Genomic DNA, 72,089 nt, shown 5'->3' with positions numbered 1-72,089 from the left:
CCTTCTTTCCCACACTCCTCCTAATTTGTGCCTATCACCCGTGAGCATGCACACAGAGCCCTTCAGCTCCCATTTGCAAGGTTTCTCTGCTAATCCAGAAAGTCAGGACATAAAAAAAAAGGGAGGGGGAAAAAGGCAGCTATTAAATACATGAGCAAAAAAAAAAAAAAAAAAGCCAAAATATTTCACGTAGACTTGAACTGCTGATGCTACTTCTGGATATGGCCTGTGTGCCCCACAATGGGCACTTCTGACACATTCCTTAAAAGTAAGGAAGTGCTTGAGTGCCTAACAGAAGGACACATTTAAAAGAAAAAAAAATTTGAAAAAATAAAAAATACCTTGACCAGTTGCCTTCTGATCTGAGAAACGCAGAGAGGCTGTGGAGGTTTTCACCTTGGAGATATTCAAAAGTTGTCTGGACAGAGTCCTGAGCAGTCAAGTCCAGGTGACACTGTTTGAGCAGGAAGGCTAAACAAAGTGACATTCAGGGGTACTTTCTAATGTCAAGCATTCTGTGAAAAAATGACTTAGCCCAAGTCCATATGGGTCTTTAAAGCCATCTCTCGTATTCTGAACAACAGCAACAACTGGGCACGTACCGTGATTATTTCCAAATCACTGTCTCCTTTTCTCTCCCCCACTAAAATTCAAAGTTGCCTCCTATAAGCTTTAAAGATTGTTTTGAAATAACTGTCCAAAAATATACACATGTTGTGCATAGCCCTACAGAGCTTGCAGCAAAGCAAATTATAGTCTGGGGTGGATGAAGGAAGCTGAATCAAAACATATCTCTGTACGAAATGCTTGTGGCTTAGCAAAAGTGGTCTTTTTCTTTCCTCTCGTGGTTAAAATATATTGTGTTATGAGCCAGTGTCATGCTATGAAGCACAGAGAAGAAACCATACTGGTCTTTTAAACAGAGAGTTTTGGGACCAAAGCTAATCCACCGAAAATTCCAAATACCTTTGAAATGGAAGAGTTACACTGCTGTCTCTCTTCAGATGTCTGACAAACAGCCTCATACTAAATTTTATCATCATGCTCATAACATTATATTATGCACAACATTATGCATTTTAACAGCATTCAGAGACAGGGAGAGGAGAAAACATCTCTGAATTCTGACCAGAGTCCATTCCAGGCAAATTTAAAAGGTCAAGTTTTACTCTCAAACCAACCAATAAACAGGTGCAGCTGCAGGTTGTGCTGGTTCAGAACACAACCAGATTACCTCAGGTACAGATATTTGAATATCACAGAGCTCAATGCAGGCCAAAACTCACTGGTACTTTGACCTGACCCCACTAAAACCAGTCTGTGGGGCTTCCAAAGCCCTGACTACACTGGATCAGCCCCCAGAGAGGGTTTTTTAACTCCTTAGGCTCATATTTAAGATCTAAACTTGGTATCTCTGGTACATCACCCAGACATGAAAGCCTGTGTCTTTCAGTAAGAGGAAGAATGAGCAATTCATACTGGTATTAGCAATTTCTGCATGAAAATGGCCTGGATACGATCAAGTTTCCAGGTATCTTCCATAAGATAATCTATAGCATCAAATGCAGCTGGGTGCTCAAGCAAGCATCAGTAATTTTTGTATTGTGGACCAAATTGGAAATAATTTGTTGCCCCTGAGAGTCAGGTGTGGCACAAGCCATTCAGCTGATCCTCCTCATATAGACAAATCACATTTTGAAAGGTTCCTCACAAGGAGTCATTGGGCAACTTAATTAAAGCATTTGCACCAATCACATGGCCTTAGCTTCTGTTTTGGCACCTCGCCTCCCTGCATTCCTAGTGTTGAATAGCTGGCTGTGATTTTCACTCCATTCCATATTAAAAGGTGCCAGAATACAGCTCCAGAAGGAGAGAATATGCAGTCTGCTTATTTTTAAGAGGCAGATATTACTCCAAGTACAGTCCTTCATGGATTTGGGTAGTACTGCATTTGCAGATCCTCAAAACAAGAAATTTTGCTGAAGTAAATAAATAAATCTCAAATCTTGTACTTCTCTGGTACAGTCACCATTCTAGTCCACTTGGACTAAAATGTACTCTCAGCAATCCGTGTTTTGCTTTAGATTTTTAAGCCCTAATAGCAAAAAAGAAATCTTTTAGCACAGTTAAAAGAAGTCAAACCAAAATGACCACAGCTCAGCTTTAAGACTGATGTCTAAAAAATTCAAGAGTTTCAATATTCATCATGGCTTTCTCTAGGTAAAGATGGCTGGGGAGGGGGAGCTACAGTTTGTTTGTTTTTGTTTTTGTTTTTTGTTTGCTTTTTAATTGGTGCAATAGTAGAGCAGAGAGATGAGCAAAAGCTTTCTCAGAGCATCTCATGTCTTGTGCTACACTATATGGTATGCCCACTTCAGAGGCAGCCAACTGGTTTTAATCATCCCAGTAGGAGACCATCTTATTCCTAGCAGAAAAGCTTCAGGGGAAAAAAATAAAAGGCAAAATATAATTTAAAAAATGAGGAAAAACTCCAAGCTGGCAAAGACACATCCAGATATAGTTTTACACTGGGGTCCATCTATTCATCCATTGCTGAATGCTATCTTGTGGGAGTCAGTTTATGCAGAGAGAACAAGGGTCACCTCAGGGTCCTCACCAGCACCTCCAGAGCAAGGCTTTGCTTGCTTTGGGCTGTGCATGACCAACTGCTCAGCACGAAGGCACAGATGGATTTGGGTGAAAGGTGTCTCTGCACTACCACCACAAAAGAGGCTGCTTAGGGCCAAACTACAAGTTGAAGGCATTTAGCTCACAGTTAAATCCAAGAAAACATATATAAAAATAAACATATTTATGAATTTATTATCCATAAATCCATAATCTCTCAAAATCTCCTGCCACACTCAGCTCCCTGCCTCCCCTCACTTTTGTCTCCGTGGAGCAAGAGTTGGATTTGTCATCCTGAAATGGTGCTTAGAACACATCCTGGGGGGCAAGGGAGGGCCAGGCCAGAGCAAAAGAGTGACACTGGGACACTGGTGACCCTCAAGAACAACTCTAGCACTTTTTAAGCTCCTCTGATTTATGACAGAGGCTTGGTTTGCCTTTGAAGAGGATGGCTTTAAAAGTTGCACTCAGCCTCCCATTAAGCAATTACACCACATCTTCTGTTCTCTAAATCTGTTGGATGTTTTAAATAGATTTATTTCTCAAAAAAAGTCACTGAGTCACTGAAGGTGAAATGATTTCCCACTTTGGAAAGTATTATCTCCCTAGAGTACCTACACAAGCCCCAGTGTAATTTTCTACACCCCATGCCTGCAGTACTCTTGTTGAAACATCTGAGGCCCAAATTTATGCTGGAACATGTGCAATAGGAGACAAAATTTGCAAAATTTGGCTCCCCAAGTGTGAAATAGCTCAGTTGTCTACTGACTCTACATCAAAAAAAAAAAAAAAAAAAAAAAAAAAAAAAAAAAAAAAAAAACCAAAAGACATCAGCTTCTTGGAAAGGATTAATTTTATAAACCCAAAGTAATAAGGAGATGAGGAGAGAGAAAAAAGAAGAAAATCACTTAATTTTTCACAGCCAATATCCATTTATAATGCTCTGTTGAAAACACTGATATGTGATAAACTTTTTTTCCCCCAAAATAAAGCAAACTAATTTCCTGCTATCTTGATTTTCTCTTTCATCTTCCTAGCTAATGTTTATAAAGCAGTTGTTGATACAATCAGGCTTAATTACAATTTACAGGAGCAATGCTCTGCATTCAGGTACCTCTGAGAACCAGCAGGAGCTAAGTTCTGCATTTGACTGGAGCAGCAGCAGCTTTTATGCTTATTTTTAATCCATATTTAAAAAGAAACCAGATTTAGCCTCCCAACACTCTGATAGAAATGAAAACAGAGATCATTCACTGAGATTTGAATCCAGTTCAAGCAAAACCAAAACAGTTTTGGGGACCCTGCAGGACTCTGGGCTGACGAGGAGCGGCTGCTCCTGCTGCACATTCCCAGCCAGGCAGCCTGTGCTGTCACCCAAGCCTGGGGGAAGGCAGCTTCCCTAAAGGTGCAGCCAAACCTGTACCACAAAACCCCTGCTGACAACCCCAGGCAGTCGGTTCCAAGTGCAGTGACATTTTCCTGGCTCCTATGTGAACATAGATGGTGCTTAAAGAGAGTAAATCAACCACAGCCTTCGCATGCGGCAGAAGATGAATTGTTGTGGAAGATGGGAGCAGTGGGGCTCACTCCTGAGCACATCCCTCTGTTCCACCAGTGAGAGACACCTCGGTGTCCCAGTGAACCTGGTTCCAAAGCCAGCTCTCAGCCCTGGCTTTGCTCATCCCTCGAGCCTCCCGCCACGCATTCCTCCCTCCCGTCATGAGTGCGGAGAGCAAAGCCCGGGGATTTCTGTGAGCACAGCTCTGAGTGCAGGGGATAAAGCTGTAGGACCCGATACCCCCTTAACATGAAAGCAAAAGATGCCAAAGTCTTAAAGTACTTTGGCAGAAAGCTAGCTCTGTATAACTAAGAATGCAAGCTCTGTGGTTACTTTAATCCCTGGAATAGCTCTGCAGATTTCTGAGTAATATTGCACAGGGCAAGTTTGGCTGTAATTTTTTTTATGCATCTTTAAATTACTTACTGGTGTATGGCCCTTTCTTTTCTTTATATGAGTGCTCTTCTAAAACATACATGAGGGAAAAAAAAAAGTATCTGTCTGAAAACAACTTCTACTATAGAAAATTTGAATCCTGGGAGAGAAATTAGTTCCAGTAGCTGCCCAAGCAGCCATGCAGCCCCATCTAGAAAGGATACATCTGCTGCCTCAAGGAGTTTTTTAAGGAAAGGAGCATTCAAAATATTTTTATTAGTTTTATTGCTATTTTTATTGTCATTAATTTATTCTGAAGCTGTCAGAGCTGCATCAACCTGTTTCTGTATTATTGTCACTATTCTGTGTCCAGAGAAATAATGTCAGGACAGAGATGGAATAGAAAGGGGAATTGGAGTTGCATGAATTGTACAGATGAGTTGGAGTTATTACAGGGTATTTCAGAAATATTCTCTCTTTCTCCCCTCCGCTTTCTTCCAACACAGGCTTAGCATCTGAATACAAAACTTTAGTTTAACAGAGAAAAGAGAGAGAAATGTTTTATGATTTCCATATGTTTTGGTACCTTTAAAATAAAGGCATGGTAATACTTAAATAGTATTAAGCTTCAAACAGCTGGTACTGTGTTTGTTACTGTAATCATCTCTCTAATTATAGTGGAATGTGACAAAAAAAAAGTAAAAAAGGGGGTTGCTTTGACAGCTCTGCACTCAGGGCTCCCAACAGACCACCAATTAGAACCTGGAAAAAGGAAGGAACTTATAAAAACTAATGACTGCTCAGCAATGGGATATAGGCCTATTTTTATTGTAAAAGTTCTTTTTTCCCCCTACAATAAATCTAGCCTCCTTTAGCTACAGCAACTTTAGTTAGGTCACGTTCATAATATATAAACAAAATTAAAGATCTTTTTGTCAGTCAACACTTCTTTTCTGTTTTTTCAATTATATCCCCTGGTTTCTATAAACACGCAAAACCTGTCATGAACCTAAAAGTGAGTTCCTAATGATGAATGAAGAATATTCTGATTTCCAAAAGTTCATGATTAGTCTGAAGGGCTTTAGTCAGTGGTTCTGTGTAAATTTGAACAAAATGATCCACGTGCCACAGCAGTCAGAGAACAGGTTTACAATGCACTTATCCAGCCTCCAACCATCAGGGAAGATTTCCTTCTCTCAGGCTCAGTGACACCTCTCATGCTTAAGGAAAAAAACCCCAAACATATACAGTAATGCTGAGCACTCCCAATGTTACTTAAGTCAGCATGAAAAAGATTAACACACAGAATGAGATGTAGACTATGGTCCACTAAGGAAGTCAGTTATCCCAGTGTGAGGTTTAATCCAGCTGCACAGAGGTTAATGGGTATCTTTTCCCTCACTCCTCACTCCAGTGCAGCTGGATTTGGCCTAAAATTCTTTCTCTGTAATGAAAAGGGCTTTTTGCCTCTGCTGCATTTCTTTTACTGCTGCTCTGTATCTTCCGTATCTTGTCTTTTCTACCACTCTGTTGTTGACATTTTGAAATAAAATTACATTTCCAATGTACAAGCATAATAGTATGTGAATTCAAAACTCATTTAAGTGAAGGCAAATAAAGCTTTTCAAATGTTTTCAGAGCTTGGTTATGGTGCTTGTCTGAGTCTATTCCACAATACTTGGAAATTCAATTTTATGTTTTGAAATTGCACAGAATGTTTTTCCACAGACAAGACTTGCCTAGGAAGTTCAAAGAAAGCCAAGATTGAACAGGCATTTTTTATTTTTAAACCCCTGCACTGAGGTTATTTGTACCCAGGAGCTCTGCTCAATGACAGCTGCACAATGAGAGCCTCAGCTGGAGGAAGGGTTTTGCTGGTATTGTCTCTCATTTCAATGTGAGATGGTTCTAGCAAGAACCACTTATCTATAAACACACATGGCATACAAGTAATTTTGGCCTCATAGCCAAGAGACTCCTTTTAATTTAGCATTTAGAAACACAGCTCTTGATGGGAGAGGTTCCTCTTTTTTGGTTGGGGGTGTGATTGGTTGCTCAGTGGCTTAATGCTACTTTACTTAAGAGCAAAGACCCTGACTCAGACAAGGACTTGTGCCTAAATACAATCACTTGTATAAGCTGTAAAGTTGCCCCAAGTTTGGATGATGGGTTGAAAAACTGTGAATTTGTAGAAGAAAAATACATTTACAGTTTATACTCAAATACATGTGAAAAAAATGTATAGGGAGTAATCAAATTGACCTTTCAATAGGATTTTTCTACTAACATTTTCTTCAGTTCTCTAAGGCTGCCATTTTCCACTGAACTTCCTTCTCCATTTTGTCTAGATATGATAAAGCTTGGAATACCTTGCAATAAAAATCAAAAGAGATAGCTTCTTGAAGGTGCACAAGGCTGTTTTCATTGCTTTCGATATTTGTATTAAAAGAGAGAATGTATAAAAGAGATGAGAATGCCATCTTGAATACCTGCTACAATTTAGAATACACTATAAAAGTCTCATCAGTTAGATTGGCTCGTTGGCCCATCAGTTATTAGCATGGAACAAATGTTCAATTGCTCCATTTCTCTTCATGACATACCTTTGGTCACCAAAATTTTTGTATTTATACCTGCAATTATAGCAGTGGAAGACATTTCCTGAGAGAAGTCACAGGAATTTAAAACTGTGTTAATTTTAAATAACTCGATATTTTCTTACCATTGCCCATAATAGTCATTTGGAGAATACATCCTTGAAACTGCTCTAATGCATATTTCCTATTATTTCAAACATTGCAACAGGCATTCAGAAAGCTCTGCAAGAATCTCGAATCTTATCAGGATGCGTTCCTACACTGTAACATTCTTTCCAGTTTCTGCTGTGAGGTTAAAGCCTATGTAGTTTTGGAAGTCCAGCTTGTGAAAGCAGTCACTTAGTTAATGTAGTTTTTATGATGGTTTCACTGAACAGACTGAAATTACTGTCAAAAACTAACACTGTATCCTCCCACACTCTGCAGCTTCTTTCCTGTTCCCATGCAGCACTGTGACAGTAATGGACAAAAAAAGATTTGCGGGGCATAGGAATAAAACCTTTTCCTTTACCAAAAGATACCTTGGTCTTATTAAGGCCTTGATTGCAAAGGAAACTGCTTCTGAAGTTGATATTCATACTACATATAATTTTAATCTAAAAGTGTAAACAGAAAGTTAAACTCTTAACAAGTACAAAGCAAACTTTAACAAAGCCACCTGAAAAGTCCTATTTCCACTCAGATCCTGCAGCTGAACCAGCTGCCACTTGTGCCTGCCTGGTAGCCCCCAGGGATGGGCTGTGTGCGCTCAGCCTGTCACACCCACCACCGAGCCAGGTATACCAGCTTAGCTGTGTCTGTCTCCCAGTAAGCATTAACCCAGAGCAATGCACCATCCCAATGGCTTACAACCTTTTCTGAGCTCCAAACCCAGCCCTGGTGTAAGAAGTTACTGTCCAACATGCACAAAATGCAAGGCTCAAAGACAGACAGATACGCAAAGGGTATTTTTTCCTCTTTTCAAACATGTAGGACTGGATATTTCCACTAAAGCTCCTGGAGATGGACTGATACTTCACAGATTTCCATGCAACTAGTTAAATTATGGTTTCTACTTGTTTCACACAGATGGAGCTACAAGAAAAAAAAAATTAAAAACCAAAACAACACCACAGTAAATGTCAAAGAGGGAATCTGGTCTGCTGGCCTTCTGTAATAGTGCTGCAGCCAGTCAGAAGAGGCTCAAAGTGGATCTTTCCAGAACAAAAAAATAAAACAAAACCCAAAAAGAGAAGATCAACAACGCTGATAGAAAGACAGTGTGAGGAGGGTTTCAACACATTCTACAAAACTTTTGCCAGAAAAGGCTGACACCTCAAAGAGCACCTGCAAGGGGACATGGTGATCCACAGCCCACGATGATGGCACTGATGGCTGAGCTTGCCCTTCCTTGAGCCTTCCCCAGCAGCAGAGCTGCTGCTCCCAGGGACCACCTCTCCTGGTGTTGCAGGCCTAGCTCAGGGAAACTATCCCATAAACCAGCTTTCCTCTCACTTCAAAAGCCACACAACTTCCATTCTTTCCCCTGTTACATTCCCCTTCTGGCACACACACGTGATTTTTGACCAAGGTAAAAATTTCATTTTTAAGGGCACCTCTGAGACCATGCTGTGCACCTCTACTGGCATAACAAGTTGGTTATAGTAGCACAGATTTATTCTGCAGCGTTAAAAGAATAAAATCTCAGAGCAAACCGAAGAGAGCTGTAAAAGCAAATACAGGTAAAGCACACAGCTTTACTGAATGACCAGATTCATAGTAAGGTACATCACTATCCCTTCCACCTCCTGCTCAACAGCTCTCCCCTGCCCTAACTCTTTAGATGAAATCAGCTGTTCATACCCAGTTCATAAGCAGCTGGAGAAATTAACCCTGCTGTGGAGAACACTTTGTTTGTGTCACTCAGGACAATTAGCTCAATCTTAATTCCTCTGCGAAGGACAAACTAGTGGCCTGCTGTAATAGTGCACCACAAAAGCTAAATACACATACAGGTGTCCTTGAAATAGCTGGTAAATATGAGAGCCTGTACATAGTTTTTAATGGTAGATTTACGATTTAAAATCACTAAACCTTAAAAAAAATGAAGACAAAACCTCTATAGGTATATTCTATCCAAAGCCATTTCCTTTCACTGTGGTTATACAGCTACTTTTCATGTTAAGTTCAGCAAAATGCTATTGCCTTCAATAATAATTAGAGAGGTGGCTGCAAGGGTTTTCTAATTAAAGCAGGTTTAACTTTTGTATGTTAATTACTCTCAGTTAGTATCAATCAAGTAAAGGAATAATGGGGTCGTTTCACATTTAAATCACAGAAGCTTCAAGCATAAGCTGCCTTAGAGGAAATTAGCTTGTAATTTAACAGTGTTATTAATAATTGCTTGTAAATGGTAACAGCCAAGCTGTTGCACAGGCTGTGCCTGGTGGTTACAATCACAACCATCCACACAAAAATTGACAGAGGTAAATTCTAAATAATCCCTTCTCAGGATTTCACTCTGCTCATTTTGTTTACATCTCCTGCCTTCGTAATTAACGCTATCCATCTTTGCCTGTCAGCAAGACATTCGTTTCACAGGGCACTGCGATGTGCTGCTCACCGCACCATCCCTGCCTGTGCTCACCTGCCTCCTGACAGCAGGGGGACCTCCCTGTTCTCCCAGCTGCCCTCTGCTGCGCTCCCGGGCAATTTTCCCAGCGGAAAGAGCTGCTTTTACATGCAGCAGCTAACACAGAATGAGACTCTGGTCATACCACAGCCCTAAATGTATCACTACACTGTGAGAACTAATTAATAATATTGTCCACTGACACATTTAAACTTCCTTTTGCCTGTGCAGTCTCTATTAATTGACTAAATATATAATCAAGCAACTGGTACATGTTGTCCACAGGAAAAAAAAAATAGATACTTATCTTCATAATGAGCTTAAAGCCTTCAGTTTTGTGTAGTGTTTTCTGAAGGGGTGGACAGAATGGGTATGCATCTCACAATTAGATAGGAGTAGTTTGAGAAGGAAGATCAAAATTGATATCAAAATTATGTTTACCTTCAGCTGAGCTATAATTTTACTCAAGGACTCTGGCAGCAGCAGATTTTGTGCTATCTCATTTTGCAAAGTACACCTATTATTGTGCATCCACCAAAATAAAAGACTGCACCCCTTAAAGAGTTCAATTCAAATGCAATCTTCTCTAAAAATTGCCCAGAGGAAAAAAAACTTAAAAAAAATAGTGGGGTGGGGAGAACCTCTGATCCACAAGACTGCATGATTCCCTCAGTAAAGAAACTAAACACATAAGTACAACAAAACACAGGAAACACATCATGCCACGCTTCTAAGCTTCCTCCTACTTAACAATCTCATGCAACTTCCAAAAGTTTCACTAAATGAGTTACTGCAAAACCAAATTACATCATCAACTTCAGCAACAGAATCACAGAAAATATAAGACCAACTTATCAGCTTTAGCTGATTTCAGTGCTCCTGACAAGATCCTACAGAAAACAAAGAAGGCCATTTTACTGGTGAAAAACAGATGAAAACTTACCTGAGTTGTAAGCATTTTTCAGGAACAGTCAAGTGAAATAGTGAAATATCACAAAATCACTTATCTCTTTCTTCAACTTGGTCAGCAGTCAGCTCAGCTGTATGTTTCTGTGTAATTATCCTGACCTTTCATTTTAAAAATGAGCTTTTTCTTATAATATACAGATCACAAAGTATAATGTTTATTTCTATCCTGGAACTGAAATCTCCTTGAAATAATGCTCGTTCAGTGAGCCAACACCTATAAAACCAGAGCAGCATCTATCACTCTATGTTTCCCAACCACTCTTTCCTCCCTCCAGACATTAAATCAGGGTGCTAAGAAGGCTATCCACATTCAGCTGTGTACTGAAAAAGGCAACACCTGTTACAGGCCTCTGATGTGCACAAAACAGCCAGAATCAAGGGTGGTACTGTTTTTTAGGATTTGGGGTTTTTTATATAACTTTTGGGTATTAAAGCCCTTCCATAATAGGACAGAAAGAACAAAGTGGAAGAATTGTTTGGCTGAACTTCTGGGAAGTCTTCATAGACAGCTTCGCATTAGTGAGTCAGTTTATAGGCTGAGGGGAAAAAGCCATAATCCAAAAACTGCTTTCTTTTACCCATTTGAAGCTTTGGGAGCCGTGACTAGGGTGGGAACATGGAGACAAGCACTTATAGCTGAGGAGCAGCACTGACAGAGAGAGTTGCACTCCTGTACAGCTCCTGTGTCTTTGCAGGGGTTGTGGAAAGCTGTGTCTTTTTCAGAGGCTGAGCACTGTTTGTAGCAGATAAAATTTGCATTTGGATCCCACAACATTTTTTCTACCATTTGCTTTTGGATGGTCTCACCTTTTTCTCTCCTGAAAATGCCCCACATATTATTTCAGAGCTCAGTAAGTTGTTCTTTCTTAGGCCACTTTTTTTTTCTGAGATTTATTTCAAGTTCTCTCCTTCCGTGAGCCTGTGGTGCTCCTTTCAGGGAGGGACAGGCAATACTATAGATGCACCTGCTCAGAGATCACAGTAAGGCATTTGCAGCTTCCCATATGGGAATGAATCCCTTAAACCTACAGACAGCAGAAAAACACATGAAAATGTATGGCTCTGAGAGACCAAGCCAGCCTCACCTCACTGAGAGCATTTTTTTTTTTCATATTTATAATTTACAAAGAGAGTGCTGGGCAGCAAAGGAATAAAGGTAAAGGTCAAAATGTGCCTTTTATTTTTTCTTTCTTTTTTCAGAAAAGAAAGCAGTGTAGAAAGCAGAAGTCCTATTGGTCTGGCTGGATGCAGCTCCCTCTCCTCACTCACACTGCTCAGTGGGAGGTGACAGGGATGTGATCCACGGCAAAGGCACATCTGTCCTGAGGAGTCAGCAGGATGCTGCTGATGATTTTCTGCAGTTTGGCCATTTTTAGGCTCCTTAACGTCAGCGTTAAGTGAGTGTGAATGAACAGAACCAGTGCTGAGTGGGGACATTTCACACCCACTTGGCGCAGGTGCAAAGAACTGTGCAAAGTGCAGAGCAGGGAGCACAACACACCCCTCACACAATCCTGCTAAGGCTGGGAATAATCCCTTGGTGAGAGTGAGTTTTGATGCATTTAAACCTAAATCTTTTTACTCTTTCCAATAGGGGTGTACTTCTCAGATCAATGAGAGTGACATGAGCTGGATTTGGCCTCTATTCTTTATGTTCTGCCCTTTCCAGGCTCTCTCTGATAATATTGCCAATACAGCTCTGGCTTCTTGGGTTTCCTGTTGAAGTTAGGATCTTGGCCCCCAAAATGGGTGGGGGGAAAAAAACCCAAAACAACTTAAACATCTCCAGGCCTTTCCCTTTCTCCCACAGTAGCCAAATAATGATAACTGCAGCAACACAGTTCCATTTTACCTTGATCCAAAGATGGATGTAAAGCTGGGTCTTCTGAGCTATTTTGGAGGACAAGTATCTGATGAACCATATCTAAAATTGTTTCCAATTTGTGCTGTTGTACAACATGTCCATAACCACAAAATAACAAGAGTGCAACTCAATTCTTGTGCACTGCAAGGGTTCAGATGGCTTAATGATGGATAATAGCTCATAGTTCACAAATGTCTAATTCTCTTAGATTTAGCTTAGTTCAAGAACATTCTGTCTAATTTAAAAAAATATACAACGTGGATAAACACCAACACGACAGTGTCAGCCACAGGAGATGGAAATGTCAGCCACAGGGCTGTCACTTCAGAGCAGAAAAATTCACCCTCCTTCACTATGTCTACATAGTATTAGCACTCTCAAAAGTCATGATGAAAAGGACAAAAGCTTTATTGTTAACTGTCTTAGCCCATGTTGCTGATGTTAATATAGAAAGATCCCAAACAACAAACCAACATACACCACCCCAGCAGAAATCTCCCATTAAATGGGAAAAAAACAGATATCAGGAAGGCCTAGCAGTCATAAACTTCACATTGACAACAAAGAATTGCACTCTTCATGCAAATACACTGGAGTGTGTAAGAAGATTTGAGTTTTAGACCACTTTGGAAACTCATTTATGGCTCCTGAAGATTCCCAGCTTGGTGCAAGCAGGAGGAATGGCCACTCTTACAAAAGACTAAAAAAAGCACCAGCAGCAAGATGCACGAGCTCCCAGCAGTGGATCCAGCTCTCACAGGCTGAATCCTTGTGGGAAGGACTGCTCTAAAAAGCAGTAGTAGTGTTGGTATCCCTGAGGAGCCACTCGTGTTGGACATGAAGCAACAATCTCATCCCTGCTGGGAGGGGTTGAGTCACAGCTCCTGGTGTCCCTCCTAAAAAGCTCTGCTTCCAGCCCTTTTTCATCAGCTGGGGTTATTAATGATGGAGCCATAAATTAACCCAGATTATAAAAGCAATGTGTCCTGACAGGTACTGGGAGCGATGGCTGCAGCCCCTGCCACGTGGTGTGACAGTCCCAAAGCACTGTCAATGTGACATATTGTGACTGTCAGCTGGAGAACCACCCCTCATGCCAAAACCAGCAGAGTCTCACTGAGGCCCAGCAAAAGCAGTACATAATTCAGTGAATAATTCTCTCTGAAAGGCCCTTGAGTATGGCTAAATAATGACCTTGTTTACCTCATTTAGCCCCAAGTTCTCCAAGTAAGAGTTGGCCATGAAGAGTTCTTGTGCTCTCTGATATCCAGCCGGGACAACGTGTCCTGTCTTTGTTTTCAGCCATCAGGCTTGTGTCAAACACACCCTGACAGCTGCAAAATTTTTTGGTGAAAACAATAATTCCACTTTTCCTTTCCATCTGCCTGCAGATGGTTTAAATCTGACCCATCAAACAGCAAAGGAAAAAAAAAAAGGAAAAATAATATTCCAGCTGAAATGAAATTACAATGATTACTGATTTCATATAAAGAAAACTTGAAATCTCAGGTCTAAGATTTGCGTAAGAGTCTTTGTAATGGTGAATTAAGCGGTGCAGAGGAGAACTGGAGTTTTTATCAGTTGATCTGGGTTCTCTATATCTCCTCTCAGACCTCTGCAAACTAGCAAACAGCCACATGAAAAATAATCAGCAATGTCTGTCATGGATGACAGCTGCATCTTCTCCTTCACTAGGGAGAACCTTTGTTAGGAACCACAGAAATACAGCCCAAAACATTAGAAGGGAATTTCTGAAGGCACAGATCTGAAGCTTGGGGAACCCATTCCCTTTCAACGTTAAGTTTCTCCATGTTTCAAATCCAAATAAAAAAAAAAAAAAATGATGTGATTCCCAGTTTGTTCTCAATTCCCTGTACCACAAACACTGTTTTTCAAGTGCCCACTGTGAATGACGAGTTTTTCCATGAAGAACATCAAGGTTTTGCTGGTCAGGCACTGTCCAACTGGTTCCAGTGTCTGTTTGACAGGACCAGCACACACTGCAAAGCATCAGACACAAAACAACTAAAAGAAATTCCTTCCTGCCTAGGGATCTGGGGGGGAAGGATGAAATGCCATGTCTTGTTGTGCTGGTCTCACCACAACATGCAGGCATTGGATGGAAGGGAAAAGAAAGAAGTTCAGTGTCCCATTCTTGAGTGTTTCTGCCTCCTCCTCTCCGTTTGGCTCACTCAAATCTGGCACAAGTAGGGTATTCTGGTCTTTTGGTGTCTATCTTCATGCAAAAGCAACTACTTCTCCATCACTGATGAGAGCAGAAAACCTGGCCACAAATGAGCCACAAAGCAGTAACATTTGTTTGAGCCATGGGCTTTAGCAGTGATTTTAAAGACTCTACTGCATCATCCAGACTGGTAGCAATTTCTGGTAATTTCCAGGTGAAACTGGAGGTGGAATATATGCATTCACTGGAAGATTTTTTGTGGGGTAAGAGCTGAGGAAACGAGTTCACTTGAAAACTCTGTAAAGTAGGAGAATGTACCATTAAAGAATTGCAAATTGCTACAGATTGCCAGAGTGTCCACCCCCACAGTGATGGGGACACAGGTAAGGTGACATTACAACACAGGTCAGGTGATGATGAGATTCACTACTAGATCTCATACAGATCTCCTCAAGGATGTTCACAGAGAAATGTCAGTGACAGCAAGGCAAAGAAGACTGCCTGGAACCAAGGAGAACAAGCAGCAGCAAATCTGATGCACTTAAGCTATTTCCCTGGACAGAATGAGACTTTTCCTGAGGGAGCCAGAAGTCTCCTGAGCTGCTGTACTTCCACTTTGTCCTTCACCCAGGCTGTTGTTCCTGCCAAGAACTTCCATTTGCTGTGACTGAAACCACCAAGCAAACAGAAGGAGCTTGCACTTGTTCTACATCTTTGGACATTTGCACATCCAAATGTCCCAGTTGATGGACAGGAGAAACTCAGTGTGCACACAGAAGCGTGACATAGAGCTGCTGCCCCATGGGGCTGGACATCCACACTGGCAGACAGCCAGGAGTTTGGAACACTGCCTTTAAAGCAGTGGGACTGGAAAACAAGAGCAAGGAAAGAGGTGGGAAAAAAAATCAGTAAAAACAACAGGTGGCTAAGTCACACCAAATATCCTGTAGAACTTGGAAGTGGTACAGTTACTACGCATAGAGGATGAATTACCCTCTGGAAGGATGTCTAAAAAGCAGCATAATGCTCAATTAAAAGAAGGTATGTTAAGAGTTTTAGTGATTTTATTTTTTCCTTCTCACTGCAGTGCTCCCTATGCCTGACATGGGGATGTAGGCTTCAGCTCTCCCTGGCTAAATAAAGGCTAAATTGAGGTTGCAAAACTATCGTACTCTCCTAAGCAACAGATTCAGCTCAGGAAATTGAGCTCCGTGCGCCGGTGACTAATGCTGCTGTCACGCTCCTTACGTGGCTCCGCTCTCCCACTGCCCCTCCTGAAGGGCCAAGTTCAGCCAGACCCAGCACTGTCCCACCTCCAGGGAGAAGGAATTCCTGTGTGCTGCACTCAGGTGCTCCATGGAAAGCAGTTCCACTGTTCACCAGGAGGTTCTTCACAGGATTTCAGGCAGACTTCAGGGGAATCGCTCTGGCCCATCCAGCCCTCTCCCTCTCTGTCCAGTGGGAATCACAGATTATTTTGGAACAGACACAGATGCTTAAAAAAAAAGACAGGATGATGGAAAAAAACATTACACAAAGCCTCCTCACGTGAGCAATGAGTACACCCCACAGCTGTCGGCTTTGTTTTGCATATTTTACATATTTACATACACAAGATATTTCCAAACATCCTTGTGTTTATTTAAAACTCCATCAGAAACATGTCTGGTAAAAAAGATCCAGCGCAAATATATTTACTGGATGACACTTGCCTGCATTGTTTTTAAAATGCATTAGGGGTCCAAGACTCCAAACAAAAAAAAACAAAAACAAACAAAAAACCCCAAAACAAACAACAACAACAAAAAAGTCAACAGTTTTCCAAATGAGGAAGAGCTAACTCTGTAATCCTTCAGCATTCACCTTACAGCAAAGGCCTTCAGCCAAACAGTCTGCAAATGAATGAAGCAACACTTCTAAAACAAGGACAGCTGCTCCATTAGAGAAAGGGCTTTTTCTGCTCACATGTCACACATGCCAGTTGCTTATGGGTGGGTGGTGGGGGTGGGCTGGAATGGGAATAAGTCCTTCGAAGGAAAGGCTGAATAGCCCTCCTCAGATGGTGCAGAGAAGTTAAAAAAATCTGAGTCCAAGATCAGAAAGGGTGAGTGGGTGTAGGTGTGTGCCTACTCCTAAAAGCATATCCTAGCTTAAAAACAGGCAGTGACACCCATGTGCACTCTCATATTCAGGGAGCATTAACTCCCATCCAGAAAAGGTCAGATCACCACCTGAGGAAGAGCTTTACCACAAACACTTCTGCTTTTTCTTTTTACAGCATCCTTTCTCTCCCAGCCCGTCCAGCCAGGCAGGGGCCTGGGCAGCCCCACTGCCCACAGTCTCTCTCTGAGGGCACAACACAGCTGGGAAGTCACGGGAAAGAGCACAGGGATGACTTCCCATATCCTCCCCCAATGAGAAAACCAAGGGGGTAGGAGGGATCATGGGCTGACTGCTGCTCCACATTATCTCCTCAAGCTGCCTTGTCAAGTAGAGCAGGGGTCTGTCCCTCAGAGCTAAGGGATTAACTTCTCCACAGGAGCAAACCAGAATGAAAAGGGTGCAGAGCGAGCAGGGGTAGTTGTGCAATTTGTGGCATTCCCATTCAGCATAGGCCCTGTTGCTTACAAGACAGGGCAGTGCAGGAAAAACACACCAGCAAGCAGGGAAGATTTATCCAGATTACAACCCCAAAAGGGCTTTACTGATGGCATTCTACAGAAGCCTCCTCATTGGCTTCTACACAGATGCCAAAAAATGAAGTGCATACCTTTTACACTGGCCATTTGAGAGACCAGGGAGTTTCCCACTGAGAGACTGGCTTCTTAAAAGTTGATTTTTCTCTTTATCCATCTCCATCAGAGAATAGAGTGCTATTCTTAAAAGGGAACAGATTTTTTTGGTTTTGGCCAGAGATAGAAATCTTTGTTGCTATATTTGGCTTCCAGTGCAGGACTCTCTGCTTGCTGGTGGGAGGAGGAAATTAGAGCTGGTGTTATTCATAACTAAATGGGCACGAAAAACAAACCACCTCCCTTTGAACCTCGGTGCTACTATGGGCATTCACATAACAAATCATTTTCAAAGCCTGTGATACCTCTGTACATGCAACAGCCGACATCAAAACTTTATTGCCCACTCATTTTCCCATAGTGATAAACTGTTGCAGATGTACAGTTATTGTCAAGGCAAACACATCGGGGCAGTTCCTGGTGTTGGTTTGTTGTTTTGTTTTTTTTAAATATAATTTCTTTCTTGTCTTCAAAGAAAGCAAAAGTGATATTTTGAAGGAGAGACAGTTACTGGAAGGCTGTGGCATCCAGCCCCCCTCCTCCTCCTCCTCCCAGCAACCCCAAAAAAGAAATCAGCTAAATTACTCGGCATCCCAGCCCAACGCACAGCTCAGCTGTGAGGAATTCTCACCAGATGTCTCGGTCCCCACCCGGCCTCCCACGTCACGCAGGCACCATAACCCCTGCGAGCCTGAGCTCCTGGTGGGACGGCCCCACCACGCCTGCAATGTCCACCACGGGCTGGTGACACCCCTGTCCCACCAGGGACACCCAGACACAGCCCCAGGCCACGCTTCTCTGCTCCTCCAGCATAGAGGAGTCCAGTACCCCTACTCTCCCTTTTGTGACCTTGCCCTGCTCCAGGTGGGCTGAGCACCCCAGTTAGACCCTGGCTGCAAGGGAAAGTCCCATGCACCCATCTGGGACCCAGTTTCCAGCTGATAACACCCAAAACATGACTTATCTGGATGTAACTGATAAGATTCTCCACGGGTGTTAAATTCACATTAATGGAGGATGTGGATCATCATGAATAAAATCAGTCACAAAATAATGCATCACTTCCCATGCTTTCATTTCTTGATGCAATGAGAACATACAAATAACCCCTGTGATCAACTGGCAAGCCAGGTGTGGGGCAATGCAGCTGGAGACCAGCACTGGCAAGAGCAGAAGTTACAGGGAGAAGAAAAAGCACTTTGGGTATCTTATTTCCCAGCTTAACACCCTCCTGCTTCCTAAAGTACATTTCTCTCTGGGTGGTTGTCTTAAAGCAAAGGGATCCCATGCCTCTTCTCACTGACTAAACCACACCTTACTTCAAAGAAAGACATTTTCTGCAACGTTTATCCTATGTTTTCCTTCCAAATTTCTAAGTCCCCACATTATTCCGGTATTTTTTGATAGCTGCCACATCCCACTCCAGATCATTCATCATGAGACATTATTTGCTTATTTTCCAGCATTCCACATCCCATCTTCATCTCCACTATCGAGATTGTTGCTGTCCCAGGAGCTCTCAATCCCATTCTCTCCTACACAAAGATTTTTGAACCCTCTCTCTTCCTTTCCTGGGCTCCTTCTCCTGGAGTTTTTGGCTGCCAGCTCTCTCCATCTCTTCCTCACAGCCTGAGAGAGAAGAACACCGTGACTCTGCACAAAGCGCCCTGCTCGCTTTCTGGTCTGGGAAACAGGGCTCGGAGCAGGACGTATGGGAAAAATCCTGCTCATCTCCCTATGCTCTGAAACAGAGTACATCCCATATGGTCAGGATCTTCAGAGGGTTTTGCAACTAAATTCTTAACAGCTCCCTGCTGATTGCGTGCAAGTGGCAATTTTTCAAAAGCTGAGTGCTTGGCCAAAGCTTGGAGGTTTTTTTTCCCCCCACTGCTGGAGCAGTAAATGATGTATCTGTGACCAAAACACCAAACCTTTAGCCCTGAAGCCAGAAGACAGACATGCAAACATTTCTTAATTAAACAGTTGTAAAATAATTTTAGCAAGGGCAGCTACCTCCTTAGCAGGAATTGCTGAACTTTGCCAAAAAAATCAATTTGAGGTAAATAAATTGCATGGAAAATCTCCACCTGATGATTGTCAAAACTGCCAGGAAAAGATAAAATTAAAAAAGGGTCTTACACTAAGATGTCTCAGATTGTGATTCCACTAGGTCTGACTGTAAAATGGTGTTAATGTAATTTAAAAAAAGATGTTAAGAATTAAAGAGGACATTGCAGCATAAGCACTTGACAGTGTCTGAGAAGGCAAACCCGAGCCTTCATGAGATCTCTGCTTGAAATCCCTTCAATGCAAGGCTTTCACTCTGTTTAATTTAAGTACAGAACCAGTTTAGAACACTTGTTTTACAATGTTTTTAACAGAAGACAAATCCTTGGCTCTAAAAATTAATCTCATGCAAATAACAGAATCTCAGTATGCAGAAATTTACAAAGAGATTTATGAGTTCTTCAGTTGCATAAGAATAAAAAGAATTAGCTAATTGATGAGAAATGCAGATCAAACTGAAAATGCTACATAAAAAATGTAACAATAAAATTCACATTAAATTATTTATTCAGTAATAAACAGTGACACTTTTCTTTATACAAAGCCCCCCCACAACCCCCCCCATCAGTTTTGATGAGAGGATCAAAAATTTCAATGGAGTTTTGAGGGAAGCAAGGTGGGAAAACAGGTGGGGAGAAGAGAGGGACCCTGATTTGACTGATGGTTTTAAACAGCTACAAAGAGCCAGCAGGGAAAGTGCAGCACAGTTCTGCAGATACTTCACTCATTACTGTAAACCCCAAACTCCTATAAACACTGCTTGTCTATAGGTACCAAATACCTGAGCCCCAGCTCACCAGAATCAAGGCTGGAGCAGCCCCCAGGCCACCACTGGACTGCAATTCAGGCATTCAAGACTGGTCCCAACCATCTCAATGCCACTGAAGGTTTCCAAGGACACTAAGAGGAGGAAACAGCTTTCAGGCTTCTGTAGGCAAACTTTCACAGAGCACAGCTGATTTATATTGGAGGCTTGAGCCTTTGAGCAGGTGCATGAAATAACTGGAGTGCTTTAATGACCCCCACCCCTGAATTTTCTTAGTGGGAGCTGGGGAAAAAAAAAAAAATAAAAAAAAAAAAAAAAAAAAAAAAAAAAAAAGAAAAAGTGCATTTCTTCCCAGGGAACTAGGGAACTCCAGCCCAGATTTCAGAGGTCCCACCAGGGCATCATGGAGACTGCAGAGCAAGAACTGGGAGAGGGTCATGGGCACTGAGCAGACCAAGGCTGCTAAAACATGGCTAAAAGGGCTAAAACATGGCTTTCCAAGGACATCTACAGTTCCCCTTGGCAATCATTTCACCCCATAAGTAAAAACCTGCTACCACAGCCTAAATTTAATGTATTGACCAGTGACTGCCCAACCATGTACACACAGTTTTGGAGAGGATCATCTCTGCTCTCAGCTCCACCAGCTCAACCTTCCCAAGACCACTCCTGCCTCTCTTGGATTTTGAACTTGCTCAGGCAAGAGAATGTCATTTTTAGAGGGGCATCTTCCTGCACCACAACTCTCAGATTGTGCCCATAGGGCCAATATGTAAAAGCAGTATTTATTTTTAAATACTTTTCTGCTTTACATGAGATTTTAGTTCCAAACAACATGCATCAACTTTTTTTTAAAAACCCGCACACAAATAATATTTATCATCCAAATATCCTTTAGAAGCTCAAAGGCTGACATACTAAAACCAAGAATTCCACTCGAAAAATATATGTATTTCTAAATTATAAGGAAATATATATGTTGCTGGTCCATTGATATGGAGCAAAGGCTTGTACCTGAAATTAATTAAAATAATCATATTCAGACATAGGCTTGTCTGCTGAAATGCAATATATTGCACCTCTCTACATAACTGCTGATTTCATGATCATCTTTATAGATACAAATCAGGTAATTTGAAAGGGTTTTTAAAATGTGTTTTTGTTGTGTTCGGGTTTTTTAACAAGTAGGGGAAAAATTCACTCCTGAGTTAACGGAGAATGCAATAAAATGCCTACATTTTCCATCTCAGATGAGATTTGATGAAGTCATTCACTTCATTTCCAAAGAACATGCATTTGAGGCACAAGAGTAGAATGGAGGGAACCAGGTATAGCTACATGTGAATGTGTATAAATATATTTGTAGAGAAATCTATCCATACACATGAAGAATTGTGGGAGAGGGACAGCAAGACATATGTAACAGCCTGGAAGCAGAAAGGCTGGGTGAGGCAAGGCAATCCTAAGGGCAGGTTGGAGGAAATGTAACATTCCCTTCCCTCTGTGAATGCTGTGATGAGAGATCTGTTCTCAGAAGTGTTTTGATGCAGGTGTGGATGATTGAGACAAAACTGTCATCCACTGAGGACCACCTGAACTTGTGTGTCTGGTGAGGGAAGGAATCAGAATAGAGTCAATTTTACTATTGCCAAGTGCAGCTTATTCAGCTTTCCAGAAATTCCAGAAATCCAATCTCCTGGGCAGTCAGCGGCTGCACTACACCAACCTTTTGCTGGTATGGAAATGGGCCATTGGAAAAAACTGGCATCTGCCTCTGAAAAACTGGTGGACAACTTGAACCCTTCCAGTCTTCAAATGAAGACATAAAAGTTGATTTCAGATTTCTCAACACTAACAGGAATAAAATAAAATCCTGGACAACTTCAAGAACTTCAAGGAGGTCAGTATTTTGAGTTTCTTGAAATAAAACAATAATTTCCCTATGTTCTCACAGAAACAGTGACAGAGTACAACATGTTTTATAAGCCCTCTCAAAATGAATCATCCACTTTCTTGGGACAGCATCAGAATACACCACACATAAAAAGAATGAAACAACTCCTTTAGTAATGCATTAAGACACACAGCTTATCTGTGACTTGATTTCAAGGGGCTTTTTTTTTTTCCTATCTGCAGAAACATGAGCAGTCTCAACCTTTCTGCTCCTTCTGGCTGCCATCGATTCCCCACCACTGCAGGCGAGTGCTCTCCTCTTCCAAGAGCAAAACCATGGCAGCATCTGCTTCTCATAAGCACTTCTGTGCGTGTGTGTAAGTGTGCGTGTATGGGAAAGAGGGAGAGAAGGAAATCTGCTGAATTTAACTCAAAAGTTTGTCACAGGGAAGGGTGGGTTTGTTTTTGTTTTTTTTTTTCCTTTTCCATCCCTCAAATTGTAGAAGTAAGGCTACTGCTATGCACTTAGGCTTTTCCTTTCTCACTTGTTAGCACAGGGGACAATTAGTGACTGAGGGGAAAAGAGGAATTTCTTTCACTTTTGAAGTCAACAGACTGGTGCATGAATGGCTACAGACAACAGCAGGTGTTTATTGGCACTTGTCAGCCAGAGTTTGCAGAAGTTCCACCAGCTCAGTCCCAGGTTCAGCAGCAGAAACTGTGCAGAACAGTAGTCCTGGAGGTGAAGAGGCAACAGCTTCCCCACTTCTTCATCCCCCCTAACCAACAACTCAGAGATACAATCCAGAAAGAAAGTGCAGCGCAAACTGTGAGCCTGTTTTGTTCCTGTCCTGTTTTGCTTTGACATCTATAGGGAAACAGAGGAAGTCCCTCATGGTATGAGCTTGTGAAGGGGAAGGCAGTGAGCAGACTACTCGTGTTAGGCTTTAAACTACTTCAGGAAGTCAAACACACCTCAAAAAGAAATGCTGCCTTTTCTTTTGCATCCCCTGCCACCCAAACTCTTCATCCCTGAAGTTCAAAAAGGACACACTGTCTCTTTAATTTCCACTTTTGCCAAGTCCAAGGGGAAAGAAAAAAGAAAAAGGAAAAAAAGAACAAGAAAAAAAAGCTTAAGATTTTTTTTTCCTCCCAGTATTTCTAATACTGTCAATATTCCTAAGTCAGAACTCTTTTTCTTGAGATATTTCCTGAACTGTACTGTCCTGATAAGAAAGAGAACTGTGGCAGCTCATACTCCATTCTCTCCCATACAGTTTTCCCATTGCATTATGAATTTATTGACAAATTGAGAAGCTAGCTCCACCAGAGCAGCAATAATACAGAGAACTGTCATGAGAGTGAAATTTATTGAGAGAAAGAAATACTGATGGACTACAAAGATGAGGAAAAAAACCCCACCACATTTAATTCATCATCCCAAGACAGAGACTACAACCTTATTACTTTAAAGCAATAGTTAAGCATAGTCCATTCAGCATTTATACACTGTCTCATACTTCAAATCGGCAAGGTAGAGACTTAAGGGTCTTGCCAAATTGTGATATAATCCTAATGCCTCCAGTGCCAGCATGTCAAGCCCCCTCCCTTGACAAGGGAGAATGCTCAACACCTCATAGGATCAAGTTCAAACAGCCTGGAGGGAAGCAGCAGTGCAGGGAACCTCGGAGTGGCAGGCTCTTCCCAACACCCCCCTCCCCTTTCACACACAGATCCATGTGGTTTCCACCTGACAAAACTACATTTACAATGCTCAGTGCCTTAAAATTAAACTCTTTCTTATCTCAGCCATGTGTTTGTATCTTGGTTTTTCCACTTGGCCAGCATATCTTTCAAACACGGATGTCTGAGAGCAGCGGTGACAGAAATGTAATGCTTTTTAAGAGCCTTAGGAATTACTACAGAGGGACCTTGGGTGCACAGAGAGAACAGGAACGTCTCCAAGCCATAGCCAGGACCCAGCAGCCCAGGTCCTGAGCCTGGGCTCCCCTCAGTCCGTCCTGAGCACACGCTGACCCTCGCTGGAGTCCCCAAGGGCTGGGCACAGAGACCGACCCAGCTGCGGCCCACAGCGGCCTCACCGCCCTCACTCAGGATTTATGGTGCCCGCCTTGGCTCCAACCAAAGCCTTCATTACCAAGTCAGAGCCGAGGCCCAGGCCAGGGGGGTATCCCAAGCAGAGGGGCTGTGGCTCCCCGTGGCCACGCTCCTGCTGCCAGGCCAGGCCCCAGTGCATGCAGCGCACTCATGGTTATGAAATGCAGCGCTGCCGCTGGGGGCCCGCGAGCCCCAGGGCACAGCCCAGGCAAACACAGGCTGGAATCACCAGGAGTTCTCCTTGTGCCCTCCTTGAGCTGCTCAAGCTGAAAACCTTTTGTTTTTGCAAGCCACTCATTTTTATAAACCTGAATTTTATTTTTTTTTTGTTCATTTTCCCTGAATGTTGTAAGTAACCACCTTGAAATGGCTTAGCTGAAAGTCCTGTCTGTAAGATTTTACTGATATTTATGAGCACCATAACCCACAGAGAACTGTGTTAAACAGCTTCAATGGATCATAGATGAGGCCCATATTTGTGTCTCATTTAAGAGTATTTGGTCCATTTTGAAAGAATGGATGGGTGGGAAATGCAGTTGCTGTAACCTCAAGCTTTGCTCTATGCTAAAGGTGTTTGAGAGCTTCTGATAGCCAGCACAGCACAAAGCCACCATTAGAAGCAAGAAAAACAAAAACACTTTTACTATAATCTAACACCAGGAAAAAAATATTTGGCTGAAACTTCAGGTGCAAATTATACTTGCTTAGGCTAGAACAAAAGGACAAAAAACATCAGAATCTAGTAATGTGAAAACAAAGGAGTTTAGGTCTTTAAAAAGAAAAGAAAGATAGACATTTGAGGTAACAAACAAAAAAAACCCAAAATGCACAAACACATCACAGACATCTAAAATAGCATTTTATACATTTTTGCCAGTGCTTCTCTGAGAGCAAGTTCTTTAAACAGAACTTAACAATTTTACAATTTTTTTTAAAAAAATATGTCATCCTAAAATAGCCCATCAATCCTTACCCAAACTTTCTGTATTTCTACAAAAATAGATGCACAAAGAGCTACAAAATACTGTATTCCTGAAAGAAGGCGCACTGTAGTCAAGGGAGAGTCTTTTTCCTGACTATTGAGACTGTTCATAAAAATATCAAGCTGAACAAAACGAAACACTGTTAAAGGAGCAGAAAGGAGTTAGGTTGCCCAGCTGCAGCAGGCTCAGATGAGGAAAGAAAGAAAAGTTAGGTTTCTGGTTTTTTTCCAACACTGTGGGACCCATAAACGGCCTTACAAATAAAAGGCTCAATAGCAAAACCAGAATAGTTGGCTCTTCATCTTCATGTGTGTCCTTTGCTCCATGCAGAAGGAGTCAACCACTGCTGTATCACCCTCCCAGCTCTGCTGACTCCAGCTCTAGCTGGTCTTAATTTCTCTGCACCTCAGAACCAAGCAGTTTCCTTGCTCTTGTCCTGATGCTGTAGACCTACATTTCAGAAAAGAAAAGGAAAATAATTAGTATTAATAAATATTAAATTAATAAATCAGATGGTTCCTTCTTCCCCCTCCCCAAGCAACTAAAGTAAAGAAAAATGAGTTTTGAATTAAAAAAAAAATTTAAAAAGAAAAAAATACCCCAAATGACAATTTAACAGTTTAAAGGATTTGTTAGCAACAGTGTTACTGCTCCAAACCTCTTAGTTTATGAGGGGTAAAATTAAACCATATTGAAGTTTGATTCTGGCTCAAGCATTTCAGAAATGGTGATAAAATTCCTGCATGCGCTTCCTTGGCTTGAGCTCATGTGGAACGTGGCATGGAGTGAAAAAACCCTCCATAAAGGTCTGCATCAATTATCCAGTAGGCAGCAGAACAATATTTCCAGGCAGGGTCCAGCCACAGACACCATCTCCTCTAGAAAATGCCTGGGACACTTCAGGATTTCAGTTTCTGTGGCATTTCACCTCACAGAGGAGAGAGGGAAAATATTCCTGCAGCAGGCAAAAAATCCCAAATAATTTCACCTACAGAGTGCAAGATTTCCAGCCAAGAATGGCTAGTGCTTCCACATGGGAAAAATTAATGGTTTTCAGCTTGCATTTGTTATGAGTTCCTCTGACATTTTCCTTTGTAAAAAAGTGGGGACTATCTAATAAATGTGGTGCTATGTTGTGGCTCTAGCATTATAGACTTGGAACCTGCGTTATAATCTGGGATTTCTCTGCTCCAGAGGGATCCAATCTCTCTGTTCACACCTAAGAGGGCATAAACCTCAAATCCAGACAATAGAAGGGCAGGTGCAGATTAAATGTCTCAAAGAAGATACATTCTTGCTCATTTATAGGGAAAGTAAAGGACAGAGATGCAGGCACATATTTTCAGAGGTAGTAAGGCACTCAAGTCTCAGCCATTTAAAACCTGTCCTTTGGTGTTTTGAGGCAGGTAAATCACATTCCATGAAATGAAAGTACATTTCCCACCTCAAGTCATCATTCCTGCTATGCAATGTACCAAGACACCTGACTTGCTAAGAATTTAGGGTTAATTTCACCCCTAATGTAAATAGGTGCAACTCCAGATCTCTGTGATGTTGTAACCACCAGAGCTCCGTGTTCATTTGATGTTTAACCATGTGCTAGGCATGGATCTCATTTCCAAATCTAATCACACAGTGAATATGAAGGAAGACCCATAAGTTTTCAGAAAACTTACAGGCAGGCATGGAGGGTTCAGATCTGACAACTACTTCTTGCTTTAAGATTATAAACAGTTAAATATTATAAACATTAAATATTTAATGATGATCAACATTTCAGAGCTGAGCTGCAAAGCAATTAGCACTCACATAAAAGATGAGAGCATATGGCTCTGTCCTTGTGAGGATTCCCAAGCAGGGTACAAACACTTGTGTCCAGCAGTGAAGAAAAAGGGAAAGCAGAGCCCACAGGTGTGGTGCACCAAACCTTGTTTAGTGCTTTCTGCTCCATTTCACATGCACTTGTACCTGTTTCTACAGATTGGAAAAACTGGGATATCCCTCAGCTAGAGCATGCCTATAAAAACATGTTCAGAGGTTCTTTATTCAATGAACATGTCTCCTTGTCACTTAAGAGCTATTTGTTTCCCTGGCAGCATCATACAAAGTCATAATGAGCTGCTGTTCCCTTCAAAGTTCCCTCAAAGGCAGTGATGATGATTTGGGGCTATTTTTCCCTTGCTGCTTACAATTTTTTTAAAAAAAGATGACCCCACCCCACAAAAAAAAAAAAAAAAAAAAAAAAAAAAAGAAAAAAAAAGTCAGCAGAAAACTTTCAGAGCATAAAGAAGTCATTTAAGTTCACCAGTGGACCACTAAAGGACACCAGAGGCCATGGAAGCCTGTAAGAAGAAAAAATGACACACACACGTGCTTAAGAGATCTTCCACCGGACAGCAGCAAGTGGTAGGTAGAAAGGGAATAACTACCTGAACAAGCACCTTCCTAAGCAGGTGTCTTTGCAAGGCATAAATAACTGTAACAAGGTATAAACTACAGACTCTAAACAGCAAGAGAAAACAATCCAAAAAAATAAAGTTGTCCAATTTACAGAACTAAATGTGGAACACTTTCCATGCCTTCTCCTCATTATATTCCTATTCCTATCTCCTTCAAGGCAAGGCCATCTGCAGTCCTTACACAGAATCCAAAGCCTGCTACTCACCCAGAGCTCCCACCTGCAGTGCTTTCCCTTCAGCAAGGAAATCCTCACTTGCACTGCATGACCCAGCACAGCCACTCCAGAAAATCCCCCTTCCCTGGGCCACCTACATTAGAGCTAATTGCCACACAAACATTATGGAGGTTCTGTGGGAACATCTAGGCAAATTTAATGAGTTGTGACAAACTTGTGGGATGTGTGTGACCAGAGACAAACATCAGAGGGGATCGGATTGGCCCCTCAAACTCCAGTGTATCACACTGACAGGCATTTCCAAAAGGGGATTTTCCACAGTAAACCAGGACTAAAGGATGCTGATTAACTGACCTAAATTTGAAGTTATTCACCGCAGCATGCGTAACTTTATAGGATGAAGAACGAACACCTCAATTTTAATAGATTTACAGCCATCACTCATGCCAAAGTCTTGCTTTGCTTTTAGTGTTCTGGGGCTGCAGGAAGCCTCCTCCAGCACATCTGTCCCCCAGCAGGACAGGATATTCTCCTAGGCTCTGCAGTGGCAAGGCAAGTTGCTCTGCCCTCCTCCCTGTGGGCTGCCTGCAGCACAGCCAAACCCCACTGCTCATCTGAAGGGTCTGGTGTGCAGGACACCTCCCACCCTGCTCCCGAGGGAAGCACTGATGGCTACAACCACCAGCAAGACTGAGAGACAGAAATTCCCCTCCCCAGCCCCTGATATGAAGTGCTGGATGTGGCTTAAGCATAAGCAGGAAGCTTTAGTGGTGACACTGGATTGCAGCTGCAGCCCACTGGATTGCAGGGGGGCTGCAGAGCTGGTGACAGCCCAACCTTGCTTTGCTTGACACCAGCAGGACAAGGAACTGAGCCTTAAATCCAAACAATCTCTGCTTATTCCAATGTGTTCATATCAACACTTCACATGAAATGTACTCTTCTGTTGAGCACTGTAGCTTGTGCACTTCACACACTAGCAGACACAAACCTAGCAGGTTTTAACAGCTCTTGATGCAGACCAGCACTTTCTTTAACTGCACTTGGACTGATACAGAAGCCTCTAAAAGGGTTAATTTGCAGCCTACAATGTGAGGATTAAGCCACATTTAACGGCAATCAGGTAGCTAAATCCTTCTTCATCCCCTAAAACAGGACCATGTAAGTTCAAACAGATGTGGCAGACAGATCAATAGTTTGTCAGGTCTGTGAAGGGTGCTGTGCTTATGTCCCACACAATGTGTTCTGAACCATAAATTCTCAAACTACACCGTGCATGCAGTGGGAACCTCCTCTTAACCTCTGAAGTGATTCGGCATCGTCCAATCTTGAGATCGATTATTTGGCTTGGCTTGGCAGAGATGCAACAATGTAGCTGGAAGAGGGTAAGATTACAGCCAGCCTGCCCTGATCCCAACACTGTCATTCCATATAATTCAGCATGAGCAATTTTGCAGATGTTCCTATAATCCATGTGACAGTAGCCCAAGAAATGTGGCCCATGATAAGAAGAGGGAGATTCAGTTTGTAAGTGAAGGACTCCAAAAGGCAATGCCCAGGTATAGACCAAATGAATTTTTTTAACATAAATCACCTGAAGCTCATGGAATCTGATATATTGACAGCTCCACAGGTTATTTTATCCAGGGATATATGAGCAAACACTTTCAGAACTGACATATTCTCGCCACTATGTCCTTACCCTACCCTGGAGAAAGCACTTTATGTCACTAAAAGCCAGTTCACTCTTCCAGGCTCTTGAGTTTGTAGCCTCTCTCTTGAGAAAGCTCTTTGACATTGGAGTTAATGTAATGAAATGCTGTGTGATGTGGAGATTTATCCAGTATAATCTGCTTTCCCTGAAGTGCACAGGAAGCAAGTGCTGGATGTGATTCCATGTGGTACTCGAGCAACCCCTCCTCTCCCCACACTTTCCCTGGGATGACTTTGCTGGATGTGTACACAAAACCCTGAGGCAATTAAGCTCCCTCTTCTCTCCATGCCTCGAGTGCCTGTAACCAAAGCACTCGTCTCAACTGCACAAGCTGCAGGCAAGGCTGAAAAGGGAGCTCAGCCTTCCTGCCCTTCCCAGCAAGCCTCTGCTTGGAAAGCATGGGAGGGATGAGTGTGCAGGGCAAGAGAGCAAATAATTGTAATGTCACAGGTTTCCACTACCTGCTGTTTCATTGCTTGCACCCTTGTTTCCAAAACTGGGGCTGCATAACAGGGTTTTGCTGCTGTGTTTCAGTGTGTGACCCTTTTGAATAGTCTCAAATTAGTGAGACAATGGTCTGCTAAGATTCCCTGTTTCTTCAAACCAGCCACACATTTCCCCTCTTTCCCCACAGGAACTCAGAGACTAAAACCCACACAACCAAGCATGGGTCAGAAGTGAACAGTTCAGATCTTTTCCACTGTCTCCCACGCTGAGCAACCAAATGACATGCAAGGCACTGCCAAATCAGGATCCTGACAAAATTAGCACCCAACTGTACCCCTCTATAGGGATTTTCACAAGGAGCAGGCAGCACCAAGCCAAAGCTGTGTTTGTTCTCTAAGGCAGTGCTAGGACCCAGTCTTTTTTGAGATACTTGCTCGTAAAGAGAAAAACAACTCACAGTCTAGGCTGGACTTGTACCTAAGCCCGGCAGAGGCTTCTCCTGACTAACAATTCTTTACACAGTTCTCTGTTCCACTCCCAAAAGGTTAAGCCAAATACCAGGGTTCTGCAGGTGGGGCTGGGTCCAGGAAGGCTTGTCCCTTACACCCGTGGCAGTGACAGTCTGCTCATGCTCCAGAGATGGCAGCTCACTCCCCTTATGGGGTTTGTCACAAAGGAAATATCTCAAGATCCCATTCTGGTTAGTTTAGCATTCTGTACCCAAAAGCATAAAATACCATTATTCTTATTTAGCTGGTTTAGCTAGAAATGTTGTTTATATATAAGCTGTCCACTGTTAAGAATACTAATAAGCTTTTTCCTAGTTTTATTGATATCAAGACAGCAAGTGGCATAATATTTAGAGGAGATTACTGGTCCCCAATTACTTAAAAGGGAAGAGACAGATTTGAATTAGGTCCATAGTATTTCATCTTTAAGAAACAGCCTTTTTCCTCCCACCCATTCTTTGCTCCCCTGCCCACTAATCAAGGCAAAGAAGTGGTTCTCACACACTGAACCAGTCAGAGAGCTATCAAAAATGGAAACAAATAGATACTTCAAGGAAAAGGGAACAAAGATACAAACCTAGTGTTTTCTGAATCAGATAACATACTGTCTTTAAGAAGTATTAATCTGCAAGGATTGCTGCTGGTGAGATAAATAGCAAACCGAAAAAGGAGCCCTCAGTGGGGCCCAGGAGCTCCAGGATGGATGCACTGGGAACTGTCTGTCACCTGACTGCAAGAAACTTCAAACCCTGAGGGCTGCCAGACTGCTTCTGGTACTGAGACAAGAGACTGCCACTCAAAGCTCACAGACACAGATGGAGGTCATGGTCTGCAGTTCAGACTACAGACCCTGTAGTAAAATGAATTTAATTCACACACTTCTGCCTACACCCTATAGAAAGATGTTTAGATTGATGGTAAGCTCAGCTCAATCAGCACCTGTATTCTCCATGTGACAAACTGGAAGGAAATACTGAGATCTTCCATCTCAAAATGCAGTCCTCATGTACTATAAGTTATTAGTTTATTGGAGCTGTATATTGGTGCACACACATATGAACTAGCTGAACAAGCTGAGAACTTCCTCATGGAAGCATAATTAACATTTTCCAACAATATTTAAATAAAAAGGAACAAACAACCCATCTGGCTTGAATGGGACCAAGGCAGGTAAAAGTGTCTCAGCAGAAGGCAGGGAGAGCTGCCCTGACAGCAATTACAGGAGGGATTCCCACATTTGTGGGAATCATTTGGACACAGCTCTGAGAGCCAGCTCTGCTTCAGCTGCAGGGAGTTCAGGTCTCTGCTCAAACAAGTCACAGATGATGACGACAACAACAAAAAAAATTTAAAAAAGAAAAAAACAATCAAGCCATCTTACCTGTATCAAACCCAAAGCTGGGCACAATGTCCACCGTCCCGTGGAAGGCTCCGGCCCAGGCTGAGGTAGCGCCGGTGACAGCAGCGGGCTCTGCCTTTGTCCCGTCACACTGGGCAGCAGGAATCCTGGCGGCGCGCACCGAGGGCACCAGCAGCGAGCCGTAGCGCGGGTCGCGGTGCGAGCCGTGCGGGTGCGCGTGGTGGGGGTGCACGTGGGGGTGAGGGTGGTGGCGGTGGTGCACGTACACATCGTGCATGTGTGCGTACGAGGGGCTCACCTGAGACGCTAAGGGGTAGTGCCAGGACTCGGAGGCGGCAGGGGGAGGAGCTGGGGCAGTCTGGTGAAGGCCATGTCCCGGCCAGCTGCTGGGATCTGCTGCTGGGAAGGTGCCTGGTGCAGTCACAGGGAAATCGGGGTGCACTCCGCTTAAGCAGGGTGGAGGAGGAGGCTGGTAAGAGCTGGTCCAGAACGAGGTGGGGAATCCACTCCTTTGGCTTGAAATTGTTGAGCTTTCTGGTGGGGAGGAAAGAAGCGAAGTGTGACTGAAGCTGAACAATGCATTCCAGGACAAAAACCCCACAATGATTTGCTGCTCTCTGAAGTTTGTAACGCTGAACTTGAGCTTCCTCAGCAAATACAGAATCACGGGACATTTGAGGTAGGAAGATTGTCTAGTCCAATTCCCCTGTTCAAGGGGGGCCACCTGGAGCAGTTGTCCAGGACCGTGTCCAGTCAGATTTTGAGTGAGCTTCAGACTCTGCAACCTTTCAAAAAAAAAAAAATCCCCAAAAGCAACAACCAACCTAAAAAATCCAACAAAACAAAAAATTTTCTTGTATTCAGATGGAATTTCCTGTTTTCTAATCTCAGTTTATTGTCTCCTGTTCTGTCAGCAAGCACTGCTGAAGGGAGCCTGGCTGCCCCATCTTCATTCCCTCCCATCAGGTTTTCACATACATAAGATCCCCCTCCCCAAAAGATTTTTCTTCTTCAGGCTGTAGAGTCAGAGCCCTCTCAGGATCTTGGTACAGAAATTGTGAGCAGATGCTAACTCCTGCCCAGACTAGAGCACATCATTTAGAAAGGCAGCTGTTGTGGCTGCAAATGCTTCAGAGGAAAGAGAACCAGCTCACACTGCAGAACAGGAAACATTTGGCTAAAAGAATACCTGATTTTCTCAAACTAATTGCATGCTTTGATGGGATAAAGGTCATATCTAACACAGCTTATGTTATTCCTTCATAGAATATATCATGATGCCCTCTACCCAATAGGATCATACAAGCAGAACCATTTATGTAGCTCAAAAAGGTTTTTGTCAGAACAGAAAGACTTGCTGCTTCTTACAGCTAGGGCTCAGCTTATATTTAAATGGATTCCAATACCTCTACATTATGAAATCACATTCTAAAAATTCCTCTTTTGAAGGAGCAGTTAGCGTTTTTGATGTGTAGCAAAGTCTTGGCTTCTCCATTCTCACAATCCTCTTGCCAGCTCATGCTAGAAAGTACTGCTTCATGCAATATTTCTCAGCTCCAATAGGACTTTTTTTTTTTAGTCAAAGATGGAAACATAAAAATACAGAACTTCACCTCTGATGAAAGAATAGTCATAAAAATAGCCTATGGAGAAATAAAGCCAGGGAAGTTTAGTATTTGATGAGGCGAGGAATCCTCTGTTCCTCATATCTTTTGTAAAAGTACTTTTTTTTTTTAAATCACCTTTTGTTTTGCTTTTTTTAATAAGCAGCTGGAATGAGACTTGGGTGAAGACACCATTGAGAATGAACAGATTCTTTAAACACTCCTGCCTCTGAACTTTGCTTATACAAAAATATTTTGGAAGTAAAAACTTGAAAGTGTTTTCTGACTGCATCACTAGGACACTCATGTCTCTGTTTTAAAATCCATTAAAAACATAGAAGTTTTTCCACACATCACTTGGCTTTGATTTAGGCAGTTTTTTGAGTCTGATTAACTTCCGATATTGGAAACAAACTTTGCAAACATACCATGGACAAACGTTGTGGATGCCCTGTGCCAAAATGCTTCAGAGGCTGCAAACTTATCTGGCAAGCTGCACTCCGTGGGTTTCTTCAAAAGGTTGGGCTGCTTTTAGCAATGTATTTTTATTGCAATTCATGCTTGAAGACTACAGAGAGCTTCAAGCATATTACAGAAGCCTCAGCCCTCCTCCAAAATTGGTATTGTTCCTTGTTTGTAAACCGTTCCTTGTAAAAAGGGTTTACTCTGAGATCGAGAGTATGTATGGCTTGTGCTGTTGGCAGCAGGGCTGATATGAAAAAAAAGCAAATTTCATGTCCAGTCTGTTGTTTTCCACACTACTTAACAGAAGAGCATAGCCTGACAATGCTCTGCCAGTATTCTGGAGAATTAACCTCTGTAATCGAGTTTTTGAAAACTATCTGGCTGTTATCTGCATGGAAAAGCCCTAAATCCAAAGCTCTGTACTTCAAAAAAGCACAGAAAACCACAAAGTATCTGCAGGACAGCTTTAGTAACAGGAGAGAGCACTTTAAACCACTGAATCTGCCAACATGAATTCATCCCAGATTGCATAACAGCTTGGCTTTACCAGTCATGCAGGAGCCACAGCAAACATGTTTGGTCATCTCCACTTCGCAAACCTGTGCAGGTTTTGCAAAGCCATCACTGCTGCGTGACACTGCCAGGGCCAGCCCCCACTGGCATCACCGTGTGGCCATTCTCACTGGGAAAGGTCAGTCCTCTCACTGGAAATAAAGGCTCAGTCCATGTCACATAAACATGCAGGAAAACTTCACTCACTCCGAGTGCTCAGGGATACCTGGCCTCTCTGGAACATGGAGAAAATGCCATGTCCACACTGCTCTTGAGAAAGAAAAAAAAAAAAATTCAAAAATCTCTGCGCTTCCATGGCCTTTCAGGAGGCATTTAACAAAAACTGTCTGCCAAGAAAGATACTACAGTTACCACAATTTCCTACCCTAAGTACAGGGAGGCAGGGACAAGGCAACATCCCAGGGACCACGAAGTTGTGGCCGATGCAAATTTTCACAGTGGCCGACCCAAATGTTCACAACACACACTGAAAATATGCCACAAGTGCATGCACTGGAAAGGAGACAACATATGGAGCTTTCTGTAGCACAACATCAGCTCTCACTTAAGGCAAGAGGAAAGAAAAGTAAGACGGAAAAACAACCCAACACTTTCAGCAAGGAAAAACATGTTGATAAAAATACCATTAAAGTAACATTAGTGTCAAGGTATTATTAGCACCAGCAAAAGACTTCAGACGGCTACACCTAAAATTTAATATTCACATTACTCGAGCGAGCCTGTCATACAGAACTGTGTTTTATGAAAAATCAGTTTTCAAAATCATTTTAGCCTAACCTGATCAACAAGCAAATGATAAAAAAACTTGCTCTTTTCAGAACAACATGTTCTAGTTTTTATATGCAAGCAAAATCCCTTCTCAAAACAAGCAAAAAAACCCCTGCAATATCACCTTAATGATAAAATCAGAGTTTGCATTTTAATGAGAACACCTTAAATAAATAAGAAACAAAAGATGAAAAAAAGACAAAAACACTGCTAATCCCTCCTTTCAGATAAAGGAGAAAATGCAGTGAGCTGGAGAGCCAGTTCATGCTCAGACACTTTGCACTGAAACCTGCATCTCCCAAAAAAGCTATTGCAAAAAGTACTTTTCTTTCTAATTTATCTCTGAATTGACAGCAATTCTGACTACCCATGAAGGTTATTTATGGAAGAACCTCAAGCTAATGATATTTTAACTTCTTTAGGTAATGGGACACAAGCTCACATTCATGCACTGTAACTGAGCATCTTCGATATTGTGCATAAACCAGAAGACCAAGCTGACAGCACTGGTCCTTCCACCTTGCTTTCAAGCAGGAATATTTCAGAAACCCATTTGGGCCTGATAAAAGCTCCTGTCAGCTTCTCTTCTCTGGCGCAGCAAATGCCTTCAGCTCTCCCAGCTCCCAGCAGCCTCCCCAGGAATCTTCATGCCCCTCCAGCAGGTGCAGGGATGGCAGAGGGCGTATCTCCTTACTTTATTCCCAGAAGATGTTCAGGACACACTGACCTCCATTCCCCACTGAGGGCATGGGGCACACGGGGTCAGGGGGCAGCATGGCTGGAGAACCCTCACACCAGGCCACTCGTGTCCCCTGCAGAGCCCTCTAGGGATGGTTGTGAAACCACAGAGGGGGGACAGGGAAAAACAACAGGGTGTGTCTGAGGCCAAAGGGAAGACACGTGACTGCACCCACGGAACATCCCCGAGCTCGATGAAGAGGGCTTGCTGTGGGCATGGGGTCTCAGGGGACTGTCTTGATCCTGTTGCTAAAACATTTACAGCCTGTCTGGGCCATTTATAAACGCTCCAGTCTCCTTTTTAGTAAGCATAGGTTCAATCCTGCTCTCAGTCGAGTCAATGGAAAATTTCCCATTAACGTTAATGGTCCCAGCTCAAGCCATAAATTCCTCCAGCTCCCCAGCCACTTGTGCTGACCTTTGCTTAAACTTCCTCGGATTTGTCATCATCCTTCTGGAAAGCAAGTTCTTCTGTGCTATTCTTCTCTTCACAGTTGTTTCCAAATATCCCATCTCACTTTAGTATCTGTGGCTATCATCAGTGCAGTCTCACCTCCACATCACTGATTAGGAACACCACTGCTCCTGCTCAGATCCCACCAGTACCTCTCTCATCAACCCAGTGTAAGGCCATTGCTCACCATTACTCATTTGCTTAGTCTGCACCCCTCTGCCAGTCCACGTAAGGATGTGATCAGAAACAATGCAGCTGTGGGGACCTTAAAAAACACCCAGACTGCCACAGCCAACAAAACGCAAACAGCATCTTACTGCCATGATTCTTCCAAATAGGAAGTCTCGTCTGTAAGAGCTACCTAGTGTCTCTGGCAAGATCTGCTGTTTGTCACATCAATACATATAAAGTATATAAGCATTTATGTGCAAAACAAGAGGACAGCATTGTTACTTGCTGTGTTAGGACAGCAAGTAAATGCCTCGCAGAACCTACCACATTTCTGCTCCCTGCTTGGAGGCAGAGGAATGTCATGGCCATTTTCCACCCAGCAAGCCATAACATCATCTGTACCTCTCCCACAAGCAAGCTGCAAAGGAAAACACCACATGGCTGCAGCCACAAGAGCCAGGGCTTGCCCCCCAGCCCACTCCATCCTGCGCTGGCTCCTCCCCGCCTGGAAAGCAGCCATGGACAAATCCTGATCACCTGGCAAAGCCACTCGAGAAGGCTACACAGGTTTCCTTCACGTCCAAGGCCAGCACCCCAAACAGCTTTTCTCTTGCCTCACAGGCCAAGTTTCACACTTGGAGCTAAAAAAAAACCTCCAACCTCGCAGCAGACATCTGTGAAGCCCCGTCCCTCCCAGCCTCTGGCAGAGACAGGATATGGCAGGAGCTGGAGATGCCTGCTCCTTTCATGCCTTTGGCTGCTCTCTCCCCCTTCAACACCTCAGATCACTCAACCCAAGAAGCTCCTCACCTCTTGGAGATTTGAGGGTGATTTCTCCACTTCCACAGAGAAGCAAAATTTCAGCTGCAATGCAATGTGTGTTACTGCAATGCAGCCCAAGTAAGCCATGCCACAGAGAGCGAGTTCCTGCCCCTCTTACCTCTCCACAGAGGATTCAGCCCTGCCTTGCTCTTGGAAAGGGCCGTCTCTGAACTGAAGCTACTGGCTTGGCTCAAAGCTCTCGAGAAGTGTTCATCCACCACTGAACCAATGTCTCCCTGGAAGTAAGTGAACAGGACACAGCGGGAGTTCAGGTACTCCATCTCAGCAGGCTGGTCTTTCTCATCCTCCTCTTGCTTGCTGGGAAGGCTCACTTCCAGAGACTCCTGCATCTTGTTGAACACAGCTAACTTCTTCTGGGATCAGAAACAAAACAAACAAGAGATGTATCAGTGATGGCATTCAGTGGAAGCTCAACATACAGTTTCCTTAACAAAAAATAACTGAATACACTGAATAACTGATCATTCATTGTGTAATTAAATTTGGACTACCTGAATACTTCACTCTGGAATTTCACAAAGAGGAGAACACCAGCACCCACTTAAGAGTCTCTATTCCTCTCACACAGATGGACCTGCTTCTCAGGCATGTTTCACAACCACAATTTATCAGCACCAGCTTTCACTCAATACTTCCAAAAGAAAACAGACAGGCTCTAACAGTTCCCTCCTGACTCCCACCTGGGGAGGATATTCCATCAATAAAGGCTACAGAGGTCAAGCCCAGCCCTGTGGAAGGGTGGTCAGATACACAGCATGTGCATTTCACACATCCAGCTGGGCAAGCACCAGGTTTCCCTGGGCACACTCCTCCAGCTGAGCGTACAGGGCCCTCTGGATTCCCCACACTTACTGCTGAAGCTGTAAAGGTGGGAGAGCTTCCTGCTTCCTGAAAAATTTTCTGATGTATTATCAAAACCCACAAAATGCATAAATTTTCACTCACTGACGACAGAATTTTTATCACAGGAAGTTATACCTTGGGGTGGTGATTGGGGGTTGGTCAGGGGTTTGAGAGCTTGATTTTTTGTTTGGTTTGGGGGGGTTTGTTGTTGTTTTGAGGTTGGGGTGGAAGGGGTTTCTTTTCCTTTTTTCTTTTTTTTTTCTTTTCTTGACACCAGCTTTTGGGAAAAGGGAAAAAAATTCAAGTCATAAAAATAAACATGTGATCTGGGGGAAGAAGGGGATTGACAAGTCCGCAAACACATGCAGAAAAATCCACCCCAAACCAAAAACACAGAGAAGCATATAAAAAACTAAAACCCTCACAAGCCATCTGTGAATGGCTATTTCAGAATATTCTCTCTCTCTCTCAAATCAAACCTAAATGTCAAAATAAATGTGTGTGAAGATCCATTTTGCATGGAACATATTTTTCAGATGTTCCACTTTACAACTGTTTTCACAGGGAAAAAAACCTCTCCCCACAACAGTCAAGCTGCAGGAATCACAGCTTTTAGCTAGCCAGCCATTTCCACAGCTGACTTTACACACAAGCACTTTCAGGAACCCAAAAACAACTACAGTCCATATGCAGAAGTATTTCATAGCATTCCTATAGAATTACAGTTTGACTTATCTTTAATGGTTTGCTTGGCAACACTCTAGCGCCATCAGAATCCCTTTAAGTTTATGGCTTTTTTACCCTTTTTCTGAAATAGTTGTATAGAAAAAGTTAAACAACTACACAGTCTATAAAGTTTCATTTTTACAATAAATATGCTTGTACAATTCAGAAATAATCAAAAGTCATTTTCTGACCTTTTGTACCATCAACACATTTAAATTCAGTGCTTTCTCAAATCATATCATCTGATACAAACTCACTGTAGTACAAAATAAATGTTCTGAGGCAAAGTCTTAATTATGAACGGTTATTTTAAAAAATAACTGTAAGAAAGAGCTATTGACAACTGGAATTAAAACCTAATATACTTGAACCTTACGGCAACTTAAGCAATGTATCTGACATTCCAGTGGGTTAACTGATAAACGTAAAGCAGCTCAGTGATACCATTAATTCAGATGCTGTTGCACAAACTGCAGTGAGAGACGCATGCAGTTTTATTTCAGCTGGGGACATCCAGGCAATGGCCTGGATTCCCAGTAAATCTGTGCTTCACAAAGCAAGTTGTACTGTGGCTCAGTTTAGCACAGTATTACTTAGACTACTGGGAGAACCACTGGGATTCACTTATAAAAGTAAATAAAATGAACAAAAATACAGAAAGAGCAAAATAAAGTAGTTTCTAGTAAAACTAGAACTGCTAAAATAAAACAGTCTGAGGCTGTAAACATATTTTTACAAATGCAGAATTTGAGGTAACCTACACTTATCCTGGAAGCACTTCATGCCTTCTGTAAACAAACAAACGTCTCAGGAAAGTTCTCCTAATATTTGTTACCCAAATGCTTACTAGGATATCACTCAAAGTGAGCTCCACGGTTTTGTCTGAGTAATCACAGACCCCTGAGACCTCAGTAAGACAGAAACAGTTCTAGCAACACTGCACATACAGGAGACACGTGCACTGGAACTCTGCAACGCATCCACCTCAGCGACTTGGCCATTCCTGAAGCTGCACCACAACTCAGATCCTCTTAAAAATGCAGGACAAGTGGCTGGGGAGGGTGCTTTTCTTATTTTTGGATTCGCTCAGGCTTTTTTTTCTATGTAGAGACAAAGTATGAAGGAGATCCTCTAGAGAAATCTGAACAGGTCCATTCCATGCCAGACCTTGAACAGAGGCAGCACACGTTCAAAGCTGACTCCCGTCCCTACAGGTGCTTGCACTGATGCTGCAGTTATGCAAATGCAGGCACAAGCACGCAATTACAGACAGACACACACCACTAACACAGCCCCTGGCTTGACTTGGTGATCAGGAAGGAAGTCTTCCAATGTTCCTATACAGGGACTGGAGCTCAGGAAATTAAAACTTATCTCCAGAGTCGCTTCTCTGCGCAGGAATGTTCCCCCTTCCACAGCCTAAGAATCTAATTCGTTTTCCATTTCAACTCTCTTCCCTCCCCTCCAGTCCACACACAGTCATTACAAGATGCTCTGAGCATTTGCTCCTTTCAAAAACACTAAATCTGACCTTTATTTTAATGCCCCAAAAAAATTTCTACTGCAACAAAAAAAAAAGACAGTAGGACTGATGGACAAGAACAAGGCCTTGTAGGTGGACTGAAGTTATCTACAGTGCAAAGCTGTGGTTTGTAATGAGTTATTTGCAAAGGATGAGAATTCTAAATTAAAAGACTTTTCAAAGCAGCAAGCCCATGATCGAATTAATTTCTTCCTGAAATGCAGATTATCTGCCTGTAATTGCAAAACTCTTTAAGTAAGACACTACAAGGAGAGAAAGTTATTCAACAAGTTTTCCTTGTATACAATGTATATACATCCTTTCCACTGTATACATCCTTTGACAGTGTGGGTTTTTTCCCCTCAACTCACCTAAAATACCCTGTTTGCACATAAATTCCCTAATTTTTGTTCTGACCTTAACAGTAAGCTTCTCACAGTATTTTTGACTGCAGTTGTGTGAGTGGAAAACTATGTAAGACCATCAGCTGCTAAATGAATTTGTCCCACAATCATGGGGTGTGAGGAACAAAAACAAAAAACCCACAAACACCAGGGTAGGTTTATGGTCACTAACCTCAGCTAGTCCAGTTTAACTTCTACTTTTTCATTTGAACAGTCCTAGCATATATTTTAGCAGCCAATTGCATATGTAATATATTTACAAAGTATTTCTGAGTGTTATCTCTTGTCAATGTTCATTACTTTAATATATTCATGAAATACACCTCTCCCTTCCTTACACTGGAGACTGATATTAAACAGCCTCTGTTAAACAAAACAAAGACCCAAAATCTTCTCTTGGCCAAGACATAGGATACAGAATTTAAATTCAGAACACATAATTTAAGTAGAAAACAGGGATATTCAGTGTCTATAGCCCTTAGACAACAGACCCTAGTTCATGGCTGAAACAGCACAATCTCTGGGTAAACAGAGATGTACAGCCCTGGCTGAATTCAGCTTCAACCAACATTATATTATTTTTATTTCATATATTTACAAACAGGCAATTCCAAAGAAAATCCAAACCCTTCACTTCAAATCGTACAACAAAAGGAAACTGAAGGCCAACACCGTATCACTGCTGATATGGGAATATTAAAAAGGAAGTTTATTCTAAACAATCATTATCCTGTCTTCCTGAGCACTTTTAGACCAAGAAAACCTTTAGTTAAAAATCTCACACAAAATCCTTGCCTTGAAGACTGCTGTTATTTTCTGACCTACCCTACCCAGAACCAAGCGAAACGGTTCTCATGCAGCGAAATGTTGGCCACATTAAAGCCTGTGGCAAAAGTCCAACTGACTTCAAGGGTCCCGGGTCTCACCCAGAGTGTCTGGTAAAAATGTCAGAACATTCCTCTTTGCAAATAGAAAAAAAGTCACTTCCAGCAGAAACCAGTTAGTAGCCAGCAAAACAACAACAACAAAATAAAACAACCATACTTTGAGAACAGAAAAGTTTGAATTCAGCCAAGTTTGAACTGAAAATTCAGGCCAGCTCTTACTTTTCACATAAACTGGTTGCCTTTTCCTACAATTTATTATCTCCATACATGCCACTATACAGCATATGGTCCTTTATGCTCCCAAGCATGAAAGTCTGGTGTGTCTGTGGCCACCTGTTACAGATTTTCCATTATGAGAAAAAGAACAGGAACCAAAAATAAAGAATAACTACGCTGAGGTAACACTATATGACCCTACCCTGAGAAAAAGGCTGTCATTTGACATAAGCTTCTGAGAAGGAATTCCAGCAACAAACTCGAGGCAAATCCTCAGACAGTCCTCCATTTGTGAAGCTGTCTGCCAAGCAGGCTCCTATTGATAACACAGAAAGTATTCAAGGAAGAAGACAATTCCAAGCAATCAGGGCTGATTGCAGGGCCTGAAACATGTATTGCTGGCAGTGCGCTAAAAACATGAAACAATAACTTCTACCCACACAAATGAGCAAGGTGACAACTTGTTTTCAATTGAGCCACTGGATTTGAAGAGGTAGAGCCTGGAGGTCTTGTTATACTCTCCTGATGGAAGGAGGTGGTAAAAAAAAGAATGAATTTATACACTTTTTGCCATACATGTAAACACAGATGTACCCTAAAACTTTGAAGGTCTATTTAGACCTCTAGGTAGCTAGAGGAAGATCAAGTAGAATTTGGTCCCGGTCAGAATGACAGAATAAAGCAAGCCAAACTTTTAAAGCAGTGATGTCTCACGGGATTGAACCAAACAAAACCAACCAACAAAACCTCACACATAGGGCAGGATCTAACCCAGGTTTGACACCCTGTGAATGAGAGAGTAGATGAGTTATATAGCTTCCAGAGAAGTTAGTAGAGCAAACAGCAAAGGAATAGCCCTGAGAAAGAATGGGAACTGCAAAAACTGGATGTGAAGCCATGCTCTGCTGCTACCTGCCATTAGACAGTGCAGAAATAAGCAGCAGCATAAGCAGTATAACAAGCCCATCCTCAAAAGCTGAGGACACACAGTGCAAAGAATTTCACTGAAAAAACAAGTTACAGTATGTGAATTGGGGTTTAGCCACAGCCAGCTGACACAGCATCAAATGTGACCTGTCCTTGTCTGCAACTCTGTCAGTTTGGAAGGAAGAGCCGAGTTAGTGACCTAAATTGCTAATGAAGACAAGGCCTTATCTGGACAAAGTCTGTCTACAGCACTGCCAGCAGAAAGTCTGACTTGAGCATATCACAACTCCTTATGCAAGACATGATTTAGCAAGGACAGCTTTGGCTTAGATGTTGGCTTGCCTCTACATATGATGGAGAAATTCCAAAACTACCATTTACTGTAACTTCCCCTTCCAAAGGTCTTTAGCTAGTGTGTCAGTGAGCCTGGGTGAGTCCTACCTGAGCCTCAGCCCTGCAGCCTGCTGTGCCCAGCCCGTTGTGACACGACAAGCCATCCCTGTGTGCTGGGAATACAATGGGATTCTGCTCCAATTACGTGTTCCCAAAGCCTCTCCGAATTCCGTTACACCCATTCCTCACCCAACCCATAGGAAAGCCAAAGCTCACTATTCCAGCTGCACAGCCCCTCAGCAAAGTAGACAGCAAAGAGCATTTTAATTTTGCCACTCTGCAGGGTTTTACCCTCTCGCCTGCACAGCTCCCCACCAGACACAGAAATGTGTTCGTATCCTAACACCGGCACACGCTCGCTCTGTCTTTTGGCAAAGGAGTACGGAAATCCCGATTTATCTGTAAAATCAGGGCCACACCCCATTTTCATCAGTTCATTCTCGCACCATATGAGCATGTATATATCCATGTTTCGCTTACTTCCCTCCAGCAAGCACCCTGGACTTCAGCAATCTCAAAGATCTAAGGTGCTAAGCCTCCGCTCCCATTAACATTCAAGAGGAATTCAGGCTTCGGTCCACTAAGAGCTTTAAAAAAGAAAAAAATCCCATCTAAATTAATTTGCCAGCAAGTCCTTTCCTGGCTAAGGATGGGTGAAAGTTACATTTCCAGAAATTCTGCCTTTCTGTGCAAGGCAAAAATCAATTCCGTGCTGATTTGAAGGGCGGAAAAAATACAGACACAGAAATGCGGGAATAACTTTAGTGTGGGGAAACTTTTAAAAGGCACAATGGACCACCCCCTAAAGCTACAACACTTCTGCACAACCCAGGTGCACACTAGTCCACCATTTAAAAGCAGTCTGAGACTTTCCATTAGAAATAAAAAAGGAGACAAGCATTTGAACCCCCTTACTCTTGCTGCAAGCACTTCCCCGACCCAAAGAAACACGATGGGTCTGGCTCTCCAGAGAGATCCCAAAGCCCAGACACTCGAGCTCCACAGCCAAAGAGCTGCTTTGCTCTTTAAAGCACACAAAACTGATGTCCAAGGCATAACCAATTACACATTTGAGATGGCTTTACTACAAATACCTGTGGAGATGCACAGGCTTTAGTTAGAGTGACACACCTACATCTCCTTGCCCTGAGAAGAAAAGGAAAGCCAACAGCAGCACAGCATGGAAGAGCCTTCTCTGCCAGAAAACAAACCGAAAGACACCAGCGTAGTACAATACCACTGAAAAATGCCTTGGTGGAGCCTTCGGATATTTTAAGGGTGAGCTCCATTTTATCATCTCCAGTGCAGAAACTTATTTTTAAGGTATCCCAGTAATTCATCTTCCCTCACTGTTATTTTTAAACCACAGTTTTAATTTCAGCAAAGAGGAACATTCTTTAAAACCTTCATCATCCTCACAAAGAGTGCAGGAGTGTTTTACATGTTGAACACATGTGTAAGAACCAAAAACCTGGCAACAGATTCTTCATAATTTTTTTGTTTCGTTCTCTACCAGTTGATTAAGCATCTCTGACAGGACAATTCTGAAGGAACAGAGACTTGCAAAATGTCACTCATTATCCAAACAATAAATCTTGATGCTTGAGGAGGTCATTCTATGTTTACTTTTTTTTAATTTAGAAAACATTGGATTCAGAGAAAATACACAAACCACTCTAAAGTTAGCAGCTGTTAGAAGTAGAGGGTGCAACACTTCCTTCAGCAACAACAGCTTGGCTTTTCAGTCTGGCATCTGCATAGCTTGTGAAGACCCTTCAGCTCCAAGCGTGTCAGGAAAACCAGTGCAACCAAGATTCATTAAATTAAACTGTCAATAACACGTAGGATAGCCTTGTTTAGAAAGCTTTTAGGTGGAAATGTGGTATATACCCAGCTCAAGACCTGTACTGGCTTATCAGAGCTATCTACGTCTCTTGCCTTTCTTATCTAACTCTACTTAGACGGCATAACCCCCAAGAAATCAGTTTGTTAAAAATAAAATTTCAAGAAACTTCAGTGTTCATTAGGGTGCCCCTAGAACATTTTATACATGGCCCTGCTTTCGGAGGAAGAAATTTCATACCTATGCTTAAAAATAAAAAGCACTAGCACTTGAATGTGACACGGTCATTTAATAGATTTCCCCGTCCTAAGTGTTCTACAGATCTGGAAGAGAAATACAGACAACCACTTCCAGAGTTAAATGTCAGGAAGTTCAGCAGAGTTTCAATTGCCTTTTTCTACTTCTAGGTCTCTCAGTCAGAGAATCAGGCTATTAGTTTTTATTTATTCATTTTCCCTCCAAAGCACACAGGCTGTGAACTGGACCTCCAGATTCCCAAATACAAACTTTGTAAGTAAAATTACTGCACAGACTGAAGCTTTGCAAGCTCTGACCAAGATTAGAGAAGAAGTAACAGCAAAGGCACTCTGCAAGAGGCAGAGCTCGCAAGTTTTCCAGAGCTCACGTTTAGAGTGAATATGAGCAACCTGGACAAGTTCACTGAGGCATCATTTTTGCAAATGGGCTCTGTCTCCCAACAAAAAAAGAAAAAAAACCAGCAACAGACGATCGGAATTTTAATGTTTTAGCCCATACTCGTGTCTCCCAGGCAAGCTGATACTAGGGGTCACTTCCCATGTACGGAGAAAACAATCTTCATGGATAATAATGATAAAACCTTATGGAATGCAGCAACAACCAAAAAATGTATTCTCAGATGACTACATTAGGGCCAAGTCAATATTAGTCCCACTTCACCCACGCACTGCATAGTCTAAAAATGCTGTCAGCCTGATAAGAATTTCCTGATTCACTTAAAAAAAAAAAAATGCATCTGATCACCAAATTCAGCTGGTGGAAACTCGCCGCAGACGATCTTCCAGGAGTGCCGGGGTGTGCGGTGCGGCGCGCCCCGTCCGCGGGGAGCAGCGCGGGTCGCCGCCCGCGGGAGGTTCCGCCGGGGTGCGCGCCCGCGGACCGCGCCGCACCGGGCCGGGCTGAGGCGCCGCTCCGCGCCGGCAAACGGGGCGAGCGGAGACTCAGCCAGGAACGCGCGACGGCGGACAGAAGGGAGAGAGGAGTAAAGAAATAACTTTTTCCTCCTGCCCCACGCCAGCTGAGCAAGGCAACATCCACTCGCCAGATGCAAGAATTCGGGGGGGAAATGTTTTTTTCTTGTTGGGAAAGGTCTTACCAGGCTCCGCTGCTCCGGGGCACCCTCAGCAGCTCCCCGCATCTCCAAATCAGGCCGGGGGCTGCGGAGCGCATCGCTGGCTGGCCGGAGCGAAGGTCTCCGCCCAGGGCAGCCAGCGATGCGCCATGCACCCGCTGAGGGGGGGCCTCCCCAAAAAAACCCCGCACCTCCCAGTCCTCCGCACCGCGGCCGCTGGCGCGGCCCTGCCCTCCCCGCGGCTCACCTGCGCGCAGCCCGCCGCGGGCGCGGCCAAATAGCGGGGCGCCCCGCACGCCGCCGGGGCGGGCTGCTGCATGGCCACGTCCGAGCAGCTCATGGCCGCGGCCGCCCCGCGCCACCGCCGTCTCCCCCTTCCTCTTCTTCCTCCTTCTTCTTCTTCTTTTGCTGCTGCTCCCGCTCCCCGGCGCGGGGCGGCCGCGGCCAGGCGCCGCGCAGCCCCGGCTGCCGGCGCATCTTCGGCAGCCGCCGCGCCCCGCGCCCGCACTTATAGCGCGGCGTGGCTGCGCGGGGCGCCCCGGCGGCCGCGGCGGCGGCGGCAGCGCCGCGGGGCGGGGACGGCACCGCGCCCCGCCCGCCCGGTCCGCGGGCGCGCAGCACCTGCCCAGCCCCGCCCGCCGCGCCGAGCGCCCCGCGGGTCACGGCTGCGGCACCTCGGGGCGCGGCCCCCTAGCTCCCGGCTGCGCTCCGGTGAGGCTTTTTTGGAGTAGCGAGGGGTCGCTGGAGTAGGTGTCACCTGTATGGGCCACGCTTCGGCTCCCCAGGGATTCATCCGGGAGGAAGGAGGAACGTACTGTTCCACAGGAGGATGGAGGAGGATGGATGTATGTTGGATTGCAGGCTGAACTAGCCCGGAGTCTTTCTTCCCTCCCCACATTTGTACCACAATGTTTAAAAATTTTTTTAAAAAATTAAAAAAAAAAAAAAGAAAGTGTACTTCTCAGCTTGAAAAATATATGGAAAACTGGGATCTGGTTGTAATGACTTTAGTTGTATTCAAATATTTTCCTGGCCTACCTCTGTGTGCACATTTCTGCCAGCAAGCTGCCCAGCTGCAGTGCTGTGCTTGGAGGCTTTTGATGCCATTCCTCACATGGAAAAGACTATGCCTTGTTAGCATTATCCCAGCTTATGAGCCTGGGAAGGATTTACACTTGCTTGCTCTTCTCATCAGGTCTAAAGAGAATTATTTAAAGTTTCTTTTTCACAAAATTTGTTTTGAAGTTTGCCTACATTTAATAGTGGCCAGAAATTGAAGCCTTTGATCAAAAATTCTAAATTTATACTCTCTCCCTCTCTTTGCATATATATGCACACATACACATCCCCTTGCCCAGAACAGTTAGATGAATACACAAGGTTAAAATAGCTCTGTCTGACCCCAGCAGGATTCCCTGTTTGTAGAAAGCGTATCTCCAAAACATTCAAACTGCAATACTTTGAACAAAGATCCAATTTCCTGCATACATGTTTAGTTTCTTTTTTTTAATTTTCTTTTTTTTAAGTTCTGTGCATACAGATTTTAAGGTAGCTATATGCTTTTTAACTAGCACTCTGATAGCCTGTTCTTGTTGCACTTTGTAGATCGATGTGAATGGACTCCAGCTGAAGCACTCATCTTTGCAGTCACTGAGAAGTTTCTGCAAGGGTAAAATGCACTTGAATATACCAAATGCATGGGCTCCTGACCGGTTTCTTTGTCAAAACAGAAAATCCAGGTGCTGATTGCTATCTACAAATCTCTGCTTGATCCCCATTAATTTTAGAGATCTCTTTCCCCTCATTTCCTACTGCAGCAAGCCCAAGGCAGGACATCATCCCGCCAGCGGCGCTCGCAGGACGGCAGGCCGGCAATACCAAGCACCACCTTCTGAAGTTCGCTGTTCTGGCCACCAGCCTGCTCCCGACTCCTGACCTGGAGGCTTTTACCGCAAGCACATGGCCAGGCTGCCTCCAGGCATTCCTCTGGCCGCCGTGTCTCCTGGCACCTGGCCTCCTCGCCTCTGGCCGACTGGCTGCTATCCGCCCTCGCAGATCCTCCCCGGGAAGCGTGTGCCGCTCGCCGCACAGGATTGGGAAACATGTTTCCTGGTTTAGGGAGGATGTTGTTCAGCACCGTTCTGTCTGAGGTAAAACGCTCTCACATGCAGTGACAACAAGGCCTGGTGTTAGTTTATAAAAAACGACACCTGAAAAACCCAGAACAAAACCCTCCTACGCTTAATAACAGTGAGAAAACAAGCCTGCAAAATTGCAAATAGAAACAAATTCTTTCAATACCAATTGATCATTTTTAGGAGAAAATCCAATATCAGTCCTTAAAGCAGAGCAGACTAAAATAGAAAATGATTTATCGTTTATTATGTTAATGTGACACATTGAAGTGGGAGTACATTAGTGATCATTTTTCACCCAAGTACATGAGGCATTTGGAAGAGATTTATACATGCACTAACACAGAGATCACTGTTTCCACAAAATGCCGAAATGCTCCACTATTCAGTTAGCACACATTTCTTATTACCAGATCCTGACAGAATTCCTATCAGATGCCTTCGGGCACAGTACAGTGGCATGATGCATCCTGTCAAAAAGCAGATCAGGACCATTATCAGGCAGATGTTTGACACAATACATCATGTTGCTCAGCCAGTGGCACACTGCCATTGCTCAAAAGGATTTTGACATGATACAGTGTGCCAATGCTGTAGCACAAAACCAGCTTGTTCCAAAAATAGGGACAAATTCACCTCTGGCATAAGTAGAAGTAACTGCAGTGACTTCATTAGATTTGCATCTGCTTATGTCAACAGTGAGTTTGGCTCATAATCTCAAATTTATATAAAAGAGCGGTAGGTGCCTGCATTTTCAGGTATTTGTTATATTACTTTCTACTCCCAGCATTCAAGCATCATGAGACAGTTGGGGTGAAACCACCACCCTTCTCAGCTCCTACCCCTCCACCGCACAGAAGCAGCATCAGATTTCCATTTTTAACAGTGTAACAATACCTCAGAGTACATAGAGGGCCACTCTGTTCAGAAGCTTGGGAGGTTGTGAGTTTGGGAATTTCTCAAGCAACAGGAATTTACAAAAAGGGAAGAGAGAGGATCTCTGCTTTCTGCCTCCACAGTATTTCTCAACAGTAGCTGCTAGGTGCACAACAGCAGCAAAATAAATTTTGAGTGGCAATTAGAATAATAGTAAAAGAATGACATTAAAAAGCAACCAGGATGAAGTGTGAGATCTGATAAGATTTGGAGACTTCTTAAAAGGCATTGTAATTTATTGTTGTTCCCTTTCATCACTCTGTAATGAAAAGCACAGCTTGCTAATGCAGATGCATAACACTGACAAAAGAAGAGGAGGGGAACCAGCTAAGGTATGACTAGTGTGAGATCTTACAGAAGAGAAACATCCCAGCTTTCTGCCTCAGTCTGTTTCTTTAGTGAGGAAAAGGACTGATTGGTTCTATTTTGAATAAAGTTCATTCATGTTTGCTGTGTGTTCTAGCTTCTTAAATCCATCAGGGTACAACTGATTCTTGGACCAGCTGAACTCAGTGATGCTAAGAGTAACCAGAAGGAATAAAGACTAGAAAATCCTCAGAAAGCACTCAGTAAATGCCACCACCAAACATGATTTGGTACAGCAGCTATGTGGCTTGTAACATCAAGGGAAAATGGCTTGATTGATACACTGGAGATCTCACGGAAAGAGGAGGAGCACAGCAGCATGGCAAAGCAATCTGCACAGGCTCGTCAAGCATTCATTTACTTGTCTTCTCCAACACGAGCTTTACTGTTGGATTTAGAGGTGCTCTCACCCCTTCCACAGATCAGAAAAGCTATCTAGAGGTCTAAATCAATTCTGGAAACAGTTGCAAGCATCTCAAACCTTTTGAACAATATCAGCAAGAAGTAAGGGTCTTTCCCCTCCTCTTCTCACAGCTATACAATTATTCCCAAATATTTCTTTGAGGAGACAGCTCTGTAGAGTGAGAAGTCCCTCAGAGATTACAGCCACCAAAACAACCCCTTCACTGCTTTATTCTATCCCTCCTCCTCCTTGTTTCACCCTCTGGTGGCATTCTATAAGTATTTAAATCATTGGAAACCACACCCCATCTAGCTGTGGCTGGTGTTTACAGGCAAATCCCCTTGGCTTAGCTGTTATGGCCTGCCCAACAGCCAAAAATATAACATGCTAGTTTTTCCTCCAGGAGACCAAACTGGAAGATACACATGGCATACCAAGGAAATACACACTAGGCATTACTGATGCCTTCTGTATAAAGGAATAGGAAGGTTAAAAACAATGTTTGTTCACAACCAGCTGGGTATTCTCTGATGAGATGGACAATTATTTTTCTTTTTTTGTGAAGTCAACTTTGATGAAGCAGCTTATTTTTTTGTGGAGAACAATCAATCTTGGAAAAAAACAGTCTGTAAAGCAAGTTCAATTTCTGGTGAAATCTGGCATCACACAAATTTCTAAAGATTTTGCACCAAACTGCATTGTACTGGGTAGCCCAGCTGCAAAGTCTATCTTGACCTCAGGACTCAGGGGGTGCTAGGCAGGTTCCTCTAAAACTGCAGTGCCATCACCACTGAGATCTACACTTCCAGCAGATCCACTGCAAGTCCCAGAAGAGCAGGAGGCAACAGAGAGCTCAGAAACTCCAGGGTTGAGCTCTGTCTTTCCTCATTCCCCAGGGAAGAAGCACAAGTTGTAGGCATGCAGGCACTTGCTTTCATTTCTGAAGGAAAAGAAGGGAAACAGCCTGCATCAAACACTTGAGGAGGGAGAGAAGGATGAGAGTTCCCTCCATTCTGGAGGACAAAGCTTCTCTCTGTACATTCTTATATTGCTCCAGTTTGGAATGATACAGAAATTGAAGGGTTGGGTGTTTAAAGCAAAGTGTTCCATTCACGCAATGCCATTTTAATTCATACAGCACCTTGTGAATACAGGAAACATTTTCCTTATACCTGTAGCCATACACCTTCACCACCACGGTTTTGATCCCATTGGAATAGGAGGCAGCAGCTTGTGTATGGCAAATACATTACCCTGAGATTTTAGGATCTCTTGATTCAAAAAGCAGCAAACCACTGGCCAAAGTTATGAACTTGAGATGCACTGTAATCTCTCCACAGAATCTGAGGATCTGGACACCTCTCTGGTCATCTCCTTCATATTTTGTAATAAAACCAAAGCTGCAGTGCCAATTACAGCAAATATCTTTCTTCAAACCACTAACAGCTTTCACATTTCATGCCTGTAATCTTCAGCAAATAGATCAAGGACTGTTATTCATTTTAATGCCTGAATGCATTATATTTATTCTTGTTATAATATGTTCTGTTACCACAGAAAATGTTTGGCTCCCAAAGAAAAAGAGGGAATTGTGTCAAAAGTCCAAATTCTTCCTAAAAATGCAAACATTTTTAATGGCTTTAATGGAAGATATGCATTGGAATCCCAGGGCACAATCTGGCACTAAAATCCTCTATCTAAACTGGAATTTTTCACCATGTCTTTTTCATAATCTATTATTAAGCATATTTCCATCTCAGCAGCTGAAATCTGGGGCCCTGTTGCATCTGAGAGGGAAGCGCAAAGCAGCTGGAAAGTAACTAAAGGAGAAGCAGAAAACTGATTGAAACCCTCATATGCTGGATGCTGTTCTCCTCCATCCTTCTCCCCATAGGAAAAAAAAAAAAAAAAAAAAAAGCACGTTGGGGTGATCCCAAAACTTCTATCTGGAACAGTAACAGCATCTGACCCAGTGCAGGGCAGCTTCAGTGTTGTTCACAGTCACCCCAAGGGTTTCTTTGCTCCCTAACTGGCCACAGATTGAGGACAGACTCCATCCCTGCTTTCTTGATGAAGCTCTGAGGCTGCAGCAAAGGTGAATGTGAAGTGATTGAAGATGAAGCCCAGCAGCTCCTGGCTGCTGAAAAGCCTGGAAGAACTGGTTTTCCTGCTCTGCAGCCCTGGTGACCAGTCCATGGGCACTGACTGATGCCTGGCTGTGGCATCAGTCCTGTTGTCAGTGCAGCCACTCCCAGAATATCCCAGCAAATCCTCCAGGGTTTGGCATGGCCCCTGTAACTGGGGAATGATGTGTACAGACACCTTTTGGATGAATTAGCCAGAATATGATACAGAATGTCTGCCAGTTTTATGCATATGTGTCTAAATGGTTAGCAGGACAGAGACACCAGTACAAACCAAGCCTAACGCAGTGAAATAATGATCCCTTTGATCTTGGAGTAATTCTTAGTTTGAAAATAAACCCTCACAGTCTTATAGTCTTGTTCCCCTCTGCTCAAACAATGCTTAAATGTCCTACAACCATCCCTGCTGGTACAGCTAACATCCCTGCCCCTGTCTTGCATTCCAACATGGCAATCTTCAGGAGGAGAGATTTTGCATTCCTGCTTCACCCTCAGACCAATATCACACTCCAACAGCTTGTCACCAAACACTGAAAGTCCATCTTTCCCAAGTAACTTCTCATGAAACAAAGGAATTGCAGTTCTGTGTCCAGTGAAGCTGCATTCACTTCACTTCCTCCTTCCCTCTTTGCTTGACATAAGTGGTTTCAATAATATTTCAGCTAATAACACTCCTTATGGTTTGTTGGGTGTCAGTAGTGACTATAGGAAGATTTGGTGAACACTCTGGTTTGCAGAAACAGGGCAGTGAGAACCCTTTCTTTGGCTTACACGACAGAAAGTATTTACTACAAGGAACACTGCCATGCTTTTAATACTACATACCATTTCCCAACTCTAAATAAATATATGTTAAATGCAAGTGAAAAGTTGTTTTGCTGCATAAATGCCTTTAAAAATTTAACAGTTGTTTGGGGTTTTTTTGGGTGTGCTTTTTTTTACTCCCTTTGCCAAGAGGGTGTATTAGAGTAATAGTATAATTTCCTTCTATTCTAGATTATTATACTAATTGAGACTGTCAGCATTTCCCAGTTTCTTTTCATATTGCTCTTGTGATTTCATTATCATAGGCTTTTCATTAGCTTTGCTTTGCTCATCAAAAGAACTTGTTTTTGGTGAAGGAAAAGGCCAGAAAAATACTTCCAGAGTACTACCCTGTCTCTTGGTAAATAAAATGCAGTAACACTTAGCCAGCTCTTCTCTTTTCTCTGTGACATTGTTCCTTTCCCATCACAGTGGGAAAGCAAGTAATTAATTCCTAGGTGACATAGCATGTGGCATAGTAAAACGTGTAAAATATTTATACAGGATTGCACTAATTCTCACAATGACCATTGTGAGCTATCATAACTTTTTGTCTTAGAGCTGGAGATACAGAAGCTGTGGGCTTAATAAGCTCAAATCATGGCCAGAACTTTTAGTCATTCAGGCATGGGCTTCAGTCATGCAACTTGTTTAGCTTCTTGTAGGGAGCAAGATTCATTGTCATGATTATTTTCTACTCCATGGGTATCTCTGGGCTTAGGATGTGATTGCCTAAACAAAAAAAAAAAGGTCTTTAGGGAGTAAAACCAGCATCCTGAAACAGGAAAAACAAACTTAGAAGGAAGATATTGTTCACAATGATGATTTGTCACTTCCCAGAAAGCCAGAGGTGGAAAATGCAGGAGAATTTTGCTTGCACAAAAGCCAGAGCACACTATCAAATAGAGATAATATTCCCAAATTTAGGGATAAGACAGCTGAACATTGAGCTCCATCTTCTTTTTCCATAATAGAATTTTCTCACCAGTTAAACAGCCTTTGCCTCTATACACACACACATTAACATCTAGAGGAAACACTGTGCCCATCTTAAAAGTATGGTGTTCTGGAGGAGATAGGTCCAATGCAACAGTGTTTTACTTTGTTTGTGTAAACTTTTGTAGAAGAAAAAAGATATATTAAACACTTTCTTCTAAACTTATCTTTCGTATGGCAAAGTGAGACAGAGAATTATCACCTCTGGAAAGGTACATTTGAACCAAAATAACAAACAGGCTAAGAGCTCTGGAATAGCCCTTGTTGCTCAGCATAAATAAAATACGTAATTCTCCAAGTGTATCAGTACCAGAGTTCACATAAACACAATCAGTTTTTGGTGAGTTTGAGGGTTTGAGTTGTTGTTTGGGTTTTTTTAAGCTTGCAGCAATAGAGAAATAGAAAGTGGTTAACAACGCTAAGAACAAACCCAGGCATTTGAATGGCACAGAATAGTTTATTTTAGAGGCATCTTTACAATTTTGGTAGAGCTTACTGGGGAGTCTCTTTGCAGCTTCAATTACCTTAATTGCCTTCCAAATGAGAGAAGGCTGCACCACTGGTGAGTCATAGCATGGCTTGGGTTGGAAGGGACCTTGAAGATCTTCTATTCCCACCCCTCAGTCATGGCAGGGACACTCCCTCTAGACCAGGCTGCTCAAGGCCCCATCCAGACTGGCCTTGAACACTGCCAGGCTCTTTTACTGGAAGCAGCTTATTCTTTGCAGGCCTCTCCCGGAGATACCAAGCACCAACTTTTTTTTGCTTCCTATTGCCCTCCATCCCAGCCCAAACAAGCAAGCAGTAAAGTTGCTTACCTGTTCTTGAAATTGTTGCAGAGAAGAGCCATGTGAGAAGGATACACAGGCAGCAGTGGAGGAGAATTTCCTCTCCCAGGACAGGGAGCACAGCAGCACCCCTTCCAACATCATTTTTCTTGGAAGGAGAATAGCAGCCTGTTTGTCTCCTCTGTCCTTACACCTAAACCCTGGGGTCCAAGTGTGCTGCTCTAAGTCCAGGCTAGAGGTGGCAAAGTCCTTCACTCTAACTGAAGGCAGCTATTTCTTCCATCAATGGCATCTGCATATTCCCAATCAGGGAACACTTTAATAAGCTGCTGTATCTGAGAAAGGTGGGCTGCAGGGTCCTAATTAAATAGCAACTGACATATCGCTTTTCAAACTAAACATCCAGCTGGGATGCTCAGTGTGGCACACTTGGTTTGTAAACAACAGCACAGAGCACTCCACAGAGCAGCCCTGTGCACTTTCTGCCACAAAACACTGCAGAGGCTCCCTGTGCCCTTGTAACAAATGATCTAATGATTCTCAGGAGGAGGAAACAAGGCTGATTTGTAGCTCTCTTCAAGAGGCTGAGCCAGTTAAGCAAGACTTCTTAATTGCCTGTCCTTTATTATTTAATGCATTTAAGGCCAGATCCCAAAAAGGTATTGAGGTATCCAAGGCAGGCAGAAGTCAGCTGCAATTACAAACAGTGATACTAAAAACTTCTGCTCGGCTGCTGCCAAGCTCGGAAGGCTCTTAAACCTAAGTAGGTACCTATTTCAATTTTAAAGTTCTCCAGGTGCCCAGCACTCAGCTCCTGCACATGCCAAGAAACATTTCATTCCTGACAGTGCTGAGGAAGCTCGTGCCGGCCCAGTGCTGAACCTCTTGAGAGCCAGAAGAAGCCCAAGAGGTTTCAGTCCCAATGAACATTCACCTGGTGGACAGAAGCACCTGAAAGCCTATCTGTGTCTCTTGAATGGGTTATAAATGATATCAGCCTAACTATAAGTTAAAATGTGGCCAGCAGACAGGCCTGCTCAAAGACATGTCACAGATCCAGCAGGTACACAAAGGAAAGCAAAGCAGCAGAGAGGCAATCTCAATGTTCACAGAAATATTCAGAGCTGCAACTTATTAAGAACAAATAAGCCAGGTATCTCACCCACAGCAAGGCAATAAACATTCTTTTATAACACTGCAGCTTCTCTCTTCAGATTGAACTGTGGGAACACTGATCCTCTAAATGAATTGCACTGCAGTCAGACACACATTTGAAGTTCATTGGCTGTGGGGTCTGAAAACAGTGGGGCAGCCCTGTAGCCTTGGCCCACTCAGGCTCCTGCCAGGAATGGGGAGAGAGAGACAGGAATGAGAGCAGGAGCACTTTATCCCCTCTTCTCACATATCCTATCAGTGGTTCTATACACAGATCATTTGAAAAACTTCGCTTTCCCAAAGAATGGCATTTGTGCCGTGTAGTTTAGAGATCACAATTTTGAAAAAAAAAAGTTTGTTGTTCTCTTTTGTTGCACACAATCTTATTCTCTTTGATATCTGCTCAAGAGGGATGCAGCTCACTCAGAAGAGCCATTGGGACTGTGTTCCATGTACAACAACAGCTAATAAGATTTATTGCAATATTTCCTTGCTTTGCTGTAAATTCAGGTACTGCGCTAATGGAACAATGAGATAGACCCTTGACTTGGTAAATACAGAGTCAGAAGGAAAAAAGCCTTATGTAAGAGTCTGTAAAAACAAGATGGTTCAGAATTCAAGCAGCTGCTCTATTCTTGATTCCTTTCTTTGTGCCTCAGGATGGACAGACGTCAGCCAGCCAGATCTCTTCCATGCATTTTTGTATGCTGTGAAGTTTGGGCATAACAGAAACAATGGTAGAGATGAAATGGCAATGTTAGTTTTTCTGTTCATCTTCTGGCACACTTTAAATCACTTCCTGTGGCATTGCACTCCTAGTAGATTTGATTACTTTTAAAATTAATATTGTGAAAGGAAAGAAATGTCCCTTAGGCCTGTTGCAGTATTTATAAAGGTAATTTCTCTGTTCTCAGAATACTTAACCTTGGCAAAGATATTTCCCTTGTTGTGAATAGCATCTACAGAGCTAAACAATACAAAAATCATTCTTAGGGTCCAGGAGTCATTTTTTTCTATGTACCACCTGTTGTCATGGCCAGTGCCTGGAGATGACTCCAGGATGATGGAAATGCTAATGCTCCATACTGAAAACTGCTTGGAAGCAAAGCCTGTCTGAGGTTTCTTCCTCCTCAGAGTGAGGGGAGAGCTCCCATAGCTCCAGAATGAAGGGGACATAAATCTCTACAGAAGACAGAACTTTCTGCAGATAAAAAAAGTGAAAGGCTGCACCAGAATCCTTGCAAATGTCAATAATGATTCCATTAGATATGAGAAATTGTTTTCCCAAAAACATTCACACAGACAAGTATAACTATAGTAGTAATTCAACCAACTCTTTCCCTCCTCACCTTTACCTCTTTAAAGGGAATAAAAACATCACCATACATAGCTGAAAGTTGCTCAGACATTACTGTCATTTTTATATTTCTGTATACAAGGAATAGAAATGGTGTTCTATGAATACTAGTACTAACTTCAGTAATTTATATTTTTAATGTGCTAAAGAGAATGAAGTTTTTGCGTTCATTCATGGCTTCCTCTCAAAAAAATATGAAAGCTGAGTACACATAATGAATTTTAAATTAGTCAAATCAAGAGTTAATCCATTGCATATAGCTATGCACAGACACACACCAACACATCACTTACCAATTGTCTCACTATTTATTTGGCTTTTGAAATGTCCAAATGACACCTTAAGTAGGGTTTTACTGACTTTCTCTGTTTAAAGCACTCTTTAAACATTGTTAGAATTAAAATTTGTTGAGAGGAATGAGCATTTTCATAGGGAAATGCCAAGTTGGAAACTATGAAGCTTCTGGGCAGAGATTCCATTTCAGAGGAAGTTCCTTGCTCTAGCAAGAGTACAAAACATCACAAGAGAAAAATGTCTTGTCCATCAATTTTTAAGAGAAGTGAATGGTTGGGATGCTGCTCTACTCATTCTGCAGAGCATTAGGGACAGCACAGCTCACTGGGTAAGTAATTAGCCTGATGTGGGTACTTGAAGGAGAAAACACACACAGCAGGACACCCAGTGCTCAGAGGCCATCAAAGCAGGACTTACAACCACACTCCAGTTACGCTGTGGTTACTGCCCTTGTGTTAAACAGCTGAAGTGAGTGATCACTGTGCTGGCTGGGATTCAGAAACATGGATCAGTTCAGTCAGACAGCACCAATGAAGAGAGGCTCCAGGGAGAACAGAAGACTGCAGCATATAGGCATCAACAGGGCGACCTTTCCTTGCTGACATGAGGGGATGATGTGAAATGCAGCAGGATACCCATTTCTGGCAGTCCAACACTTTGGTTTGGTAGTGAACTGCACTTCTGGATGATTTTGAGTCAATGGTCTCAAAACGATGTGACATTTTCAAGAGGGTATTGTAATGTTTTGCTTGTTCTCTGATCCATGTTTAATTCCATGGATTATGGTAGGCAACCAGATGAGGGACTTGGGATGCTCTTAATTATTCATCATAAATAAAACTGATATAGAGCTGTCTGTTAATCATGCTAATTCAAGCTTTTACCTCTCTGTTTCACAGGGCTCCTATTTTAAAATACAGTTCAGCTATACTGTGCAATTACATATGCCAGTTGTGCATCTCCTAGGCAGCAAGGTCTAGAGCACACAAGTAAAAAGATTTCTGTCTCTCAGGAGTCTTTTCTTGTGTGATGTCTTCTAAAACAAATGGAGAGCTTTAAACTGTTATTTTTAAGATTGAGCCTACCTGAATTTTGTGTCAGAATTCTGAGGGCTTCTGAGCCTTTGGGTTCATTCTGGTTTGAGCTTTATTTGGGTTGGATCATTTAGAAAACATTGCTCTGATGTTTCCTCAGTAACTGTGAGAACAAAATTTCATTTGCATTTTAAATTAAAAGTAAGGAATGTAAAAAAAAAAGTAATCATGTGACTCAAAGAAGAGATGTGCAAACCCAGCAAATATTGTGTGATTTGAAACAAGAATAAATTTTTTTGGTAAAATTGTTAGAAGCAAATTTTCTTTTCCTAATGTTTGAGGCTCAAATTGGGCATTAGACACTCAGGCTCTTTGGTAAATATATGGGAATGCATAGCCCTGCTTGAATTATTTCTAAGTAAATATATTTCTAAACCAAGGGTTGAGCTATAAAAGTCCCTTTTGCATAACATACAAGATAAGCTTAGCTTTATCTGAATCTCAGTGCCATCTGATTTCAAAAACAGAACTAAACTCACCAGTGGATTTCCCCAAGAAATCCTGGAATACACTGAACCTCTGAAAGTGGCATTTTGCAACAGCAGCATGGAAATGCAGGCCAGGCTCGAGGAAGGAATGAATTAATATAGTAGCACATGGAAAACTGTAGGATCAGAGAGGTGATAATTTCACTTTATGAGATCAGCCAGCAGTTTCTTACACGACTACTACTTCCACCTTCAGGATCAGGTTCTGGTTTGAACACCCTGTTAGTGAACACCACAGAGCATCACTGACTGGAGAAGTCTTTTTTTTCTAGCAAGGCAGGTTGTGTTAAGCAGCTGCTCAGCCCAACTCTGGCTCTGCCAGCAGGCTGGAAAAAGAACATAATGCCTATGGGGACACTTGTTGGTTTTTGTGGGACAAACTTCATAATCCTGAGGGTCATGGGACAATTCTTTAGTGAACCAACCTGCATTTAGCACGGTTTTTAAAAAAAGCAAACAAGGAGCTTTAATCAAAGGGCCATTTTTGTTTCTTGAAGAGGAAATATAAATACTGTGCATGCCAATTAATGTTTCTAGACCACAGTCATGCAACCTGCTGCTTAAATCAATAATACTCTGAAAGACAAACATGCATTAAAAAATGAATTAACATCCAGGCTGCAAAATTTTAATAAAATTAGATCTTAAATAGATAAAGGGCAAGACTTCCAAAACCCATGAAATTAAATTGCTTTTATATTTCCTTTTTCATCCTATAGCCTTACCTCAATATTTTCATTACAATTCCATCAGCAGTTTTGTATTGTTCTTCAAAGTAAATCTTTCATAACTCAGACTAGCCATGAATAATTTTGTTTCTAGAATGAAAAACCAAAACCTGGGCTATTTTAAATGGGTTATATGACCACTGTTCCTCAAGGGAAATAGAAATACCACTCTTCACTGTGGTCCAGAGTCATACTGACTATTCCTTTCTATGCTTGGTGAGAGGAAGTTGCTCATCATGGGAGGAGAAATTCAGATGGTGACCTTAAACCCTAGAGTTCAGCAGAGCTGTGGAGTAATTGATTCTGACTCTTCAGTCTCCCAAGGCAAAACTGCATTTTTCTGGGAGCACAGAAACTACAACAAACACAGAAAGGGGAACTACTAAAGTATTCCTCTCTGAACAACTACAGGAAACACCTGAAAATTGTCTGATTTCAGTCTTGATTAGACAGCCTGAATTGCAGGAGGAGTCAGAATTCAAAAATTAGTCTATGCCTTCTTTGACATAGGTAGATGAAGTTACTTCAGCTGAAATAGATCTGAATTCTTGATTAATCCCATCAAATGTGATCATAAAAAAGTCTCTTAAATATTGAAACCATGAGTAAGTTTTATTGTACATTGCAATTATTTATTTTTTTAAGGAGACACCTCTATAACCACACTGCGCCTTAATCAGTTGTCAGTAACATTCATGCAAGATTAAGAAAGCCGACTGAGGATAAGAGCAGGTGCTGAAGAAAATATCTTATCTGATTAAAAGTGAGTGATAAGGGTATGCCAAATTGCTGGGGAGTAGTTGCCACAGGACAGTCAGTGATATGACATCAATCAGTGGTGCAGAAGAGAAATCCACAGTGATGACTTAGTGATGGAAAGCCCAGAGAAAACTCCAAGTCTCTGCTAGGCATCAATAACGTGGATTTATAAGTACAAAATGAAATGCAAACTACCCAAGTTAGCTGAATTTTATTCAATCATGCCTTCTGTCTATTTACCTACTTTTATTTTAAGCATATTCATCTATCATTTTCATATTCATTCTGTAACTAGGAGCAAGGTTTCCTTTGAATGATGATTTCATTAGGAAATGTTCTGCCAGATAATGATGCTTCCAGAGTTATGTACTACATTAATCCTGTCACTTCTTTTACCTTCTATCTTTATTTCACACAAATTATGAAAAAAAAAAAAAAACCTTACATGTTGATAAGGACAGGATGCTATTTTCATGTACTCGGCATAATTTAAATGAAAGTTGAACCTTCAAATAATACAGAGTTCAAAAAGCAGGACTGCTTACCACACTAACTGAATGAGGCTGTAGCTTATCAGAAAATTATTACAAAAGACAAGATTTACATTTTTTAAAGTCAGAGCCAAGTAAGTCCTCACTACCTTTAGGAGTTCTTGGAAAAGTCAACTCTTTCAAAATACCCTCTGGTGCAAGCTCTACGTGCTCTTTACCACGATCCAGTCATTCCTGCAGTTATATTAAACAGCACTCTCCATACGAGAAAAACTATAAGAGAAAGCTCATGATAAATCATGGAGTCACCAGAAAACTATGTAAGAGCAACAAACTCAGTTTATCTGCCCTGGTGTATCTGCCCCTCCCATCAGAAAGGGGATGGAAGAGGACACACTCAGTGCAAGGATTGCGCACTCAAAACATGCTGGAGCATCTGTATTGCCCCAGCATGAAGAGGCTCTTGCTGTCCAAAACCAAAAGTGACTTAGGGCTTACTTCTATCTCTATTCCAGCAAAGAAATTCTGCCAGTGCAGTCAGAGTAAGAATATCTGGATAATTTTAATGTAAGGACCATTTGGGCCTTGCCAACAGAGCCTGTGGAATAAAATGTAGTGCACTAACCTATTTCTTTCTGCACTACAGCCTTTTGCCCACCAAGGATCCTGGGGAAAAGGCATAGTATGGGAGGGAACAGAATGGACAATTCATCACATTTCTCAATCCTTTTAGGCTTTCACCAGCATCATCTGCTGTCACAAGTCTCCTCCAGAGAAGAGGGTTCTGACCACCAGGAAAAAGCACCAACCATCAGGACACCACAGGGCTGAGCTAAAGAAGCTGTCCAAAAGAAACATTTCACATTCCTGCATCAAGGACACTGAAGGAAACTCTATACAGAAAAATGATTGGTCTTATTAAGAAGAAAAATGAGCTTGCTTTTAATTTTATTACCTATGCTATATTAGCTCCAGTTTGTAGTAGGAAACAGAGATGATGGAATAAGTAAAATTTGTTGAAAACAGCTAAAGCATTTGTGGCTTTCCTAGTAGTAGCCAGGATAACTTAGGTACTCCTCACCCAGGCTCACACTTTGGGCTGTGCTAGAGACTGATTAACAGCTTCTCATCTCTGCAAGTACAAAATAATGATTTTGTTCTAAGCACACAAGGTATTGAGACATTAAACACAGGGAACTGCATCACCCCCTCTGCAACTCTGCATCAGCCTCGGCATCATCCCTGAATAACTGACAGACTCAACTCAAATTCAGTCCCCAAATGAGTGGCATTTTCAGTTCAATGGATAGAATTTTGTTGATGACACAGTACAAGATTTTGACCCTGCAATACATGAAAGCCCTTTCATTATACTGAAAATGTGACGTTTTAATGGGCTGCAGAGGCTCTTTCTGACTTTATGCCATGAAATCTCCAGGGGAGGTTCCACCCTGCTATGTTGCTTCTGTTGATGTATGGGCATGGAGTAGGACCCAGTAACCTGGGAGAACCCCAGTGGAGATCTCCACCCCCTGTGGAGAACCCCAGTGAACAGCCTCACACCAACATACAGCAACAAAGTGTTCAGAAAGCCTCTGGAGGAATTACTGCACCCTCCTCACCTGCTTAAACACTGCAGGAACAGGCTCCACCTATTTGCTTTCCTCATGTGCTGTTACATCAAGGTTTGTTGCTAGCTAGGTACAGCTTTTAGATTCTTCTGCTCTTCCCTGTCTGAATCCAGGCCACTGATTAAACATGGAAGGTGAAAAAGTCACCTAAGAAATCATCATTCAATGAACTTGCAGAAACAGAACTTGTATTTTGTTATATTTTTCTTGTTCTCTGTAAAAATAAGGTAAGAGAATATTTTTTTGCCATATATAATGCCATAAATAATAAATATTGCCATAAATAATAAATGCACAAGAAATAATTATATAATAAGTTCAAAACAGCATCTGATGTGTCTTCTCATTTTCTGGAGTATTACACTGAGTACAATATGAAAAACAAAGTCTATGAAAAAGTCAGACACCTCATTAATAAGAATATTGAGTCAAGCCTTACTGACTAAGCACTGATAGGGAAAAAAACCTATTAAAATCCTCGGACAGCACGCCAGTGGAGATGAGTCAGCAATCACAGACAGTTCTCATCAGAAGATTTTTGCTGGTGGACAAGTTGTTTAGAGGTTGGCACTAGTATTTATTTAGTGAGGCAGAGGTCAGGTAAAGGTAAACACTGAGGTGTGAGAATGAGAGATGGAACACCTTGAGTAACTTCCATCTTTTTTACTCTAATCACATGAGAATATTATGATAAAGTCCTCAGCAAAGATGGGAACCCATCGGCATGCTGATGGTAAATGACAGAGAGAGTCAAAGATGGGGGAAGAAAAGCCAGTGAGAAATACAAAGCAAAGCAGGTGAGACAGTGCCCAGCTAAGCCCTGACTGTGCCAAACCCTTCTGGGCAGTTTGAAGGGGGTCAGTGTTGTCTCTTTTAAGTCATTCCTCAGAATGAAAGCAACCTTCTGCTTAAAAAGACTGAAGGTTTTAAATTCAGTCATTGCAAGACAGCAAAATGAGTAACAGTGCTGTTAGACCCCCATAAAATGGTAAAAAAGAATACCCTGCCAAAAACCAGTGCCATGTGGAAGAGTCCTGATCATTAGAAACACTAAATTTTCAGAGCTCTGTAAAAAAAAATTTAGAAATGTCAAATGTTTAAAACCACGACAGCTGATGTGAGGTTCTTTAAACAGCTTCAGTACAAGAGATAGCAGTCTTGACTCCCTTCAGAGGAGGGGAAAAATGGTTGCTTGTAGGATGTAGCTACTCACATCCTATGGTAGGGGGCTAAAATAGATTTGATATAATTGAACACTGCTGGGATATAAAGATACAGGTATGAATAGAAAATGCCAAACTTCTGTAAGTTTCAAAATAAACCCTCTTTCATTCAAAGTACTCAACCTTAGCACTGGTGGGAAAAAAAAAAGCCTCAAACTTTCATTCAATACAGCATTTCTTCAAGAACAAAAAAAGGCGAAATTGATGCAGGTCTACAGATTGCTGCATTAAGTCTGCTATACACAACCCACGCACAATAAGATAAGGGTAATGTAAAAAGATGCATTAGGGATGAAGATCCCTCTCTCCCCCATGAAAGGATGAGCTGAGAGTCGATGGTGGGTGTGTACTGCTAGCAAAGCAAACACTTCACTATCTGTGGGTGAACATTTCATGCATGCTCTTTATTATAAATCCCACTGAAAACTTGAAGCTGCTTTTCTGAAGGAGCTGTTGTGTAACTCTGACATCTGGGGTTTTCAGTTGCTGCCCTGTTTGAACTGGTTATGGAACACATTAAACCCAGAAGGCCCCACTTCAGCTGTTTACAAACCTTCCCCACTCCTCCAGCAGCCCATCTTTTTCAGCAGGCTCCAGCTCAGTGCTGAGACTGAAGGCTCAGGCCTGGCTTTGTGAGATAAGCAACACCTTGGACTGCAGCAGGAAGCAGGCCTTGTTTAAAACATCACATTTTGAAGAGTCCAGCAGAACCAGGACTGTTTTTCTCAGAAGTTTAATGTGGTACTATAGCTTTGGATCCACCCAAACAAGCTGCTCTGACTATAAAAATCATCTTTGATTCCACATATATGTGTAACTATGTAAGCCCATAACTTATATAACTTGCCTGGTTGCATACACCATTCATTCTTTTGTTTGTGTTTCATTATTATAGTCAGGAACCAGGCAGCAGGTCCATGCGTATCATGCCAATAACTCTACTTAAAAATTCAAGTGAATAAATCAAATCAAATCAAACCCTCTTTTCTGTTCACAGCTCATAAACACCCTTTGAATTTGTTGCTCAAAATAGCTGTGCATTTATCTGTGCAGTTCTCCACATGCACACAAGGTGCTCACAGCAACCCCATGCAAATATCAGAACTTCAGAATTCCTGTGAAGGGAATGCACAAGGCTGTCACAAAGTGTTTTGGAAGCTGAGACTGTAGGGATTCAGCTAGAAAACTTTGAGAAGGAAAATCACCACAAGTTTCTAACAAACCCAAAGACTTTGGGATCTTTGAATTCCAAATCACTGAAACCTTTGGAAAAGTGCTGGAAAAACAGTAGCATTATAGGTGTTCTCTCTGCTTATCATCTGCCTTAAGCAGCAAGGTGAGTCTTGGAAAGAGGTGACTAAAGGAAACCCATGACTGGTCATCTGGCCCTGCCTTTCTTGTGTTTCAGTGTCTTATGACAGAGAAGCACCACTCTGCTTTTCTTATTTTTATGTTTTTTGCAGATATCTGCTACACTAGAAAGTCAAACTATTGACATATATTTATGGTAGAAATTCCCTTTTATAAAACATTCAAAAAACATTCTCTGTGTAACCATGGTATTTAAGTTGATTTTTTCCATTTCAGCCTTGCCATGGGAGTTTGTGATAACAAAGAGTATCAATAGGTTCAAAAAGCAGCTGCACATAATCATGGACTACAGGTCCATCAATGGATAATAAGAGGAAAAGGCAGGAATGTTCCCTTGATATCCCTAAACCCAAAAGTTTTGACTCAGGGACAGCAGGAAGGGCATGAATCTCAGGATGTGATCAGACATGTCAAAAGCTATGTCACACTTTATGTTCAAAACCATCATGGCAGTGTTAGTTGTTCCTTCTGATGAGGTCTACAAGACTCCATGAAGTGTTCAGTGGGAACCCAAAGTGGATAGTACAATGGATTAGCCAAGAGAAAGGAGGAATAACACATAAAAACTTACTATATAAAACATCACTATTCTTTACAAAATTAAAAAATATGTTTAAGGAAGCAAGATTTTATATTTCTAAAAAAAAAAAAATTAATACCTGTGAACAGCTGCCAATGTATGATCATCTCATTAACTAAGACTTAACACTAGTCATACTACAGGAAATACTACAGACAGGAAATTATGAAAATAATTGCATAGAAATTTATGAGCACATGGGTAACACTGTGGTTTTCACAGCAATGATAGGCACTTGGACCTGAGACTTCATCTATCCTAAACAAAGGGCTTGACTGCAGCTTAAGTAACTCTGCCCAAACTGATGTAAGTAGGTCAGGTGGTAAGAGCTGTGTAGCTACAGTGGCATGGATCTCAGCTGGAGAAGAACCAAACCTTCCTGGCAGCTGCACTAGGTTCTGTGCAGTAGCAGCTATTTTCTTAGAGGGACCCAGCAATTAGTGAAAAGCTAATTTGGGAAAAGCTATGTGAGCAGAAGTAGCATCATGAAATAGCAGAGTGGTGTTTGGTACTGTGCCACTCGTTACTTTCCTGGTACTGGGGAAGAGGACACTTGGAACCAAACAACTCTGCCAGACAAAAAACTTCAAACAAACTACAAACACATTTATGGATAAGGAAGATGAATTAAAATTTACCTGCAGATTTAAGAATTGTTATAGCTCCCAATGAAGTGCAGAATATTTTGTCATTAACCATTAATTGTCCAGTCTCTCACAGTTTCTGCTTTGCCCATCAGCTCATCTCTGCAACTGTACTGAACCTGACTCTGATTTCACTTCTGACCCTTTGAAGCAATGGAGCTATTCCAGCACAGAGTCAGAGCACAGTCAGAATCGTGTGCTTCTCACTGCAGTGCCTACATGCTGACAGGATGTTATGAAACCACAAAACCATTCCAAAATGGCACGCTACACATTTCTTGGTATATGGAATATGTTCTACAATAAGCTAATTGTTGACAAAAGCTTCTATCATGTTGCTAATTTTATCTGTAGAAAAGCTACTGAGAAGAATGACAATCCTGACAGGTAGATTCTTGAGTGATGTGAAGTACTGAAGTATGTACAGGATGCTGTGCTTTTATTACCGAAGCACTAATGGCAATTTCAGAAGAGGATTTCAGGTAAAGTGGCACATAAAGGAGATCAGTCAGAAGAGTAATAAGTCATAAGTCAGGCTAATGACTAACACTGGCAGAAATATAACCAGTCAGCTGGTTGTGGTTTTAAAGAAGTTGGGTAGTATATTTATTGCATAAAACAAAGATCTTAAAGGATTTGGTGGAACAAAAAACATTTAAATCTGCAAGATCAAAGTCTATCACATTATCACTCTGTTTTACAGAACTCAGGAGATGTGAAGAATCTCCTAAAAAGTTAAGCAGAACATCAACAGCAGATTCAAGATTAGTTCAGGAATCTTGCCTCCCTGTGGTGTGTGTGTGTGCCTTACTTACCTGATGACAGTGACAGGAGCTGTCCTTTGTGGGGAAGAGAGCACAATTTTCTACCTTGCCTGACATATCACAGGCTGTGTTTTCATACAGCTGATCATAATCTAGTCAGTGATAACCTAATCATAAGAAAACATTTCTTTAAAGAAATTAAATGTTCACTTCAACAACAGAATTCCTCATCAAAATGCAACTCTGCTGCTGGTTCCCCATAGCAGGAACAAGTCCTGGATCCAGTCAGTCTATAAACACACTGTACAAGCACACCTCTATTTTTGCCTTTGGGAAACACAGTTAAATTTTTCTCAGTCATTTCACAGCTGATTTTTCCAATGCACATGGACTCAGCTGTCTTTTGGGAGTGCAACAACACAGCTGTCTTTTAATGTGGGGAAGAGTATAATGTAACCAATATCTCTCACATGCAGCCCTCTGTGGACTGGCTTTTGCAAACACAGGGCCACTTAGGGCCCAAAGTGCCTTCTTTCATACAGTATGTCCATGCCTGCCATGCACACACAGCAAGTCCTGATTTACCATGGATTTTCTCAGTGCATGGAATGATTCCATGGGTCTGCTGGAGCATGCCTGGCTTGTGAGTAAAGCAAAGATTTGGTTCACGTGCACAGCTCCCTTGCTCCCTGCCTGTGTGAGCAGCACCTGAAAAGAAGCTGGCAAGGGGCTACTTTGGCCAAACATTCCTCCAGACTGAGGCCTGCTAGGGCACAGGTCCTGTAAATACTTGTGTGTTTAATGATCTGCAGAGCTAAGGCGTTTAATGCTGCCCTGCCACGGGCATCTGTTTGGCCATCACGCATTTCCAAACAGCTCCTAAATGCAGTTCAGGGCTTGGGGTCATCCTCCCTGTAGGATCCAGGTCATAATGACAAAGCATTCACGCCGTGTCCTTCAACCTCTACTCTCTGCTGTACTTGCTAAGCATCAGTGTTTTTACCAAATTGAGATCATCCAAGCATAAAATTAAAATGACACACTTTAAACGATGTGTGACAGTTTCCTATTCACTTTCACAAATTTAAGCATTATAATAATTGGTTTTTATATAGTCAAAACAAATTCCAACCAAAGCAACAGATTTCAGTCAATACAAACCCAGAATGTTACAAAAAAAGTTTATAACTCACAAAAATTAGCCAGAAGCATTTTTCCCCTCCTCCTTACCTCTGCTCCTGCTCAGGTTAGGAAGCAGGGGATTACAATGCTGCAGGCAGTGTGGTATCCAGCTTTGAGAGTGAAACCTGCAGGACAAGGGCTCTATAAAGGAGTGGTATATGATCAAGAAGACACAGGAGCATAACAAATGCAGATTTCTAGAAACATGCTGGAAGATGAATTTCTTTCCCTGAGTTTATTTTGGGACAAACAGTGAGAGCCTTTGAGCAAACAGATACCTTCTTCAGTGAAGCTGTAAATGCCATTTCCCACATAGACTGCATACAAATCATGAGAGGAGTTTTGAACCATTCAAATCATTACCATACTACTTCAAGCATTCATTTATTATGCTGCTTATTTAGCAAGTCAGTCTTCACACTTTGCAAATGAAATGCTTTTATGCAGGAGTGGATGGGTAGGAATTAATTGATGAATTTAAGAGAGCCAAAACCTGTACAGTGACCACTCCAAAGCAGTTTACAGGGCATGACTGGTGATATGAGCCCTCAGTCAGGGGCACAAGGAATCAGGATGGAAGAGGCAGCTTCCAGAGCATTCACTATAGTGCCAGTCTGGAGCCTTCAGCATGCCAGGTGGTGGTACAGGGGGCAAGATGATTTTGGCAAGTGTTATCTGGAGTGTAATGTCTATGGTGTTGGTTGTACAGGTATTAATGAGGAAGTTTGTAACCACTTAAAAGAAATGACACTTATGAATTTTAACAAACTAATAAATCATGCCAGAGACCCTGATTAAGTATTGAGCAAATCATAAAAACTTCTGAAATGGAAGCATAGCACATATTATATGTAGATCTCATTAAAATAACTGGCACAAGTAATCACATCTTTACATGTAAAAATATATTTTTCATTTCATGACAGAGGCTAGCACAGGGAAGCTTTATAGGTATAATTATTATTGCTGGATTGATCATTTTCAAAAATAACTGGACTGCCCACAGCAGACGGGCCCCCCGGCAGAAAAAAAATGAAAGGTTAATGCTAAGTTAGAAGACAAAATTTCACTAGAAAAGGATATGTAGCACTACTTGCCTGGCAAAAACTGTAGGGTGTACATCTGGACTGCACCACTGATAGCTCTACCTTTTAATGACTGCTGTGGTGGGAAGAGATGCTGCCCTCTTGAAAAGTAGAGTGGCATCAGATGGGATGACAGTGGGAAAAAAGATATGGTACACCCTTTTTTTAAGGTTGCAGTACATTAATTCAGAGATTAGTAACTCAGTAATGATGTATACAAACCGGGAAAATTGATGATCCTTTCAAGGACAAGCCATGCAAGCAATGACTGAGAGTGATTTTCATCTGAGAACTCTTTACATGCTTACATGAATTAAATTTTTCTCTTTCCAATGATGGGATGTTGCCATCCAGAAATTCTCACAGCTGGCAACTTCAGTAGAGTTTAAAAAGTAACTGTATCCAGACCCCACCTTTATCTGCACAGAGGTACTTACTTGGGGACATCAGAAAGGTAGCACAGGGAAATGTCTCTCAGTTGTGTATACTGGGACTGTATGGATAGAGAGAAATTCATAGTTCAAAGCTGGTGTTTATTAAAGCTTCTATAATTAGAGAATACAGATGTTTTCTTTATGTGCATAATGTAAACTCTACATTGTGTAAATGCAGTAACAGTGAAGTGAAAGTTTCCAGCACATAATAGTCTATGAAACTATTCTAAACTATTTTAACTATTATTTTCAAAAAACACCTATGAAGATAACTTAGCAAACTGTCTACAAGGAAAGCTGATTGAGTATGGTGCAGTGAATCTCATTCTTTTCATGCTGAAAAAGATGAAAAACATTAAAGTTTTGCTATAAAAGCACTGCATAAGTGCTAAGAAGCTGCCTGAATAATTTGTTTTTGTAACTCAGCGTGTTGACAGATAGTTCTTGGTCTCAAAGGATATGATTAATTGTGGGCTGAGGGGATGTTTCCTCAGTTTCACTGGTCCTGCAGAACACATTGGAGCAGGTTTGGCCCTATAATAACTTCACTGAGCTCCTGAGCAGAGGGCAGCTTACATCCAAGCTGCTCAAACTGGTTGTGCCCTCACAGATGGGCTGTAAGGACCTGGCCACAGGACCAGAGGGAGTCAGGAGGACAGTCTAACCCAGCTGCAGATGAAGCTGGTAATATAAACATCTGTCTTATGCTGGACTATTCCTGCCTTGGTATGATTCGAACTCACAAAAGAAGGACCACCGCTGCCTGTAGGCACCAAGGCATGGCACAGAGGTGTCCAAATTATCTTTCAGTGTAGCAGTTCTGGCACTGCAGTAGAAACATTACAATGCACAGCCCTGGTTTCTCAGCAGGGAGATTTAATCTGCAAGGGCTCTGTGCTCCTGTCACTGCCAAGGAGGCACGCCCGAACTGTTTCTCTTGAACTTCTCCTGTTTTATATTAATGGCTTTCACTGCTTGAGGTATTTTAATTGTGTTCTATCGCCAAAGGCTTTGTAATACCTGGATGATGTTTTATGTAGAAGCAGAATTTTCTGGTTGCTTGAAGACTGAGATGACACTCTGAGTAATTGCACAGCTTAGGAAGATGATATTTGAGCATATGCCCAACAATTTCACATTCGCACTTGATAACCTCATAATTTATATGAATAATCTAAAACCACAACAGAAATGCCCCAGTGGCTCTGATGCATTTATTTTTAAAAGCAATTAGCATACAGGCTCCCCGACACTCCCAGCTATCTGGCCAGGTTTTGATACAAATTAACTGGATGCTGATAAAGAATAAAACAGCTCCACATGGCTGGCCTCTTCTGTATTGTCCTTTAATGGTCCTGTTTTTCTACGTGAGATTCCCATTGAATCATGGTCACTCTCTGGCAGGATAGTATTTGGTGAGGTGACAATTTCAAATCCTCTATTCTGCTTTATTTTAATG

The 72,089-nt window shown here is 42.3% G+C and overlaps 1 protein-coding gene across 3 annotated transcripts; it reads right to left on the bottom strand.

Annotated features, from left to right (window-relative positions):
- Positions 1 to 20,735: 20,735 nt before the first annotated feature.
- On the bottom strand, positions 20,736 to 47,226 carry VGLL3 (vestigial like family member 3). 3 transcript variants are annotated; one of them, XM_038145820.1, is made up of 4 exons: positions 47,026 to 47,226; positions 37,785 to 38,037; positions 32,093 to 32,605; positions 20,736 to 25,856 (listed from the first exon to the last, which is right to left on the bottom strand). In XM_038145820.1, exons 1-4 carry the CDS (start codon positions 47,116 to 47,118, stop codon positions 25,813 to 25,815), a joined length of 903 nt encoding a protein of 300 aa, XP_038001748.1. In that variant the 5' UTR covers positions 47,119 to 47,226; the 3' UTR covers positions 20,736 to 25,812. The 3 variants fall into 3 exon arrangements, with proteins under 3 accessions (XP_038001748.1, XP_038001738.1, XP_038001756.1); XM_038145810.1 differs by having other exon boundaries at positions 37,785 to 38,040; positions 47,026 to 47,225; XM_038145828.1 differs by lacking the exon at positions 47,026 to 47,226 and adding an exon at positions 46,803 to 47,011 and having other exon boundaries at positions 37,785 to 38,040.
- Positions 47,227 to 72,089: the final 24,863 nt, after the last annotated feature.

Source organism: Motacilla alba, chromosome 1 (assembly GCF_015832195.1).
Source record: "Motacilla alba alba isolate MOTALB_02 chromosome 1, Motacilla_alba_V1.0_pri, whole genome shotgun sequence".
NCBI lineage: Eukaryota > Metazoa > Chordata > Aves > Passeriformes > Motacillidae > Motacilla > Motacilla alba.
This window is presented reverse-complemented; position numbering and strand designations above follow the sequence as displayed.

Bases quoted from the DNA above. Each gene is read 5' to 3' on its own strand.
- VGLL3 (XM_038145810.1), bottom strand. From the start codon at position 47,118: ATGAGCTGCTCGGACGTGGCCATGCAGCAGCCCGCCCCGGCGGCGTGC. The intron at 38,041-47,025 runs GTGAGCCGCGGG...TTCTGATCCCAG, and splicing joins CCGCGGCGGGCTGCGCGCAG to AAGAAGTTAGCTGTGTTCAA. The intron at 32,606-37,784 runs GTAAGAGGGGCA...CCTCCCCACCAG, and splicing joins GCTGAATCCTCTGTGGAGAG to AAAGCTCAACAATTTCAAGC.